This window comes from Myotis myotis, unplaced genomic scaffold, assembly GCF_014108235.1.
Source record: "Myotis myotis isolate mMyoMyo1 unplaced genomic scaffold, mMyoMyo1.p scaffold_m19_p_5, whole genome shotgun sequence".
In the NCBI taxonomy this organism is placed as follows: Eukaryota; Metazoa; Chordata; class Mammalia; order Chiroptera; family Vespertilionidae; genus Myotis; species Myotis myotis.
The window spans coordinates 80,134,676-80,195,623 of record NW_023416357.1 but is presented as its reverse complement, the minus strand read 5'-3'; the positions used below and the strand labels follow the sequence as shown (position 1 = coordinate 80,195,623).

General features: G+C 43.1%; 1 protein-coding gene and 1 pseudogene across 4 annotated transcripts; both read right to left on the bottom strand.

Moving 5' to 3' along the window:
* Positions 1–3,395: 3,395 nt before the first annotated feature.
* Positions 3,396–48,202, bottom strand: ZSCAN21 (zinc finger and SCAN domain containing 21). Of its 4 annotated transcripts, XM_036309937.1 has the most exons (7): positions 48,074–48,202; positions 39,851–40,363; positions 39,058–39,208; positions 36,597–36,688; positions 36,193–36,319; positions 33,048–33,863; positions 3,396–4,556 (listed from the first exon to the last, which is right to left on the bottom strand). In XM_036309937.1, the coding sequence occupies exons 2-7, from the start codon at positions 40,274–40,276 to the stop codon at positions 4,030–4,032; spliced, it is 2,139 nt and encodes a 712-aa protein (XP_036165830.1). In that variant the 5' UTR covers positions 40,277–40,363; positions 48,074–48,202; the 3' UTR covers positions 3,396–4,029. The 4 variants fall into 4 exon arrangements, with proteins under 4 accessions (XP_036165830.1, XP_036165827.1, XP_036165828.1 ...); XM_036309934.1 differs by lacking the exons at positions 33,048–33,863; positions 36,193–36,319; positions 36,597–36,688; ... (1 more) ...; positions 39,851–40,363; positions 48,074–48,202 and adding exons at positions 6,913–7,105; positions 7,639–8,116; positions 14,721–14,866 and having other exon boundaries at positions 3,396–4,868; XM_036309935.1 differs by lacking the exons at positions 33,048–33,863; positions 36,193–36,319; positions 36,597–36,688; ... (1 more) ...; positions 39,851–40,363; positions 48,074–48,202 and adding exons at positions 6,913–7,105; positions 7,639–8,116; positions 14,703–14,794 and having other exon boundaries at positions 3,396–4,868.
* A 7,006-nt stretch (positions 48,203–55,208) lies between these two features.
* On the bottom strand, positions 55,209–55,935 carry LOC118656496 (annotated as a pseudogene).
* Positions 55,936–60,948: the final 5,013 nt, after the last annotated feature.

Genomic DNA, 60,948 nt, shown 5'->3' with positions numbered 1-60,948 from the left:
CAAACCCTTCAGTCCGCAGGCCAACACTCTACCCACTGAACCAAACTGGCCAGGGCTCCTTATATATTTTGGATATTAACACTTTATCAGATGTATCATTGCTAAATATGTTCTCCCATACAGTTGGCTCTTTTTGTTTTGTTGCTTTCTTTTGCTGTGCAGAAGCTTTTTATTTTGATGTAGTCCCATTTGTTTCTTTTCTCCTTAGTTTCCTTTGCACTAGATGTGTCTATAAACACATTGCTACAAGAGACGTCAGATTTTGCTGCCTATTGTTTCTTCTAGGATTTTTATGATTTCATGATTTACATTTAAGTCTTTTATCCATTTTGAGTTTATTCTTGTGTATGGAGTAAGTTGGTGGTCGTTTCATTTTTTTGCAGATATCTGTCCAATTTTCTTTCCCAGCACCTCTTTTACTTTTTAAAAAACATATTGATTTCAGAGAGGAAGGGAGGAGAGAGGTAGAAACATCAATGATGAGAGAATATCATTAATTGGATGCTTCCTGCACACCACCCACTAGGGATCGAGCCCATAACCTGGGCATGTGCCCTGATGAGGAATTGAACCGTGCGTGATCGCCTGGTTGATAGGATGATGCTCAACCACTGAGCCATGCTGGCTGGGCTGCTGTACTATTCTTTTAAAATATATTTTTATTGATTTCAGAGAGGAAGGAAGGGAGAGGGAGAAATAGAAACATCAATGATGAGAATCATTGATTGGCTGCCTCCTGCAAGCCCCACACTGGGGATCAAACCTGCAACCCCGGGCATGTGCCCTTGACCAGAATCAAACCCGGGACCCTTCAGTCCGCAGGTTGATGCTCTATCTGAACCAAACTAGCTAGGGCTGCAGTATTTTCTTTTTAATATATTTTATTGATTTTTTTACAGAGAGAAAGGGAGAGGGATAGAGTGTTAGAAACATCGATGAGAGAAACATCGATCAGCTGCCTCCTGCACACTCCCCACTGGGTATGTACCTGCAACCAAGGTACATGCCCTTGGCCGGAATCAAACCTGGGACCCGTGAGTCCGCAGGCCGACGCTCTATCCACTGAACCAAACCGGTTAGGGCAGGGCTGCAGTATTTTTACTGAAACAGATCAACATGGTCTATGGCTCTTGGTATGCACCTAGTGATCTTCCCATCCTCATCAATAAAGAGGATTAAAGGCAGTTCACAATTAAGAGGGAAGAACAGAATATGCTTAATTTCTTGACTCCAGGGCCTGATCAACCCTCCTGCTACTTCACAAAGAGACCTTGATTTCCTGGACATTCTGTGGAACATTATTCTAGTGATGACATCATAATAATCAGATTTGGTGAAAAGGAAGTAGCAAGTGTATTGGTTCCCTCAGTAAAACACACATGTACCAGAGCATGGGAGGTAAACCTTATAAAGATTCAAGGGTCTTTTATATCAATTAAGTTTTTTTTTAAATTTATTTTTTCTTAATGTTTTTGATTTTAAAGAGAGGGACAGAGATGGATGAGAGAAAAACATCATTGATTGGCTACCTCCTGCACACCCGCATTGGGGATCGAGCTCCCAACCTGGCATGTGCTCTAATTAGGGATTGAACTGATGACCTCCTGGTTCATGGGTCAATGTTCAACCACTGAGTCACACTGGCTGGGCTCAGTGAAGTTTTTAAGGGTCCAAATATCTGAGGCATGCTGGGAAATTCTAAGGAACAAATTATTGCATCTTGCCCTCACTACTAAGAAAAAGGCAGTGTTTGAAGAGCCTCTTTGGATTTTGGAAGTACCATACACTTTCAAGTGTGGCCCAGAATCATGGAGCCCAAGTGCCATGTGACCGGCAGATTCAGATGGTGTTAGAGAAAAATGTGTAGAGGTCTCATAAGCCCTAGTAGGAGCTTGCCAATAGAATTCTAGAGCAAGGCCATGCCTTCTACAGCAAAGAACTATTCAGTTTGAAGAGCAGCTCCTGTAACTGCTGATCATGTAACTGGAGCTGTTGATCACAGCTGAGTATGCTCTGATTCATTAAATCAGGTGGACACAACAACAATCCATTATATGGAAGAAATGTCACATTTGCGATCAGGCATGAGCAGGTCCAGTCACAGGTTATATAAGCAGGAAGCTCTCACCTGTGTCACCTGCCTTTGCTGAACCGATACCTCCCTCTGCTCATACCTGTGAACTCATGGAAGGCTCCCTTAGACTTGTTGGTGGAATAAACCTGCGGTCTGTTTCACAGTCAGCTCAATGTCAGCATGAATCAAGAAGGCATTGTTAATTCCGTGTGCTTCCTCGGGAGTGAAATCTGGTGGGCAGAGCTGCAGGCAGGCTATCTGGCACCAACTTTGTTTGGAGGAAGTAGTAACCTGAGGTAGATTCCATGGCCTCTTGGGCTGTGGCAAACAGCCTGTCTAGATAACGGGCCTGCAAAGAATAAGGTTGAAAGTCTGGGGACAGGATCTGAGGAAGATTTCAGCTTAAGGACAGATGGACCAAAGGGGGCTGAAACAAAGTGTGTTGATCTTTGTGTCATTAATCAATGCCCCTCAGAAAGTACCCACTGCACAGAAGGTTTCAGGAAAATAAGGGGCAGTACAGATAGGGATCCATTCACCTCACCAAAGGAGGATGAGGCAGGTCTTGAGGCTTAGCAGCTCTACCTTCATTTCCCTCAAGTGGAGCAGCTCCAGGAGCCTACAGATAATCAGCTGCTTCTAATCACCGAGTTCTTTCTGTGTGGGCCTTCATCATGGTTAATATATAAATAGGAGAGCTCCCATTAAAGGTACTGAGCTAGGGTGCTGGCAGGACATCAGGTCATCAGCAAGCTACTGGAACAGTAAAAACATTTCAGATTTCCAGCACAATTGATTTTTTTTTTTAAGTAATGACTAATACATTTGGCTGGTGCATAAAGACTACCTGTAGTTTAATCTGATCCCAGGGTGGCATACTGGCAGTTTCCAGAGATCAGAACTGGTACTAGACATGACACTTTCTTGTTGTCCCTAATCCTGGCATATCAGGTTTGTTGAACACTATGGCTGCAGCAGTAGACAAAAAGGTATTTTAGTGACTATTAGTAAGAGGTGAAAAAAACTCAGAACAACAAGATAAGCAAGTGATAGGAGGAAGGAGTGAAGTAGTTGGTTTCTAGGCAACAGGAAGACTTACCTACTGGCCAAAAGATTTTTTATAAGGTAGAAAAATATCTTAAGAAATAAAAGAGACTGCAGTCAGAAAGAAAAGATGGGATGGGTTTAAGTTAATCAAACTGGGTATTATTGACTTCTGGAGTTTAGAAGAATGAAGCTTCTGAGGGAGAATCAGTTTTTCACAGACTTTGGCAGAGACAAGAGTATACACAACCAAAATGCACAAGAGGCTGACAAAATGTTCCCAGTGATGAAAAAAATGTATTCAGTATGTAGGGGAAAAAAAGCACAGACCAAAATGCAACTATTCTACACACTACTGCAATTTCCTAATACACACATTCATTCACAAGTACTACATATTCTATTTACCCCAAATCCAAATTTCCCAAAAAGATAAACTAGTAGGAATACTTTTTCTTTCTAAATAGTGTTCAATAAACAACATACCATTTATTGTAACAGTCCTGAAGTATTACAAGATGTTATAAATTTATTCTGAATCAGATTAGATTATGTTCAAATGGCTCAATTCTTTACAAATCATAATTCTTTAATGTATGATAAAAGTTAAACAGTCATAATGCTTTCTCCGTAACTATACTTGATACACATCACTTTAACTATACAAAAGGCAATGCCGGCATGGTTACTGGGACCTGAAGTGTGGTGAGGGGATCGGCTTCAGTTAAGCTGGCGAGGAATCCCCTTCCTTCCTACTGTACCATTCTCTCACTCCTCCAGGGTCTCTTGATGTTGAATGAAACAAAACCTAGCACTTAAGTCTATATTACAATTATCTGACTTCTCCCTAGCATACACGTTCTAGTTACAAACACACACACACACAATAACACCGAGAGCCTACTTGACAGTTAAAGCACTTCTCCCTCTCCAGTGTGGACTCTCTGATGTTTGGAAAGATTTGACTTGCTACAGAAGGTTTTCCCACAATTATTACACCAATAGGGCTTTTCCCCAGTATGGATTCTATGATGTTTATTAAAATTGGAGCTGTGGTTGAAAGCTTTTCCACACTCCTTACATTTATATGGCTTTTCTCCAGTGTGGAGTCTCTGATGAGAACTAAGACCTGCATGCTGACTAAAGCTCTTCCCACATTCATTACACTGATAAGGTTTCTCTCCAGTGTGTATTCGATAGTGTCGAATGAGGCTGCCTTTACCACTGAAAGCTTTCCCGCAATCTTTACACTGATATGGTGCCTCTTCGGTGTGCATGCGCTGATGTTTAAGGAGATCTGAGCTCTGACCGAAGGCTTTTCCACACTTACAGTCATAGGGCCGGTCCACCAAGTGTGTTCTGTAATGAAGGGTAAGGTTTGAGCTGTGGCTGAAGGCTTTTCCACATTTGGTGCATACATAGGGTTTTTCCCCAGTGTGTGTTCTCCGGTGTTTAGTAAGATTTGAGCTATTGCTAAAGGCTTTTCCACACTCAGCACATATGTAACGTCTCTCTCCTGGGGCAGGTTTAGTGGACATTAATTCTCTACCTTTCTTGGAACCTTTGTCTAGGAGAGAGGTTTTTTTTCCTCTTTCTTTTTCAAGGTTTACCCATTGCCTTTCTAACCTGGCCTCAAATTTATTGGCAATAACCATGGGAGTAATATCCTTTTTGAATTCTTCTGCATGAGACTCTTCAGAACTTTTCTGCATATCTGTTGATTCCTCATTCTGGGTATTCGATTTACAATCTGAAACAATAAGTAGAATAAGGACATGTGAATTGTTTCCTGTTCTGAGACGAAACTGTTAAAGGACAAAGAGAATCATCGAATGACATTGATAGATTTTTAAGGGTGACCAAATATTGCTTTATGAGAGTTCACAATATCACAATTATACAAATAAGTCATCATCAAATCTAGTTTACAATATCAGACTTTCACACAAGCTGCCTACCAAAAGCTATGATGGTATGAAGAGTACATGGCTTTTTCTGCTAGGAGGAGAACTTCATATATAAAGGGCAATAAGGCAAAGCCAAGCATATAGCAGCAAAGGAAGATAGGAGATGCTTGGGCAGAATGAAACAAGTTAGAAATATTGCTGAAGGGTCAATCTGATTAAGGAAAATAAAAGAATAATTAAGGGAGAAGAGACTAGTGGCAAACTCAAAAAATCTATATGCTCATAGAAGCTAAATATCTATATATATAAAAGGCTAAGTTGACTTGTGCATGCGCGATACATAAAGTTCTCGCTGGTGCCAATCACATGCATGTGTTTCCATCTGTCATTGTCGATCGTGAATTCGGTTGACACTTCTATTATAGAGAAAGGGTGAATAGCAATATTAAAATATTTCTTCTAATTAATTTCCTTTTGAAATGCATGAATTTGTGCACCAGACCACTAGTAAAAGCAATAAAAGAGAACATTCAGTCCATTTATAATCATTCTAGTCCCAGATCCTCCTCCTCCAACTTTAATATGTTTTTATTGATTTTTTTAGAGTGAGAGGGAGAGGGAAAGAGAAACATTGATTGGTTGCCTTCTGCACACCCCCTACTGGGGATTGAGCCCACAACCTGGGCATATGCCCTGACTGGGAATCGAACCAGTGAACTCCTGGTGCATGGGATGAAGTTTAACCAACTGAGCCACACTAGCCAGGCCCAGATCCTTCTTAATTTAAGTGAAAGTACTTAACTCCCACCAGGGTTCAACTCTTATAATTTAATCTACATCAGCTAGGTCTTGTTATTCTTTTAATTATCAAGTATCACTGTTGAAATCAGATTGAAGCAGTACATCTTTTAAGAGCATTTCACTAGGCAGTCACACTGCTAAAAGTCCATCTACTCATCCACACACAAGGAAAGGGGAGTAATAGAAGTTTCCTCTGAAAAATGGACTCCTCTTTTTTTTTTCTTAATATATTTTTATTGATTTCAGAGAGGAAGGGAGAGAAAGAGAGAAAAACATCAACAAGGAGAATCATTGATCGCCTGCCTTCTGCACACCCCACACAGGGGATCAAGCCCGCAACCCAGGCATGTGCCCCTAACCAGAGTCGAACCTGGGATCCTTCAGTCCACAGTCCGATGCTCTATCCACTGAGCCAAACTGGCTAGGGCAGTGATGGCGAACCTTTTGAGCTCGGTGTGTCAGCATTTTGAAAAACCCTAACTTAACTCTAGTGCCGTGTCACATATAGAAATCTGCAACCATAGTAAAACAAAGACTTATATTTTTGATATTTATTTTATATATTTAAATGCCATTTAACAAAGAAAAATCAACCAAAAAAATGAGTTCGCGTGTCCCCTCTGACACGTGTGTCATAGGTTCGCCATCACTGGGCTAGGGCAAAATGGGCTCCTCTTAAGCACAGTCTTCCCTCCATGGGTACAAAAGTCCCACTTGACAAAGGTACCTCCCTCTAGTCCCCTTTTCCTTATCCCTCTGTCTCTGTCTCCTGACCATCTATTTCCTTCCTCTGTCAGCAGTAACCACTCAGCTGCTTCCAGGCTCACCCCTTACTCACTGTCTGCAGCAGTGGGAGCTAAAATCTCTCTCACGCTCCATGAGGAGCAATCACGTGGCTGCTCATACAGGCTACCCTTCAAGTTGCCATGAACTATGTGTAGGAAATAAGTTAACTTAAAAGTTAAAAATTTTAAATAGCCCGGGGCAGAAGTTGAATAAATTTACCAGGGATCATTTCTGCATAATCCAAAGCTGATTATATATATAACAGGCTCACTAAATCATTAACAAATGAATGGTTCCTACCTTGATTCTGTCTTAGCTCTGGAGTGAAATCCTGCTCTTCACCAGTCTCTTGGATGTATAGGGGTCCCCAAGATTCATATTTGGGACTTGTTTCCACAGACTGTGGCCGGCTGCTGCTCAGAGATTCCTTTGCTGTTCCTGAAGAGGACATCTTCTCCCATGCCTGTTTCTGTTCATTTGGAGGAGGTGAAACCTAGACAATTAGGAATGGCTGGATTTGTCCACAGCTCACTTTATTATTATTATTTTTTATAACAGTTGCAGTGAATCTCTTGAGTGTGACTCTATGTACACATGCAACTGTTTCTTTAATGATACTTCTTTTTTAAAAAAAAATATATTTTATTGATTTTTTACAGAGAGGAAGGGAGAGGGATAGAGTTTGAAACATCAATGAGAGAGAAACATCCATCAGCTGCCTCCTGTACACCCCATACTGGGGATGTGCCCACAACCAAGGTACATGCCCTTGACCGGAATTGAACCTGGGACCCTTCAGTCCACAGGCCGATGCTCTATCCACTGAGCCAAACCAGTTAGGGCCACAGCTCACTTTTGAACTAAAATGAAAGAAAATCTCAGGAGAGCTATGTAGAATCTCTAGGAAAGAGAAAAGAGAAACACCCTCCCATTCAATTCTCAAGGCTAAAGCTAGTGTAGGATAGTAGGAAAAAGAGGAGGAAACATGGTCTAAATCAGTAGAAACGCCCCCCGCCCCCCCCTTACCTGCTGCCTTGGTTCATCCAGTTCTTGCTCCAGGTCTTCCAGGAGAGTGACAGCCTCTTCAGCACTCTCTGGACAGTGCTCCTGTACCCAGGCCTGCAGCTCCCGGGGCAGGATGGTCAGGAACTGCTCCAGCACCAGCAGCTCCAGGATCTGCTCCTTGGTGTGGATCTCGGGCCTCAGCCACTCACAGCAGAGCACCCGGAGCTGGCTCAGGGCCTCCCGGGGTCCAGGTGTGTCATGGTATCCAAACTGCCTGAAGCGCTGGCGGAACATCTCCAGGCTGGGAAAGCACTTCTCCTTCTCCTCCTCCTCAACTTTCACAACCACAGGCCCCGCCTGCTCCTGTAGAGGCCCACGGCCCAGGCCTGCGGCCACGCCCAGGACCTTGGTCATCATAGGGCCTCACTAAAGATGGGCTCTTTGTAGAAGGAATATTGGTTCCTTTGAGTTTCTGGTTCTTCAGGACTACAGGCTCAACCTAAGAAAAAATGGTTACCATAAAATTACCAAAATAAGTATTTTTAAATTTTGGTCTTACAGTTACACTTTCAGCACAAGAAATTGTGGAAATTATGGCCACTATAATACTACCATGTAAAAATTACTATTCAAATCTCTCTGGAGTTAGCTCAGAATACCCTACTTTGATTTTACTTCCAAAAAAGCACACTGGGCCCAGCTGATGTGGCTCAGTGCAGGGTTCAGTTCCCAGTCAGGGCGCATGCCTGGGCTGTGGGCTTGATCCACAGTAGGCGCGTGCAGGGGGACCAATTGATGTGTCTCTCACATCAGTATTTCTCTCAGAAAAAAGGAAAGAATATTTCAGGTGAGGATTACCCCCCCGGCCCTCTCCCCCAAAGTGCACTTGGCATAATTTAAAAATTAAATTTACATTAACTGTGCTCTGAAAACTTTTTTAGGCCCTTAGAACTCCTGAGGTTTCAACAGGCTATTGCTGGCCAGAAATATACATTTATGTCAAAGCTTTAAATTAGGTGTTTAGATTCACACATTTAGTGAATAATATTTATTTTTGTGATCAACTTTTGCAATTTAAAAAAAATGTGAAATGGGATTTTGGTAACAGAACCTCAGTATGTAACCTTGCTTTTATGAAAAATTCAATAATTATCAGAATTCTAGGGATGTCAGTACTTGGGACTCCCCTCCACTGTACCAATGCGGAAGCATTCTATGAGATGTCAGCAGGTGTCCTGACAGGGTGAACCAGACAGCACCATCCACTCACTCCCTAATGCTGTCCTACACACCCAATTCGCTGCTGGAGCTCCCCAGTTCAGTATTACTTGAGAATTGAGCCAGGAAAGAAACACTGCCATTAGCCTCCTAAAATAAAGGCGCTGGCACCGAAGACCACAGGTGTAGCAGTGCTGGGAGCATTTCTTAGGTATGCTTAAAAGTCGACGTCAGTGTTGAACAACTACATACTTGGTTACAAAATTTCACACTCCAGCCAGAGGAGGGCAGTCCAACAACAGGAAAGACATCAGAACCTGTTTGGGCTACTTAGCTTCTGGGATCCAACTACAACTGCCAATTTACCTCCAGCCTGGACCTCTCTTTTGAAGGTTAGACTTATATGACCAACTACCCACTTGACACTGCCACCAGCCTGTCCAAAGTCATCTCAAGCTAAACATGTCCAAAACTGCACTTCCCATCTTCCCCCCAAAGCTGCTCATCTCAGTTAATGGCAGCTCTACTGCTCTGTTTTCATGGACCAAAAAAAGTGGTCATCCCTGATTCCTCTCTTGTTTACATTCTGCATATAATTCATAAGTAAATCCTGTTAGCTCTACATCCAAGAGATACAGAGTTCAACCTTCAACACTGCCATCCCAGTCCATCACCAGCAGCCGCCTAATTGCTTCCACTCTTACCTCAGTCCATTCTCAACACAGCAGCCAGAGATCTCCTGTTCCTCTGCTCACACCTCTCAAGGCTTTGTGTCACACAGAGTAAAAGCCAAAGGCATCAAATGGCCAAGAAGGCCTCCCTGTTGTCTCTGACCTCATCTTGTACTTCTCTGTTCATTCCACCCCAGGCAGTTCCCTGGACTTGTGGGACACACTCCCACCTCAGAGCCTTTGTCCCGGCTGCTCCCTTTAACTCTTCCTGCAGATCACATGCTTCTTCCAGATTGTGCATGCTTGGCTCCCGCCCCTCTGACCACCCTGTTTTATTTATTTAAAAAACTTTTTTTACTGATTTCGGAGAGGAATGTAGAGGTAGAAACATCAATAATGAGAATCGTTAATAGGCTGCCTTCTGCATCCTACAATGGGGATCAAGCCCACAACCTAGGCATGTGTCCTGACCGGAAATCGAACCGTGACCTCCTGGTTCATAGGTCAATGCTCAACCACTGAGCCACACCAGCTGGCATGACCACTCTGTTTTAAACTGTACACTATCCTCCCTCACCTCAGAACTCCTTATCCTCCTATTCTTTTCCTCCATATCACTTACCACCATACAAATGCTATATATTTTACTTTTATTTTTTAAACTGTCTCCATCCTTGAAAATCAATTCTTGAGGGCGGAGACTTTCATCTATTTTGTTCACTGCTACATTTCAAACATCTAAAATATACCTAGTACTTTGCAGGTACTCAAATATCTGTGGAAAGAATGCAATGCATGGATCTTTGGGTCTACTTCTAAGGAGTAAAAACTGTAAAATTGGGTTTAAAAATATCAATACAAATTTAAAATTTAAAAATATGGCAGTAAGAATTCATGTTTATTGTATTATAGACAGAGGTTGATACAGAATTAGATAATGTGTGTACATGGGTTACCATGGAGACATTTATTTTCTAGCTCTGTCTGCTGTGAAGGTCCAGAAGCAATGACATCCTGGTAGGAATAAGCATACCCAGTGCTCAAATCCTGGTCTCTAAATATCATTCTCCAATAAAAGGAACTAGAGATGGAGAAAGGGTTGATTCTACGTTGGGGAATATACAAGCTGAGCCTGGAGCCACCTTGTAATGCCAGAAAGTATTAAACAACCACAGTGAGGCATGTTAAAGGGACACAGAAAAGCTCCCAATAGTCACAGCTGATACAATTTGAAAAACAAAATAAATGGTGTAGTACTAGATAGATTATAACCGTAAGTGTAATATCAGTATCCTTAAGCCTGTACTGATTGATGTTAAAAAGGTTGGCTGAATAAATAAATAGAGAAGAAAAGACAAATCTCCCATACAGAATTACTCCAAAAAATGTATGTAGATACTTCCCTCAAGAAGGCGGAGCTCCACCTCTTGAATACAGGCTACACTTACTGACTTGCTGGGGGAAAGTAACTACAGTGAAGAAACCTGACAAACTACTGCCTCAGCCAGTGATCAAAATTAACATCATCATGGTCTCTATGTATCTACACGCGCGCACACACACACACAATGCAATACCACTCAGACATAAAAAATGAAATACTGCCATCTATGACAACATGCCTGGAGCTTGAGCAAATTATGTTAAGTGAATTAGTCAGCTAGAAAAGGACAAGAACCATATAATTTCACTCACATGTGGAACTAAAAAAAGAAAAAAGTACCAAATGAACGAACAAAGCAAAACAAAACAAACCACAAACTCAGAGATCCAGACATACAGGCGTAATGGTAGTTAGCAGAAGGGGGAGAGCAAAATTGGTAAAGGGGATCAAAATATATGGTAATGAATGGAAACTAGACTTTTGGTGTGGGAGCATGAAATAGATATCGAACTACCATGCTGCACACCTGAAATTTATGTTACTAACCAATGCTACCTCAGTAAAAACACATTTTTTAAAAAAGATTAATATCATCAGTGATAAGTCATGTGCCTTGACATATGAGAAGAGCACTTCACTTCTGTGGTCTTCCTCTTCAAAACCCATAACCGCAGCCTAATCATAAGAAATACATCAGACAAACCAAATTGAGGGACATTGTACAAAAACAACTGACCAGTAGTCCTCAAAACTGTCAAGTTAATAAAAAACAAGGAAAGACTAAGAAACTGTCACTGACCAAAGGACACGAAGCAGGCATGAAGACTAATGTAACGTGGTATCCTAGTTGGGATCCTGGAACAGGAAAGGGGCATTAAAACTAGTGAAAGCCCTAACCGGTTTGGCTCAGTGGATAGAGTGTCGGCCTGCAGACTGAAGGGTCCCAGGTTCGATTCCAGTCAAGGGCATGTACCTTGGTTTCAGGCACATCCCCAGTAGGGGGTGTGCAGGAGGCAGCTGATCGATGTTTCTAACTCTCTTCCCTCTCCCTTCCTCTCTGTAAAAAAATCAATAAAATGTATTTAAAAAAAAAACTAGTGAAAGTCAAAGTGTGAAGCTTAGTTCATTGTAATGCACCAATGTTGGTTCCTATAGTTGTGGCAAATGTGCACAGTAAAGTAAGACGTTAACAAGGGAAACTGGTGAGAGGTGATGGGGACTCACTGTATTATCTTTGAGGTTTCCTATAAATCTAAAACTATCCTAAAATTATTTAAACACAAAATATGGGGTGTTGGGGCAAACAAGCAGCTTTAGTAAATGCTGTTCTATTACGGGGTGATAAAGAGAAATGTGTTGTTAATGTCAATACTTATGATGGTGAAGCAGGCCATTTTTAGAGTTAATAAAACATTTAAAAAAGTTGTGAAGCCTTTTTCTTTTACGATTTTTTTTAAAAAAATGTTTTTATTAATTTTAGAAAGAAAGGGAGAGGGATAGAGAACATCGATGAGAGAGAAACATCGATTGGCCGCCTCCTGCACGCCCCCCATTGGGAATCGAGTCCACAATCGGGTATGTGCCTTTCTGGCCGAAGCCGCCACCTTTTGGTCGGAACTTTTTTTTAGTAAAAAACCGCCGGGTCACGTTGGAGGAGCCGCAATCTATCTACCGAGCCGCCGAGATTTCCCGAGTTCAGAGAACTTTTTGCATGGTAAACAAATGCCAAGCTGGCCTCTGCCGCCCCTTTCAGTCATCACTTTCCCCTATGCTCACTCAATGCCCAATTCTTACGGCAGGCTTCAACTGGTCGTTCAAGTCTCAGCTCAGTAACTAATCCATGAAAAGATGCTCAACCTTAGTTATAATAAAATATGCTCCCACCCCTCAGATTGGCAAATATTAAAAAACAAATCTGATAATGCTCTGCATTGATGTTTCGTTTTTCACCTGAGGAAAGCCAGCAATTTCACATTTGGTCATGCTGAGTTAGGGATGCCCTACAGGTCATGGCTTCTGGATTTTTTTCAGTAAAGTGCTCATAAAATAAAAAAGCATGTGGACAGGAAACAGAGGCTTCATTACTAACTCACCCTGTACAGGCTCCAAGCACAGTGAACTGCTTTTTTAGGCTATCTAGAATTTCAGCTAACGAGATCCATCAATGCCCTGGCCAGGTAGCTCAGATGGTTAGAATGTCATCCTGATACCCATGGTTGCAGGTTCCCAGGTTAGGGCACATACAAGAATCAATCAATAAATGCATAAAGCGGAACAACAGATTGATGTTCGTTTTTTCTCTCTCCCTGCCCCTCTCTCTAAAATAATGAGGAAAAAGAAAAAAAGTTTTAAAGAGGTCCATTAAGCAAAAGTTCATGGTCTACTGCAAGCAGCAGGCTTTTGTTCTGTTCCAAGTTTTTTTCCTTCCCCTCCTTTATGCCTGTTTCCCAAAGCATGTATCTCCTTATAAAAGAGCCCCATGGCCATTCTGGAGCAAGGTGAGGCATAAATAATAAAATTATCACAGATTCTGACAATTTAATGCTAAAATGCCTTTAACACACTCAAAGTCTGTTCCTGAAAACTCCCAACCAGGCAAATTTGATCATTTTTCAGGCACAGAATTCTGTTAGAGTTTTTGTTTCCAAGCTTTTCTTTAAGCCAAACCAAACCCAACTAAATTGTGCATAATATTTTATCTTCCATCAAGATCCTAGTTCAGTCCTAGACCAACACTTACTTTCTCCATAGTAGCCTTAAAATGCCTGAAAACAATTATCTTGCCTCTTAACTGTCTTTCTAGCCACTTGTTTCAACTGTTCCTCAAATAACATGTTTCCAAGCACCTCACCTACCAGATGACCCTTCTTTTCACAAACTCTTAACAAATGGTCCTGTAATACCGCGTTTCCAAACTTGAGCAGATCCCTGTTATTTAGATGCTTCCTTTTAATTAAAAAATGTGTATATTGATTGATTTCAGAGAGGGAGACAGAAACATCAATGATGCGAGAAACTCATTGATCGGCTGCCTCCTGCACACCTCACACTGACCACTGAGCCCGAAACCCAGGCATGTGCCCTTGACCGGAATCGAACCCGTGACCCTTCAGTCCATAGGCCTACGTTCTATCCACTGAGCCAAATCGACAAGGGCACGATGCTTTTTTTAAAAAAATGTATTGACCTTAGAGAGAGACAAAGGGCGGGGGGGGGGGGGGAGGGAGAGAGAAGGGGAGCAGGGGGATCTGTTGCAGTTACTCATGCATTCATTCATGGGTTGCTTCTTGTATGTGCCCCGACCCGAGATGGACCCCGAAAACTTTGCGTATGGGGAGGGCGCTCTAACCAAATGAGCTACCCATCCAGGGCCCCGTACACTTTCCAACCTGAACAAAGACCAACGAGACTTTTCACTCCCTCGGATGAGGCCTTCTAAAGAGGTTCGCTTTCTCAGAAGGCCCGCAACCCCCTGGGGCGTTTCATCAATTAGCCCTGAGTTCGGGCCTCCCTTCGAGGGCCCGGGCGGGGGGTGGGGTTGGGGTTGGGAAGAAACTTGGTAGCCCCTGCTCTGCTCAAGGAGCGCGCAAAAACGGCTCTGAAACTGCGAACCGAAGTTTCATTTGTTAAAGCCTCGGGAGGAGGAAAGGCTTCCCAGGGAGCAAGCGCCCCCAGGGCTGGGCAGGGACACGGGCTCCTCCCCCAGCCCTTCCGGGCCCGACTGGGGACGCCGCGGAGGCCACAGCCGCGCGCCCACGGCTCCCGCTCCTACTCCTCGCGACCGCGCTCCCTCCTCCGCCCGCCGAGCTCACCGGGACCAGCGGGCTCACCGTGAGTCAGAGTCGCTGCTGGCGCTGGGACACCTGGACGCGCTCCGCGGCGGGCGCAGCCGGAAGTACGTCACAGCCCGTCCGCGGGCCGTTTTGCGCGGCCGCAGTGGCCGCTCTAGGAACTCGGGGAAATCTCGGTGGCTCGGTAGATTGCGGCTCCTCCAACGTGAAACGGCGGGATCTCGTCTCCCCGTCGGTTTTTTACTAAAAAAAGTTCCGACCTAAAGGCGGCGGCTTCGGCCGGAAAGGAGCAACTAAGCAGACACCATGCGGTTCGACCTAAGGGAACCTGGAGAAACTTCTTACCTTTGGTGGAAAGACGGGGAGAATGAGGGACAAAGCGGTCTAGTTTTCCAATATGTGAAGTGTTGTCATTTGAGAAAGAAGTTTGCATTATGGGGCCAGAAGACCAGGATGGAACTGAGGGAGAAGTTCAGTGCCAGGAAGGACTGTCTTGAGGAGGAGTTGCCCAGAAATGGCCACCTGCTGGGGTGTCTGATGAGAGTCCTCCCTGCCCCGAAGGCGCGAGGCTGGGGTCCCTGGTCCAGGGCGCACACCTGGGCCGCGGCTCCATTCTAGGCCCGTCAGGGTCCCCACTCTCTGAAAATCAGCGGGAAAAATGTCCTCGGGTGAGGATTCACAAAAAACAAGCCAAACTAACAAAAATGGCCACCTCCTGTATCATCTTGTGCTGTTTGGAAGAATTAGGAGAGGCCTGGGGATGGGACGGACAGGAGGTTCGCACATTTTTGTGGACAAAAGGGGCCATATGTTAACCTGACTAGTTCAGGGAAGGCCTGCATGGCGGTTGTGCAAACTCAAAGACCTAAAATAACCACAAAAGATGGTCTGAAAATTAAATATTTAACTATAAACAGGTTATAGTGGGTAGTCATGTCCTAGGCCAGTATTTTCCCTGACAAAGATAAACATAGATCTTTACTGAACCCATTTGTCTTTTTGCCTCTAAGATAACATATTGGTGAAATGTCTGGGTAACTTGTAACTTCTCTTTTTTCCCAGACCCCTCAGGGCACAACAAATGGCACCAGGACATTCCCTCATTGTTATTGTTATCAAGTTAATAGTCAACTGTTAACTATGTTAAACTCTCCTTTATCCATCTATGTAAAAGAAGCATATGTCCATCACTTCACTTTTTACCCTATCCCAGAGGTTTCCCTGCTTTGCTTTGTCCCACCTCCTTAATCTATCACCAATGGATTTCATGTAATCCACTTCCGTATTTTCCTTTTGATGATAAATTTATAAAAACAAGATATGAATTCCCCATTCTCCAGAGCATTATCTCAATTCATTGAGGTTCTGCTTCCCGGCATATGTCAACAGTTTGGCTCAAATAAACTCACAAAAATTCTTTACAGGTTTCAGTGGTTTATTTACGTTACCATTTTTTTTAAATTGATTTTTTACAGGGAGGAAGGGAGAGAGATAGAAACATCGATGAGAGAGAAACACTGATCAGCTGCCTCCTGCACATCTCCTACTGGGGATGTGCCTGCAACCAAGGTACATGCCCTTGACCGGAATCAAACCCGGGACCTTTCAGTTTGCAGGCCGATGCTCTATCCACTGAGCCAAACCGGTTTTGGCAACGTTACCATTTTTTTAAAAAAATATATTTTTTATTGATTAAGATATTACATATGTGTCCTAATCCCCATGTTACCCCCTAACCTCCCCCTCCGCTCATGCCCTCCCCCCCCGCCCCCGTTGTCCGTGTCCATTGGTTAGGCCTATATGCTTGCATATAAGTCCTTTGGTTGATCTTTCCCCCTTACCCCCACCCTCCCCTACCTTCCCTCCAAGGCCCGACAGTCCAATCAGTGCCTCTCTGTCTCTGGATCAGTCCTTGTTCATCAGTTTATGTTGTTCATTATATTCCACAAATGAGTGAGATCATGTGGTATTTATCTGCTCTCCAGTTCCATCCATGCTGTGGCAAATGGTAAGAGTTCCTTTTTCTTCTTCCTCTTCTTAAAGAATCCCTTTCAGCATTTCATATAATGCTGGTTTGGTGGTGATGAACTCCTTTAGCTTTTTCTTATCTGTGAAGCTCTTTATCTGACCTTCTATTCTGAATGATAGCTTTGCTGGATAAAGTAATCTTGGTTGTAGGTTCTTGGCATTCATAACTTTGAATATTTCTTGCCACTCTCTTCTGGCCTGCATGGTTTCTGTTGAGAAATCAGCTGACAGTCGTATGGGTACTCCCTTGTAGGTAACTGAGTTTCTTTCTCTTGCTGCTTTTAAGATTCTCTCTTTATCTTTTGCTCTTGGCATTTTAATTATGATGTGTCTTGGTGTGGCCCTCTTTGGGTTCCTTTTGTTTGGGGTTCTCTGAGCTTCCTGGACTTGTAAGTCTATTTCTTTCACCAGGTAGGGGAAGTTTTCTGTCATTATTTCTTCAAATAGGTTTTCAATATCTTGCCCTCTCTCTTCTTCTGGTATCCCTATAATTCTGATGTTGGTATGCTTGAAGCTGTCCCAGAGGCTCCTTACACTATCTTCATATTTTTGGAATCTTTTTTCTTTTTTCTTTTTCGGTTGGGTCTTTTTTGTTTCTTCGTATTTCAAATCTTTGACTTTATTCTTGGGATCCTCTTGTCTGCTGTTGGATCTCTGTATATTATTCTTTATTTCAGTCAGTGTATGCTTAATTTCTAGTTGGTCCTTTTTCATATCCTCGAGGGTCTCACTAGATTTCTTGAGGGTCTCACCAAATTTATCAGCGGTTTCCATAAAGTTCTTGAAAAACCTTATAAACGTGGTTTTGAACTCTATATCCAGTTGTTTGCTTTCCTCCATTTCTGTCATTTGTGACCTGTTTCTTTGTCTCCGCATTTTTTATGCTTCCCTGTGTTGGTAGAGTGGTTTTGTGTGCTAGGTGTCCTGTAGGGCCCAGTGGCTCAGCCTCCCCTGTTACCTGAGGTGGACACTCTTGGTGCACCCCCTTGTGGGCTTTGTGCACAGTCTTGTTGTAGTTATGCCTTGATTGTTGTAGGATCACTGGGAGGAATTGACCTCCAGGCCAGTTGGCAGTGAGAATAGGCTGTGTCTGCAGTGGGAGAACTTCTGTGCTGAAGACACCCTTCTGGGGCAAGACTTGCTTCAGTAAGGCTTTGGTGCTCACTGAACCTGCCCCCTGGGTGTGTCCCTTATGGATCTGAGGAGTTGTAATCCGGATGGTCCCCCTCTGACCACTGGGTACACTGGCTCTTGGAGGTTACCCAGCAGGAGCTATGAAGAGAACTGCAGATTCCCCTTCCTTTTTTGGAATTTGGAGGTGCCCTGATGAGGCCCAGCTGTGAAGCAATGCAAGCTGCTGTGGGGCCTTGGGCCTTCTCTTGGAAGTTCTGGGTCTGTGGCCCAGCTGCAGTTTGTTAGGTAATTTTCAGGTTGCAAAGGGCCAGGGCATTCATATGCAAAAGCCTCTGCCGCAGCCTGGATGGGGCGGGGTCTCAGGGAATCAAAGGGCGGAGCAAGGAACTATGGCGGATTCTCAGCCCTGCCCTCAGTGTCCTGATAATTTAATTGCTGCAAGCACCTCTGAGGGAAAGCAGCCCTCGAGTTCCGAGTTCTGCCCGCTGCCAGACAGTCCAGTTTCTCCCCGTATGAGTCCTGGGTCCCCAGAGACTTCCCGGAACCGGAGTTCAGAGCAGTTGGGAGCTTGTGACTCCCTCCCGATTCAAAAAGACAGCTGCGTCCTCAGGTACCAGCCCCTTTCCGCGCACTCTCGAGCCTCCGTACCTTTGCACTGTACTTCCGCAGCTCCTGACCCTCAATGTGCCTTTCTCTTTCCTTCTAGTTGTAGAATTTCCACTCCGCCAGCCTTCCTGTAAGTTCTGGATGATGTCCGTTTTGTCTTTTTATTGTGTTTTGAAGTTGTTGTAGGAGGCAGCAATTTCAGTGTTTCCCTATGCCGCCATCTTAGTTTCTCCCAACGTTACCATTTTTAAGCGTAAAAATATCTATGATGTTAACACCTTCAGAAAATTTGACATAAGTTTTGAAGCTTGTTGTCAATACAACAAAATAGCATACATATCAAAACACATACATATCAACATATGTGGAACCCCCATCTATTGAAAAAAATCTGCATCATTAACCGGTACACCTAGTAAGAGGTCAAGGTGGAACTTGTAGATGTTTAGGGCCCAGCCTTGGAAGTGAAATAGTATCATTTTCACCACCTTTTGTTAAAACAGGTCACTGGGCCAAACTCAAGTGGAAGAAAAACAGATTCTATCTCTTGGTCACATTGCAAGAGTATGTAGGATGGGAGATAATGTGATTATCTTTGGAAACAATCTACTACACACATGTATCTTCATTATATCAATCTTTGAAATACTGTAATCCTGAGAATACTTACCCCTGTGAAATAGTAAAATTTCTATTTTATAGATCAAGAAACTTGGGCTCAGAAAACTAAGTAACTTTTCCAGTGTCATACAACCGATGTGTGGGAAGTCAAGATTCAGACTTGGCTCTCTTTCTCCAAAGCCTACGCTTTTTTTTTTTTTTTTTTTAATCCTCACCCTAGAATATTTTTCCATTGAATTTTTTAGAGGGAGTGGAAGAGAGAGGGAAAGACAGAGAGAAATATTGATGTGGGAGAAACGCATCGATTTGTTGCGCCCTGACCTGGCTCGGGTGGGGGAAGAGCCTGCAGGCCCTGGGGAGGAGCCTGCAACTGAGGTACTTGCCCTTGACCAGGCTCCAACCCAGGACCCTTTGGTCTGCAGTCCGATGCTCTATCCACTGAGCCAAACCAGCTAAGACCCAAAGCCTGTGTTTTTAAGCTCTATAATTCCTCTGCATCGGCTGGAAAAAGAATAAATGGTTAAAGGGAACAGAATCACTAGGACTGAGGGGAAAACCAGGAAACCTGTATCTGTTCTATTAGCCACACGTGTGTTGATGCTTTGGTAGCACTCTAACCAGTCATTTAGTCAAAGGATCTTTGCCTACTCGTGTAACCAGTGAGTTGTGATGCAGGGGCTTGAAGAAGGGGCCTAGAGTTGCAAAATATTTATACCAAAAGAAACCTTAAGGACAATCTGGTAAAGCTCTTGTTTTTAGATGAAGAAGCCAATGCTTACAGAAGTCAGATCCAAGGCACACTAGCTAGCTAATTAGTAGCAAAGCTTAGAGTAGAATTCTGATTCTCTAATTCAATGTGTGTCATTACTATGTCTCAACAGATTTTTAAGGATATCATTCATCCAAATCATATGGTATTAAAACAAGTTAACCTAGAACAATCCATTATTTTCTTCCATTAATATAACCATGCCCATATGAAAAGACCACAAGAGAACAAAGGAAAAGTTAGTCAAATTGTTGGTGGCTCACTGTGATGTGTTACCTGCATTTCCTCTTTAGAATGGTTTTGATTTCCAGGAACCTCATACTCTTCCAATGAATTCATTCCACAAACACCAAGAACCTACAGTGTGTCAGATATTGTGTTAAGGCACAAGGGTAAATGAAAAATACAGTCCTAGCTGGTTTGGCTCAGTGGATAGAGTGTCAGCCTGTGGACTGAAGGGTCCCAGGTTCAATTCTGATCAGGGGTAGACGCCTGGGTTGTGGGCTCTATCCCCTGTAGGGGGCGTGCAGGAGGCAGCAATCAGTGATTCTCATCATGGATGTTACTATCTCTCTTTCCCCCTCCCTTCCTCTCTGAAATCAATAAAGATATATTTAAAACAATACACACAGTTCTTGGCAGACATGTAATCAAATAATTACAGAAATGTTGTGATAAGAGTTGAGACCAATAAGTGGTGACTGAATGAATGTGTCATCTTGGGGATCTCAGTCTAGCCTTCTGTAACATACGAACATTCTTTCTATGACAATTCTGTTTCTAACCATTTCTGTGGCAGGGAGCTTACTACTTTAGAGGACAATTCCCTCTTTTGGGAGAGTTCTACTTGGTAAAAGTTCTTTAAAGCAGAAATCTGCATTCTTATAATTTCAACTCGTTGATCTTAGTCTTGATCTATTCTTTTCTCTCACAAAATGCATGTAGTTGTTATTCTTGTCCCTTTAAAATATTTGAAAATTATCACATGATTGTCCCAAAGATCGCTCTGTGGAAAAGGAGGAGAGAGACAAGGCTTACAGTAACCACTGGTAGCTTTTCCTCTTCCAGGTTTCTGCTACAAAGGGAATAGGAATCCTTTTTCCTTTTCAAGCCAAATGTTTCAAGACAAAAGAGAACTGAGTATATAGAGAAAGTAAAGTGGGAGAGTATGGAGGTCTTTTAAATGAGGAACTGTGGACCCTTAGAGTGGCCCACAGTCAGTTCAGACATTTATATTCAAAGATTCTGAAGCAGCTTTCAGACATGATCATGGTCATGGCTCTCTCTAAAATGGTTGCTTTCTGGATCTTCCTCACTTCTGCCATCACCTATTTTTGTGCCATCCCTGTCCTTGGCCAGTAGAGGGTGATCAAACCTTGATTTCTCTTAGAACAAGGCTGGGCAAGCTTCTTGTCCATTACAGCTCTGAAAACGTCCGTCTTCCTTGAAGGAGTCCACACATATAGCACGTTGGGAAGCTGCAAAGACATTTTCTAAAGAAAATGAAAAGAATAGAAATGGAGTGGTGTAGACAACCCCAGGGCTTAGCGCTGAAGCCCTGTTGCTAATGAGCCTTGGGAGATTTGGATATGCTGCTTGGTTATCTGAAAATGGTATGATAATATTTGTTCTGATAACAATTTTTTCCTTTAATAAAAATATTTTTACATGATTTCAGAGGGAAAGAGAGATAGAAACATCAATGATGAGAGGGAATCATTGATTGGCTGCCGTCGGCAGGCCCTATACGGGGATCAAGCCCACAACCTGAGCATATAAACTGACCAGGAATCAAACCATGACGTCCTGGTTCATAGGTCGACACTCAACCACTGAGCAACGCCAGTGGGCTTCTCTGACAACTTTAAAGTGCTGGATCATGCGAGAGTGAACTAGCTTTGTAACTACTTGTACCAATAATAAGGGATTTTTAATCTTCAAAACTCTTGGCTACAATATTATTTCTGATCCCCTCTTTGTCCCCCCCCCCCCCCCAAGGGATAGATGTAGCTCCACCTATCACAGATCCATATTTCTATTCTGTCCACTATGGATTGGGCCACCTGCCTTCTTCTTAATAAGAGAGGGTGCTTTCTTGCCACAACTTGCACAAGAACACGTTACTGGCTTGTTCCCCCCAGCTGGAGGAAGAACCCAGGAAAAATTTGCATACTCTCTTGCCCTGACCAGTTTGGCTCAGTGGATAGAGCATCGGCCTGCGGACTCAAGGGTCCCGGGTTCGATTCCGGTCAAGGGCATGTACCTTGGCTGCGAGCACATCCCCAGTGGGGAGTGTGCGGGAGGCAGCTGATAGATGTTTCTAGCTCTCTATCCCTCTCCCTTCCTCTCTGTAAAAAATCAATAAAATATATTTAAAAAATTTGCATACTCTCAGAATACAAGGAGATTACAAAGGCTACCTGGCCTAGGCCTACCCCCCATGCAAGATTCCTTCTTGCCCAGACCCCTGTGTGTCCCCCAGCCATACACGAATAAACTGATTCAGCCACCTGCTCTGGCTGCTCTGCAGCACGGTTATTTCTTCTCCCAGTGGTTTCCACTAGGGTCACTCCTGATGTGCAACTTGTGCCCTGCACAACCCTAGGGGCCATCATTTATCTTATTGGGGAGTTTTCAGGGAGTTATATAATTATCACAACTTGCCAGCAGAAGGCAGACACATTTCCTGAAGATGGGGTACCTTTCTTTAATTTGCCCCAAATCCTGGTAGTGGCTAGGCAGAACTGGCTTTACGAAGCTGCCTTACTCATTGCTGCATCTCCTTCCTTTTATTATTCCCAGTACACAGCATATGCCTGACAATCATGTTTGTAGAAAGGGATTTAGTTCTATTTCTTGGAGTCAAGCAGAACAAACTGAAATCCTCTTCTAAGATGACAGGCCTTTACATCTTTGAGGACAGAAACCAAGTTCCCAGTGAGATTTTTCCTCATCAAGAAAAATCCTTGGTTGCACACATGAGGTTTTTTGTTTGTTTGTTTTTCTGTTAATCCTCACTTGAGGATATTTTTCCATTGATTTTTAGAGAGAGCAGGAAGGAGGGGAAGAGATAGAAAGAAATATTGATGTGAGACACACACATCAATTGGTTGCCTCCCGAGTGTGCCCGACCAGGGTGGGGCATCAAGCCTGCAATTGGCACAGGCCCTTGACCAGAATTGAACCCAGGCCCTTTCAGTCTGGAGGCTGACGTTCTACCCACTAAGCAAAACTGACTAGGGCTGGTTTTGCTCTTACCATCCTGCAGTTAGTCTGTCTTTCTAAATGTGGAATACAGAACCAATGCAGGGCACATGGTGATAGATAACCTTAGAGCAGGGGTTGGGCAAACTTTTTGACTCGAGGGCCACAATGGGTTCTTAAACTGGACCGGAGGGCCGGAACTAAAGCATGGATGGAGTGTTTGTGTGAACTAATATAAATTCAAAGTAAACATCATTACATAAAAGGGTACGGTCTTTTTTTTTTTTTTTTTTTTAGTTTTATTCATTTCAAACGGGCTGGATCTGGCCCGCGGGCCGTAGTTTGCCCACGGCTGCCTTAGAGTCAGCCAAGCACCTCCTTAGTTTAAGAATCTGAAGTGGATGACACTTGAGACTTGGAGGCAGTGGTGGTAACTACTGGCAAGGGACATGGGTAGTTTGGGACAAGAAAGGCCTCTTAAACCTGTACAGCAATTTTCATCATTCTAGGAAATATTTGATTCCTCACAGGATTTGGGATTGCAAAAGGAATTGCATCAGCTGAAGGACTGGGGCAGGGGAAAGAATTAAGCAAGGATTGGGGCAATTTGAGAGAATCAGAGAGATCATGTGAAATTCTGTCCATAGCATCTGGGACTAAAATGGGCCCAGTGTCTGGGTCCTCAATTTTCACAAAGACCTGATTTCACATGATCAGGTCTTTAGGGACTAATGGGATGGAGTACACAACCACTGTGTTTCACCTTATAAAGGGATCTGGGCGTAAGTGAATATTTGGAAGAGAAGAGCTAGAGGCCCATGGAGGAAATAATAATAGCTAATATTTTGGAACATTTATGATAGGCACTGTTGTAGGTGCTTTACATGTAATGGCTTACTTAATGCTTATAATAACTCTATACCCATTTTGCAGATGAGAAAACTAAGACACAGCAAGTAAGTGGTAGATAATTTGATCCTAGATGAACTGGCTCCAATGCCTGTGTGTGTAACCATAGGTGATGGATGTATGGAGGGAGAATAACTGAGTTCATAAAGGACAAGTGACAATGAAGTGGTGGAAAGAACTTGGGTTGCTGGAGTCAGACGCATCTAGTTTTAAAACCTAGCTCTGCCACTTAATGGGTAAACCACTTCACTTTCCAGTCCTTAGTTTCCACAGCTGTAAAATGGGGCAACTGTCTTCACAAAGTTGATATGTAGATTAGAGAAAATTCATGGTTATTATTCACTAGAGGCCCGGTGCATGAAATTCATGTGTGTGTGTGGGGGACGTCCCCTCAGCCCAGCCTGCACCCTCTCCAATCTGGGACCCCTCGGACACCCCTCTCACAATCCTGGACTGCTGGCTCCTAATCACTTACCTGCCTGCCTGCCTGGTCGCCCCTAACTCCCCCCTGCCAGCCTGATCGCCCCTAACTGCCCCCCCCCCCCAGCCCGGTCGCCCCTACCTGCCCCATCCCCGCCGGCCTGGTTGCCCCAACTTCCCCCCCCTGCTGGCCTGGTCGCCCCACACAGCCTGCTTGTTCAGTCATTTGGTCATCCCTCACTAACCCCCCTGCTACTAACCCCCCTGCTGGCCTGGTTGTAGGCAGCCATCTTGTGAAGGCATGAGGGTTAATTTGCAAATTACCTCTTTATTATATAGGATGAGTTGAGGAAGAGAGAAGTTGAAGGACAGAGTAATGCGAACTGACAGGGTTTCAAGGAAATGGTCAAATATTATAGAAATGTAAGGAAGAATGAAGAAAAAATACTGTCAAGAACATCAGTGACCATTTAAATGGTTAAGAAAACAGCTCAGCCGAAACCGGTTTGGCTCAGTGGATAGAGCGTCGGCCTGTGGACTGAGGGGTCCCAGGTTTGATTCTGGTCAAGGGCATGTACCTTGGTTGTGGGCACATCCCCAGTGGGAGATGTGCAGGAGGCAGCTGATTGATGTTTCTCTCTCATTGATGTTTCTAACTTTCTATCTCTCTCCCTTCCTCTCTGTAAAAAATCAATAAAATATATTAAAAAAAGAAAAAAGAAAAAAAGAAAACAGCTCAGTTACAGAGGCTTGAGGAGGGAGGATATCAACAGCGAAGAGATGAAAACAGTGGTTATGCTCCAATTGGTAGAGGAATTTGGTAGCTCAATGGAAGGGACAAGGTTAAACAAGTGATACTTAAAAATTTGGTTTTGCTCCTTAAAGCTACAGGTTTATGCTCATTTAAACATAGAACAGAGCCCTGGCCGGTTTGGCTAAGTGGGTAGAGCGTCGGCCTGCGGACTCAAAGGTCCCAGGTTCAATTCTGGTCAAGGGCATGTACCTTGGTTGCGGGCAAATCCCCAGTGGGGTGTGCAGGAGGCAGCTGATCGATGTTTCTCTCTCATCGATGTTTCTAACTCTCTATCCCTCTCCTCTCCCTTCCTCTCTGTAAGAAATCAATAAAATGTATTTTTAAAAAAATAAACATAGAACAGATTTGAAGGGTGAGGAGCCTGGAGGACCCAGAGCAAGGCCACATCCCTTGGCAGGCAGCAAGGCAAGGGGCTCCAGGGGGGCAGGCAATTCCAGAAAGTGGAGCACATCTGATGGCCTGAGGCCCTTGGGAAAGAATACTGAAGTGTGTCTGCCGAGAAAGGGTGAGGTGAGGCTGTGGTAGGCATGGGAGTTTGGGGAGCAGGAGACACCCAGACTGTGAATTCAAGACTAAGGCAGGGACACTCTTAAGAATGACCGTGGCCATGTCTGCGTGTTTTCTTCCACAGCTTTCTGTAACTGAGGCACAGGAACGGAGGACGTGAAGGTAGTCCAGGGTTTGAACTGGACTGGACAGAGTGAAAGATTGAGAAGTCTTGGTAGGTGTAAACCTTGACCTTTGACTCCTGGGACTCTTGTCTGCCCTGGGGGGACTGTAAGACTCTGGTCCTCTTGACACCCAGGCCTTTAAACTTGGGACCTGAATCTCTCATGGGGCCCCTTGTCCACAGCAGTGACCATATTCAATAATGTACTGGTTTCTTCCCATTGCTGTCCACCGTCCCTCACTTCTGCCCTCTGGAATCACTTTCTAAAATAAATCACCGGCACACAAGCCCTCACCTCAGGTTCTGGTCTCTGGAGGGTGCGGGCTAAGACGGACAGGATAGGGTGAAGTTCGCCTGAACCAGGATTTGCTTGCGAAGATAACTGCATAAAAATAGTTCTTCACTTGTGCCTCCTTTTATTTACTTAAAAAAATCACACTAAGTTTGTTTCAATATATTATGTAATAACAAAACAAGGTTATTAGGTTAGAGGTCAGTTTAGATCTAAACTCAGATTTCAGCAGTACTCACCATTAGGATTTTTCCAGGCCATAAGTTGCTCAAAGGTTATTTTAAAAGTTCCATCTAATGAGAAATTTTTTTTGGGGGGGGAGGGGGGGGAGGAATGACTAAAAAGCTACTTTATTCTATGGCTTTTCATCCTGTCACCCTTTCCAAGAAGCTACCTAGCCAGAGCTCTAAGGTGGCATTTCATAGGGAGTTCTGGTGAAATGACTTAAAACAATTTCATTTGGGTTGTTTGTGGGTCATAGTTCCAGTTAACTATGAAATTGTTTATGCAACCAAGGATGAAAAAAAAAATACCACAGACATTGTTACCTAGAGATGATAATTTATTGTTTTACCATGACCCAGGAGAGAAACAACATGAAGAGAATATTTATTACAAATCCCGTTTCCTTCCCAAACCTCACTACTCTAATTTCTTTGTCAGACACCCCCGGCCTCCCAAAATGGACCATTGGCTATAAATGTGTGTACAGTTTACTTTGCTCCCATTTCACATGATTGAAACTTCAGTAAGTTCATGTTTAAATTATTTTCAATGGAGAAGTTCCCTAACTTAAAAAAACCCAACCACTTTCCATTATTCACTGAAAGAAGCCTTTCTAGAGATGTTGAGGATTTTAAAAGAACAAATTCAATTTAAAAATAATTTACTGAACACCTACCAAGCATCTGGACTCTTCAAAGACTAGTGAAAAGGTCAGGTTTTAACAGCAATAACTTAATTTTGCAGGTATACAAAGACAAGTGTCTTCCTTTTGTCTAATTTATTCTAAGTTAAGAAACCAAGAACGACAGAACAGGAAAGGTTTGTTCTGTCCAGTCTATAGATCAACAAGACAATGAATGCCTGAGTTAGCTCTCTCCACAGACCTGGGCTTATCATGTTGAGCTGGCTGTAATAATCTATATTTAACTAAAAGTTAATAAAAATACATGTTCATTTTAAAATAACTGATTTTGCTTGCATATCCTATCCCTTACCCCTAAAGTTATATTTTTAAAACAAGATTTTCCTGCATATTCATAGTCCACTTCCTCCCACCCCACCCCCTCATGTATTTGTCTTCCTCTAAGAACCTCTGCTATTTGCAGAAGCACCTTTCAGTCTAACATGCTTTGTTCTTGCCAGGGCAGACTAAAACCATAAGCTGTTAACTAGCTGAGGTGAGGGGGAAGGCAAGCACTGACCTCAGCACATCCTCACGATTCTCTCTTCTCCCTCCACCAGACACCTCATTACTCCTCCTCGGCCAGGAGTGCAGGGCTGTTACAACCCTTCCCAACACACCTGACCTTGTCGGGAAACTAAATGATAGCAGCTGCCTAGTCCCTTCCCTGGATCAAAGGAACTTAACCCCTAAATCTGAAACTGCAATGAAATCCAAGTTTCAAAACCACCTTTAAATCACTCACCGATCTCATTCTTTATATCTTAAAACACTCATTTATATCTTAAAACACTCATTCTCACTGCTTAATGAGTGCTTGCTGAAGGGAGGAAATACAATTTTAAGACCAATTAACTTTGCTGATTACTATGTAATTTGAAGTGAGTCATAATTTAGTAAATGAAGGTGAGAATCTTAAGAGATTAAAAAAAATTGTTAAAATAACAGCGGACCATTGTTTAGAAGTCTAGTACCCACTCTTTACCTTCCACTGTTTTAGGATAAGAGAAAAACATGAGGTTTGTGGTGTCCACTAGGAAATAGAACCAGATAATATGAAACAAAGTTCTCATGTTAAGACAGTCTATATTATGAGATATTCAAAGTACTTCCCAAACTTTTGTTTGACCTGCAGAGTTGGAGATGGCTTACCTCCCTATAACTTCAAGTTTGTTTCACAAAGCTTTGAAAAGTAAAACAATTTCATTTTCATATATAATAAAAAATTAATTTGAATAGCAAAATAAGTAACTGCTTTTAAATGTATCCATTCTAAAAATGAAACCTAAATCTGTTAAGAAAACTTTTCAAATGCTTTTTATTAAATTCTCCAGTAGTAGCTGAAATCTACTTTTATGAAAGATCTATTTATACCACTCATTTCTACTTCTGATTCCACATTTCACTTTGCAACCTGCAGACCTTCACTCGGTTTCTCAGATGGGGAGCCCCAGCCCATTTTTTGAGAAGTTGCTCAGAGTGGGACACACAAAACATGGCTCCTCTGGCAAGTATTGCTGTCACTGTTTGACTACATTTTAATAGCTACTCCAATTCACACAACGAATCTTCCACGAGGACGGTAGGATGAGTGAACCTGGTTAGCTAGCCTTAGATGAGTACATCAGCATGATCAAACTCTGGAATAAAAGGTGATCAGGTCTAGGATAAAAATTAGGAAAAAGTTCTTTCACAGCTATAAATCTTCACAAGCCCTCTCTCTTATCATCATAAACTAGGGAAAGTAAGCAGGAGCAGGAAAGGTACACAGTACAGCCAATAGGAACACCGCAAAAATGCTTATCAGAAAAACTTCCTGCAATGCCAGGAACTGGGTGCCTCTGTCACTATTTTCTAGGCAAGAGCCCATCTTGGCGTTTTCCTACCCCAAATCTAAGCATAAACATTTAAGTTAGTGGGGGAAGCAGGGCTACGGTTTATAGAACCCAGTCAACTGGCCTAATACTCTCCCTACTCTTATTTCATGGAGAAGACCCTCTTACTCCCCGACAAGCTCAGAGAAACCATTCTCTTTGCTTAAAATGGTGACTTGGCAGCTAAGAGGTCAACTTTCTGGCTTGGAAAACTCTCAGGAAGCTGCATGTTTATAGGAATTATTTCATTTTAGTGCCCCATTAACCTGTCTCTCTTTTATTTATTTATTTATTTTTTATTGATTTCAGAGAAGGGAGAGGGAGATAAACATTGATGAGATACATCAATCAGTTGTCTCCTGCATGCACCCTACTGGGGATTGAGCCCACAACCTGAGCATGTGCCCTGACCAGGAATTGAACCGGTGATCTCTTGGTGCATGGGACGCTCAACCAACTGAACCACACAGGCCGGGCTAACTTGTCTCTCTTATTGCATCTACTAACTTCCTCTTCTGATTTGATAAGCACTAAACTATGAAGATTTTTTCTCATATTCCCCCTCCTCAGTTCTGTGATTTTTTTTTGTGTCTGTAATCACATCAACTTCTTTACTATTCACTCTAAAACTCTGCTTTTTTTGAAATGATATGTTCTGTCAAATAGAGTAAAATAAAACACATTCTTTGCCTACAGAGAATATACAGAATAGCAACAGGGGCTGAAGGTACAAAACACAGACACTGACATTAAGGTCATATAAAATATATAGAAGTACCCAACACTGACAATTTTTGTAAGAAGTTGTACATTTTGCTATTTCCCCACATTTTTTTCTTCTGTGGATCCTCTGGAGTTAAGATTGAGTGTCCTCTGCAGTGTTTCTGAAATTCATTACAATTGTAACATACTGATGGAATTCATTTTCTGTCCAAAGCAACGAGTGCTATACATGAAAGGTTTCCTCACATATAATATTAATAAAGTTTATTTACAGTGTAAGCTTTCTGATGCGCTGAAGTGTGATTATAGGCTTTGCCATATTATCACATTCAAGAGGTTTCCTTCTGGAATGAATTCTCTGATGTACATAAGATATGAATTGTCTCACATAACAAACATATTAACCTCTCTGTACATATTTAGCATAGTTTCACTTTTATGCCTTTAATAAAATACTAAGTGCATTCAACAAGATGCCTCATACATCTCTATTCTCAGGCTTTCGCCTTGCCTGCCAGGCCACAGTAGAAACAAATACCCCACGACTTGAAGAACTTTACTTCTTTTCCTGGCAAAGTTAAGGTATTGTTTTAAGAAGCCCTTCAAAAACTTCCAATAGGTGAACTTACATGCTACTGTTTAAACTATTAACAGGCTTCACCCAGTCAAGAATTTTGAATGACTATCCTGAACCCTTTTTAGATGTTGTAAGCGTTTTTGACCATACGCCAATTGCAATTTGCTTTGAGCAGCTGATGAATGCAATGCAAAGCAAATGGTTTTAACCACCAGCTGTAGCCTGTTTTCTTTAGGAAACATCTTTAAGCAGCTGCTTCAAGGCGTGTGTCTGCTGAAGATCTGGAGCAACCACAGCGGCTGCCCACACAGTCAATGTCCCAGAAAAACGGGAATTAAATGTGGGGGCACAGGTTACTTTAATTTTCATTAAAAAACATGGCTGAGTTATGTCAGCACGTAGTTCTGGCTAATAAAAAAGCCAATGAAGAACCAATCAAAGTTCGTTCCCTCTTAAGAGTAGTCAGTGCTTTGATCAGTATCTGGAGGTAAGCAGCTCACTGCTTTCAGCTGCTTCCCAGCATCAAGTCTTTGCTCAAAAGCACCAGCGGTTTTCTATGCAACCATCACTGTGGTTCATTATGAAGAAAATCCTAGAAGCATTTCTTCTACTTTCACTTTACTATAAAACGTTCCTCAGGTATACGTTTCTGGAGTATCTTTTCTATTTTTCTTAAGTTGAATAGATAGAAATATTCTTGTCACCAGCTGACTTCTTTGAAGTTTCCCAGGCAACACTGATGAAACTGCTTAGAAACTACAGAGAAACTGTGGTTGGTCCAAGGTATAGAGAGGCGAAAGAATTACTGCTATGCAGATTGCAGTTTGGTCTGGAGCTGAGGCCATAGCTGCCCCACCTCATTGGCTCCCCATAAAACCATGCTGTCTCATGGGCTCGAGTTGCTGATTAGCAAAATGATGCGTCTTAGTTTTGTTTCTTGATGGAAAATCTCAATCTCTATTGGGGGTCTCCTGTTACGAGGATAGTCTTCAGGTGTGTTCTTATTCTGTGTCTTAAGTTTCTGTAGAGCTTACAATTTTTTGCATGCTCTCATGAGCAGTCATCTTTACCTGAGTCCCTGATGACTACCTATGTAGTAGCCCCCCGATACTTGGGTTTCTTGCATCTGAAGTCTCTGGCATTGGCTTCCAAGCAGCCAATTGCATCTTCTTGCACAGATAGAAAAGATCCAAATTTTATAACCCCACCTCAGTTTTTAGTGATGAGAGAGAAAAGACACTGTAGTACAACTGTGATACAACCAACCAAATCTTAGCAATTCGGTGAACTTCTCAGAGCAACTAACACATTTAGTAATGGCCAGCTAATGATGTCAAATGCTTTTGTGAAGTTTCTGGAAAGTGTGGGAGAAAATGCTTCCTACATCTTCCTTTTTCTGAAAAGCAACAAAAAATACATAGTCTGAACTATTATTTAAAGTTACAAATGATTCAGAAAGTGCCCAAATCATTAGGTTGTTCAGCAGCTGACTGAAGAAAATACTGGCTAAGATCTTTGTCATAAAAAGATGTCAAAAAATGGCCTTAGTAAGTTTTTGTCTTTTTCTTAAGATGAGATAATGGAGTCATTTCTGACATTCCATGGTATTTACTCACTAATCCATGTTTAGAAAGTCTACGCAGGTGACTAAATGGCGCCTTTCTTTTGTTTAGGATAAAAATAGCATAAGACCCTGGAGCTTTAGCATGCCTCAGGCTCTAATGTCCTCTTCAAAAGCTGGGCCAGGCTACCATATTTCAGGTACTCATGATTCACAGGGCTTTATCATAAGTGCAAAAGTCCTGTTAGAAGTCAGGCATAATGAGTGCTCCTTATGTGTTCAGCACTGTGCCCAGTGCTGTAAGGATATAAATATATCCCTTGTCAAAGCATCTCTTTTGGGGGGTAATGAGAAATTTCATACATGAAACAATAAAAGATTACAAGACGGTATATAATCAAGTGCTAACTTGTGGAGAAATGCATTTCAGAGTGTGATTAGTGCTTTAGGGATTTCTTCCAGAAGGGAGAGAAGTATTTTGAATCATTGTTGCCATTTCAGTAGAATTTATCTCATAGATGAGGATAAAACCATCTACATTTGTGGCAATCCTTTGGAATTGGAGACTGGTGCACATACCCTCTCTTTCATGAAGAGATAGAAATCTTTGGTTTGATACTGATCAGCACAGTCCTAGATTTCTATAGCTTTGGTAGGCTACCAGTGTTCATATATATCTTATATATATAACTAGTTCAAGCAGCATGTCCCAATGTAGTTTTTGTTTTAACTATCCCTCTTTTTTTGAGAAAGAAGGTACAGCAAGATGTTGGCCAACCAGGGCTTGATTGCAGCAAGAAGCTTTTAACCTAAGTATCATTTTTAGAGAGCCAATTTTAATCTTTCAATTCTGTATCATGGTTGCTGAGAGTTCAATAGTGCTTTAAAGGTATCCTCATTACTGAAAAGTGTGACATTTTGCTGTGTGTGCTTTTATCTCTTAAGGAAATATCATGTAGCTTATCCATATGACTAGCTTCCCTACAGGGGCTGTATGGAAGAATTATATGCCCACAGACTATGCAAAGGTAGAACACTGCTAATCTAACTATAAGGATCCTTAAAAAGTATGTGTGTGTTTTTAAATCTGTTGAGGATGTTTATTCCCTTCCATGAGCACACATCTTTGAAATAAATTTAGAAACAAAAGGGGGAAATGGCTTGTCAGCAAATTCTCACTTTACACACAGCTTTTCAGGAATGCTCCAAACGCATCAAGAGAAGCTGGACTGTACTCAGAGGCTCGCTCTCTGGTATGGATTCTGTGATGCAGAGTGAGAGTCGAGCTCCGGGTGAAGGCCTTGCCACACTTAGTGCACTTATAGGGCTTTTCTCGGGTGTGAATTCGCCGATGTAAAATAAGGTATGAGTTTCGGTTGAAAGCTTTTCCACATTCGCTACATTCATAGGGTTTCTCCCCTGTGTGGATTCTCTGATGTTTTGTAAGGTCTGAGCTCTGGCTGAAGGCCTTCCCACACTCGTTACATTCATAAGGTTTCTCTCCAGAGTGAATTCGCTGATGCAGAATGAGATTTGAACTATGACTGAAGGCTTTGCCACACTCATTACATTCATGAGGTTTCTCTCCTGTGTGGATTCTCTGATGCAGGACAAGGTTTGAGTTCAGACTGAAGGCTTTCCCACATTCACTGCATTCATAGGGCTTTTCTCCAGTGTGGATGATTTTATGGCGAATAAGGCTTGAACTCCTTGTGAAGCATTTACCACATTCATCACACCTATGAGACTTTGTTCCTGTTGGAACTTCTTCAGTGGTGTTAAAGTTTGAGCTCAGACTGAAGCTTCTTCCCAATCCTTTACCCTTCTCCCTGGGACCTCTCTCTCCGGTGGTTGTTTTTTTTTCCTTGGCTGTAGCTGGCCCTGAATCTTTCTTTTCTTTTCCAGTTTTCTCCTCAGGATTCTTCTGCTGCCTTTCTGCTGTTCTGCCCTGCTGTTCATGTTTTTCTCCAAAATCTTTCTGGATTCTTCCTCTCGTCTCCCTACGTGATGCTGAGTCTTTTGTGATTTCAGCCTTGGAGGTCGACTCCTCATTCTCATTCCTGCTTTCACAACCTGACACAATAAATAGAAAAAACAAATAACACCTTTTTCTTTTTAATCTATAGGTTAATCAAATGACACTGTTTTCCAGGAAGCTCCTACATACCTGCAAAATGACCCCACAGTATTAATCAAAGATAAAATAGAAGAAAAAATATAGAAAACAGGGAATAGAATTGGGGAACAAGAGGGCAGGAAGAGTGGAAAGGACAACAGAGAGAGTGTACAGAGAAGATGGGAGTGAACAGATCTACTGGGCAACGAACAGAGGGACAGAACCAGTTAAGGAAGAAGGGATGAAGAATTAAAGAACATAAGACATTAACAATTCACAGTTCTATTATTTGGTCACCTGATAATTAATTTGAAGAAACAAATATACATGGGAAAAAATCATGTTCTGATTCTAATATAAGAACTTATGAGCTTAATAAGAGAATGGTCAGGTCTTTCCTAGAAAATAAGTGGTATTAGCAGAAATAAAGGAGCATCATTAATAAAGGAAAGTGAAAACATCTCCATTCTGTGAAATTTTTTACCAACAAGGAGATGGTTAATGGGCAAAACAAGGAACTCTCAACTTGGCAGGTTACAAGGACCTTCAGACACAGGAAATAAGCTTCTCTCCATCAGGGAGAACAGCATGGAGCAGACAGAGATGAAGGTGAAGAAGCTGGTTGGGGCATTGGTAAACATAATTAAAACCTTCACTGAAAGAGAATAGAAAAGAAAATGAAGACAATTCCAGAGATACCCATGACGGAGACACCAGAAGACGACAAAATTTTATTAATGCAGCGATTAATTAATCGCTCTCACTTTAGCGATCAGCATATGAAGACATTGGAATATTCTTATTGTAGACTGCTGTATTCATTTTGTTTTAAGTAGAGATTAAAAATTGTTCAATAAAGGTATATTTTATATATGTTTATATATATCCCAACTCTTTTTTATTTGGCTTTAAGAAACTTGTCCAAGAAGGTCTGTACTATCCCAGACAGGCCCTTGAATGCAACTCCTGAGAGAGCTGAATAATATTTAACTCCTGACTTTAGTGAAGAAATTGCCATAAATACTAAACCAATCATAAGAAAGAGGAAATTGACTTCTTCTTTTGAATTCCAAGCCAAGGTCCTCAACTATCTGGATTGAACCCAATTTTTAAAAAAAGTTATCTTGGAATAGGTAATATCCAGCTTATAAACATGGATCAGTTCTTTGCCTTAATTTTCACCTAATCCAAAGAGTAAGTACCAAGAAACCATAAACCCATTTTTCCTGATGGTTCAAAACAAAAGTTTAGGTTTCATAGTAACATTCTTTCTTTATGAAGTTTCCCCTCATTTGCCCTCCCCGGGTAGAAGCCTCACGTGGACTTCCTATGATAGGAATTATTTGAGAGCTCCTCTGCAGTCCTGTCTCTCAGCAGAGACAAATGGGAATGTATGTCAACTGTGTCTCTTTGTCTTATATTGATTGATGCCTTAGAACTTCTTTGTCTTTACTATACACTAGGAGTGGGGAACGTCCAACCCATGGGCCATATAAGGCCTAGAAAATCATTTGATCTGGCCCTGCCAAGGCATTAGGGGCGAGTTAATGAAATGTTTGACCAAATATAGCAAGCTAATTTTTAAGTTGATAATTTTGTATGGCCTGCAAATGATGTTATAAACATCCAAATTGCCCTTGGCAGAAAAACAGTTCCCCACCCCTGCTATATACCTAGGGACCAGAGCTCTTCATAGATTATTATTAGGTTTGGAAATTGGGAACCGTGATCAAAAGGGAGGTATAGATGTAAGTTCATAGAATTATGCAAAGCTGTCACAGAGCATGGTTCACAGGATGAAGAAGACAGAAAGCCCACAGAAGGATGCTTGCTTGGTAGGTTTAGGAACATGGTCCCAAGTTAGGATTAGAACCAAAGATCAGTTCTCACTTGGCCCTCTACACTAGAAAATACAGATGCTCCCCCAATAGAGGTACCTAAGTTGTAACCCACAGGGAAGTGGAGCAAAATCCTCCCAGGTAACAAAGTGATGGAAGAAGTGAGGATTCAGAACACAAGAATATTTCTGATTTCAAACAGCAAAAATGACGTAGAGGTAAAAAAAAATAAAAAATAAAATCTACTTGTAATCAGGGAGTCAGTCACAGTACCAGGCTTTGAAGTTAAATGAGAACATAAATGTTCCCATTCTCTACCTGGTCTGAAGAAATGGGCTCAGTAGTCTCTAAATCCTTGTCAACACTCAATTGAACATGTCAGAGATCCCACAACTAACAAAGAGAGGCAAAACAATCTTATCAGACAATAATCCTGCATTGTTCTTACCCTGGGAAAACACGTTCCCATAATTCTCCTGCCTGTTGTCCCTATTGAGATTCCTCCGAGCCAGGTTCTGACATCCCCACTCCTCCAGGATGAGGGACACAGCCATGTCCTCGATCTTCACCATCGCCTGAAATATGAGATCCCCACACTCAGTTCCCCCAAAGCTCAGGGATAAACCCACTACCCAAACCTGGAGTTAGGGACAGAATTGGCTACAAACCTACAGGGTGCTGGGAAAGAAAAGGTGACGGTGCCAGGCTCTGGTGGATTGAGGGGTGAGCGGGTCTACTCTGTGGGCAGGACATCAAGAATTGAGTGTCCTGGGTGGAGACTGTTATAAAGATCTCCAGGAAGAGAGGCAGATATGAGGGTCTCAGAGGAGGGCAGAGGGGCCCATGGCTCACCTGGGAGTCTGCCGTGAATAGTGCAGAAGCCATTGTTTGGTCTCTGGGACTCCCCTCGTGATGAGGGGCAGGAACGTGGGTGGCAGGGAGAGCTGAGGGAGGAAAAAGGAGCTATGAGTAAAACCAGCTCTGCTCTGGGCCCAGGGCTCTCTTTTGCCTGCACCAGCATGTTCAATGTTCCACTACAGAATAGAGAATTAAAGAAGAAAAAGCATGACTTGTTTTCTCAAGACTTCTACTCTTAAGCTGGATAAGGAATAATGTAAAAGGATCCTTAAAATCACTTGGTCCAACCCTATGCTCTTAAAGAAGGGGAAACTGAGGCCCTGAGAGGTCAAATAACTTGTCTAAAGTCACACAATTAAGAATGTCAGAGCCAGATCTAGAATCCAGGTTCCTACTCTCAGCTACAGAACTGAGTAACATTTAGCCCATGATTCAAGCCTAGCTCAAAATTTCATTTTCTCAGCCAGCCGGCATGGCTCAGTAGTTGAGTGTCAACTTATGAACCAGGAGGTCACGGTTCAATTTCCAGTCAGGGCACGTCTGGGTTGTGGGCTTGGTGCCCAGTGTGGGTGGGCAGGAGGCAACTGATCAACGATTCTCTCTCGTCATTGATGTTTTTTTCTTTTTAATATATGTTTATTAATTTGAGAGGAAGGGAGAAGGGGAGAGAGATAAAAACATCATTGATGAGAGAGAATCATTGATTGGCTGCTTCCTGCACACCCCACACTGGGGATGGAGCCTGCAACCCAGGCATGTGCCCTGACTGGGAATTGAACCCAGGACCCTTCAGTCCGTAGGCCGATGCTCTATCCACTGAGCCACACCGGCCAGACATCATTGATGTTTCTAGCTCTCCTTTCCTCTCTGAAATCAATAAATACCTATTAAAAATTTATTTATTTTTTATTTTCTCCAGTCCAAGGAACAAATAACAGGACATCAGAATCCCATTTAGTTGTAAAAAAACACAAGGTAGGAAGGGGCTTCCTACTTCTGGGTAAGTTTTGCCATTTTTTGTCCCTCTACATTTTTCCCTCACTTATCCAGTTTTTTGATAAAATGTAGATATGGTTCAAACGTTAATGAGACATTTATAAGTATATAAAGGTATGGGTTGACATTCATCTAATAAAAGATATTTAATATGTCATATAATCATACTAACTGCAATGGGTAGAAACAATTAGAAAAATTTTAAACTGCAATATTAAAATCCTCCCTTGCCAAGTAATATTAGAGAAATGAATTTGAAACTGAATTATTACTTGTTTTCAGGAGGTACAATAATAAAATAAGCTAAAGCAAAATGTATGAAAGATTAAATAACTAGCACTATAGCCTTCCAGGAGCTAGGAAACACTCTGGAAGATGAAGAGCACAAAGAAGAAATTGAGAATAAATGTATATGCCTCCATTTGTTAAAGAACTACTTACTAAATAACAACTGGATGTACCAGGGTCTCTAACACTGTTGCTCTGGTAGCCTGAAGGTCTGATTTGGAACTTAAAATCATGACTACCCTCTTCAATTTCCTGATTTCGCCCCCTGTATAGTGTGGAGACCTTATATACCCTAGAACAGTGGTCGGCAAACTCATTAGTCAACAAAGCCAAATATCAACAGTACGATTGAAATTTCTTTTGAGAGCCAAATTTTTTAAACTTAAACTATATAGGTAGGTAGGTACATTGTTATTAACTTAATTAGGGTACTCCTAAGGCTTAGGAAGAGCCACACTCAAAGGGCCAAAGAACCGCATGTGGCTCGTGATCCGCAGTTTGCCAACCACGGCCCTAGAAGGTCATAGGTGGGCAATGGTGGGTTAAATATCACAGTGTATTGGTTTACATGGATTTCTCCAGCATATGAATGCCGGCTACCCTCCAGAATGCATAGAAAAGACTTATTTAAGCTCTAATATTAAAATAATTTTTATTTATATGACCCTGAAATGATGCTTTTCCTCATGTTTCTCCACGAAAAAGAAATGTTTTCCATCTTTTCCTATTGTTTGAAAATTCTGAAAGTAACCTAGAAAGAGCAATGTATACAATGTTTTTATACATTTTTTAAATGAAATGAATTTTAAAATTGATTCTTTATAAAATAATTTATGATGTACTATAGTGTTTCAAAACCAGGCTGAAAGTATACCATCGCTTCCCAGCACTTTCCAGTAAGAAAAAAATCTGTTAGACATTAGAATGCTAACAATTCAAGAAGCAATGTAATATCTACCCAAGTTCATTATGCACATTTCGTCTACTTCCCTAGTAACATTATTTAACTCCTGGGTTAGTCTGTAAATTGTATTTCCCCTAGTATTAGTAATGACAATAATGTTTAATAATGAAAACCTGCTTCTTTATTACAGGCACTTAGCAACACAGCGAGGGCACACCCATCCTGAACAGTTTGCTTCTTTTCCCCATAAGAAACCTTGTTTCTTACCCCGTGATTGTAAGAGGCAGGGCTTCCGAGATGAATGCTTGAAATGGGACTGGGTGGCCTCATGATGGTCAAAGCTCGAGGACTCCTGAATAGGATCCAGAGGCACCATCCCCCTTGCGAGCATCTCAGGTCCATGCACTTGACCTGGGACCTGAGAACAAACAGGTTAGGCTTGAGGGTAAATCACTTTTTAATGAGTACTTTAAATGAGCAAAAAGAACGTAAGTATACCAGGATGTAAGGGAGATAAGGCCAGAATACTTTTTAATATTCAAGCAAAACAAGGAGAATAACCACGACAGACTACTAAACAAGCTTATATTAGTAGCCTGTATATTAGTTTATTTTATATATATGACATGATATATATATATACCTATTATATATATTATATTAGTATCTTATTATATAAAAGCCTATGGTTATCACGCCTGAGTGCGCGGGTGGGTGGGGCTGCATGTGTGGCGAGGCGTAGGGCAGGTGGGCGGGGACTTGACTCTGGAGGACTTGACCAGAGGCGCGGGTGGGGTTCTGGGTCCCGCCTGGGCGGCGGAGGGGTTTCTGAGTCCTGCCTCCCACCGCGGCAGGCGCAGGACTCTTTCTGGGTCCCGTTGAGCCGAGGGACTCTGGGTCCTGGGCCTCATGCAATTTTGCACGCTGGGCCCCTAGTATATTAATACTAATACTAGTCTAATACTAAGACTACTAATATTAGCTTTAAATCAGTAACTTTCTCTTTGCTCCAGTCTCAAAGTCCACGTGTTCCTCACACCTAAGTTTCACCTCTTCTCACCTGCTGTCCTGATAAATCAAGCTCCAAATCTTCCAGAAGGGTCACAGCCTCCTCCCCACTATCGGGACGGTATTCCTGCAGCCAGGCTTGAAGCTCCTTGGGCAGGATGGAAAGAAATTGCTCTAGCACCAGCAGCTCCAGAATCTGCTCCTTGGTGTTTATCTCTGGTCGAAGCCACTGATGACAAAGTTCCTTCAGTCGACTCAGAGCCTCTCGAGGCCCAAAAGTGTTCTGATAACAGAAGTGCCTGAAACGTTGGCGGAAGATCTCTGGGTCAGGAGGAGGAGTCTCCTGCAGGCTGGAATCCTGCCCCCACATGTGTTCCTCCTCATCTTCCTCTTCTACCTTCACTATTACGATACCATCCTTCTCTTGGGCAGCCTGGGGGGACAGACCAGTAGCTTCCCTTGATTCAGCAGTCATCATTCAGGCTCAGAGAACTGACTTGATCCAAATAAAGTCTGTCCTTTCTGTCCTTGAAAATGTTCTCTGATATCTGTTTCTGTATGATTCCTGAAGTATTAAAAAAAGTGGTTAGCATCTTTATGAAAAGTGGCCTGTGCTACTAACACTTCATTCAAGGCACGAAAAAAGCCTCCAGAGCCACACTGTTTTGACTACCACTTTATACATTAAGATTTGCCTCCAATGGGCAAATTCCACCCTAAGCATCTTATCTCCAGGAGAACAGCAGGTTATGACATCATACCTTTACAGTGCTTAACCCAGTGAGAGCCGAATGTCAACAGGGTACAGGCAAGAGACATCAAGCAGTACACACATAATCTTTTTTCATTTTTTATTTTTGTTGATTTCAGAGAGGAAGGGAGAGGGAGATAGAAACATCAATGATGAGAGAGAATCACTGATTGGCTGCCTCCTGCATGCCCACACTAGGGATCGAGCCCACAACCCAGGCATGCACCCTGACCAGAAATTGAACTGTGACATCCCGGTTCAACCACTGAGCCATGCTGGCTGGGCCACACACAGTCTTATTTCATCCCACAGCAATCCTACCAGGTAGGAACAACTGCTAGTACCATTTACAGATGACATGGCTCAGGCTTAGAAAATTTAACTAATTTGCTCAGCAGCAGCTACCTACCTAGTGGAGTCAACAGTCACACCAAATCCGAAGCCCCAGAATTGCTAATCCACCATCCAACTGTTTCTATTGTTTTTTTGGGGGGTACTGTGTGGTCATTCTACAGGGGAGAGTGGGAGCCCCCTTCTCCCCAACACAGAGGGCTGTTAAGGTGCCCTCATTTACTTGCTCACTTTTAGACATTGTGATTTTTCCCAGTTTACCTGACATCAGTTCGTAGAATAATGGATTATTTTACCTAGCTTAAAAGAGACAAGCATGGGGACTTGGGAAGTGTGTGAAGGGGTCAAATGGTACAAAGTTCTGGTTATAAATTAAATAACCAGAACTGGGGGTGTAATGTACAGCATGGTGACTACAGTTAGTAATACTGTATTGCATATTTGAAAGTTGCTGAGAGTAGATCTTAAAAATCCTCATTACAATAAAATTTTTGTTTAACTATGGTGAACAGAATTTAACGAGACTTACTGTGGTGGTCATTTCACAATAAATACAAATACTGAGTCTTTATGTTGTACATTTGAAACTAATATGATGTTATATGTCAATTATATCTCAAAAAAGAGAGAAGCCGCTTTAAAGGTTCTTACAGAGAAACCACAATTATGAGAAATACTAATGATGCAAACACAATAAGCAAGAAAACGGCACCGCTGCAGTTTCTCTTTAGAGCAAGGGTTTACTCAGCTAGATGAGGAGGTAAAAACCAATGTCGATCTAAATCAAACAAGGAGTTAACCAATCAGTGAGAAAACAGCTGCTTAAAAAAAAAGGTGAAGGAAAGAACTACTATGAGGACAGATGTATGCTGGAAAACATACATTGTTATGTAATTTTAACAGCCAAAAATGACTAATTATCCTTATTACCTAGTCATTTAAAAAACTTGGAAATATTTTCTAATCTGTTTAAAAATCTCCCAAATGAGGAATTTTAGTAGGTCTTAAACCTGTTTGTTAAAAATATAAAAAAACCTTTGATTAGTTTGTAGGAACAGATGATTTAAGGTCATGGAAAATGGAAAAGTACTAGCTGAATTTCAACAACAAAAATTTAGCATGGTTGGTGGGTATATTACTAAACAGTCAGTTGACAATGTGTTCCTTCCACCTGAATTGACAAATCTTTGTGAAGTATCTTTTTCACCTCTATAACCATCGTAAGTAAGCATCAAATTCAAGTTTTAGAGGCAGCATCCAATTTCTGTATCACAATTATTTAAGCCAAGAGTTGAAAACTAATGAAGCATTTTAAATTACATGGCTCTCATTAAAAAATTATTAGTAATTTTGGTAGCAAAGGTACATCTAAAGCACAAGTTATTTTTAAAGAGCACTATTTAATGTATTTTTAATTATACAAAATATTGGTGTAATAGTACATGTATATAATTTTTAGTTTTTAATTGGTAGGAATGTGTGATCATAAAAGTTTGGAGATGACTGCTCTAATCACAAAGAACATGATTTTAATCTGAGATCACAAGATCAGTGTTTCTCATTTTTTTTGTCCTTAATGAAAAACAGAAATCCTTATTAAACTAGCAGTCTATAATAACAATAAAGAATATTACAAGAAGAAGAAGAAAAAAGAATATTACATTAAAAAAAGGCTTTCTAGCCCTAACCGGTTTGGCTCAGTGGATAGAGCATCAGCCTGCAGACTCAAGGGTCCCAGGTTGGATTCCAGTCAAGGGCATGTACCTTGGTTGCGGGCACATCCCCAGTAGGGGGTGTGCAGGAGCCAGCTGATGAATGTTTCTCTCTCATCGATGTTTCTAACTCTCTATCCCTCTCCCTTCCTCTCTGTAAAATATCATTAAAATATATATTTTTAAAAAAGGCTTTCTATTTAAAGGAAGTGGGGGAATTAAGTCATTTCTCCAATGACATTAAACTAGTAAAAAGTCCTATTGTAAACCTTCCCTTCTTCTAGCCCTTCCCTTTAATACCTTCAGACCTGTTCTGTACCTCACCCTCCTTGCTGTAGTAAATATTGTGTTTTTCAACCTCGGAGCAGTTTTCCCAATAAAGTCCTTAGAGCTATAATTACTCAGTTTCCTAAACATTTCTGCCTCTCCGCAATATTCAAGGTGTCCTATTAAACTGAGGAGAACAGAAGGATGAGAAGCACTAGTCCTCTTTTTACACAAATAATTACAGTACAAAGTAGAATGTGCTAACTGTCCTAACGAGGTTCCAGCACCTGAGAAGTAACTTAACTGATGCATTAACAAGGCAGCTTCCAGGAAGAGGCCCACCCCCCTGGGAGCTGGGGGCATCAGAATAGCCAAGACCCCAAAAGACTGCTATAGGAAAAGGCAGAGAGTAAGTAGTTCAAGAGATCATCCCTTTGGCTAGCTTAACCCAACTGGAGGATAAATAATTCCTATAAGTCTTAGTTTCTTTCTTTTTATTCTGAAAAGTCAAAAGAAAGAATATCTTCCTGCTATATGTCTCTTACAATTATTTTCCACCATCCTAATTCAAGCTCTCTATCGCCTACCTAGTCTAGTGCCATAGCCCCATACAGTTTCTCTAGCTTCAATTTCTCCCTGTTCCAATTTGAACATACTAAGACCAACAGTACTGCCAGAGTATGCTTCTGATCATTACCTCCTCCCCCTCAGATACACCACATCGTACTTTTCTATTCTTACCTTACTGCTTTTCTTAGTAGCGATCCCCTATATTTCAGCCTCTTTGGCCCATTAATGTCCCCTAAGCATAGGTGTGATTTTTAATTTCCTACCATATCAACTTTATTGGTCAAATTTTTATGCACCTTGCAAGATGTATAATGTCTCCTGACATTCCAAATTAAATATCTTCCTCCTTTCAACATCCTTAGTACCTTCTTTGTTATTATTCAAGGCACTTACTTATTTTCTCCTTGTATTATCATTATTTGGGTTGCAGTTCCTATCTCCACTTCCCAACTAAAATTTAAGCTTCTCAGGAGAGGGAGTCTTGTCTTCTTTGTACTCATCTCCTCGCGCACCTGGCAGAGTTGAATTCTGTGAAGCTGAATAGACGAAATAAAAACTACTCAAGCTATTACAGCTCCCCCTGCCATCTTCATATTGTCTTTAGTGGCAATTATGATCATATATTCTACTAATATCTCAATCACTCGGGCTCAGAATCTCACCTTGCTTGACTCCTCTCCTCTTACATGCATTCAGTCTCCAAGCACCAGGGGAAGCAATTCTTTGTTCACACTTATTTTTCTAACTAGTTCCATGAAATCCAGCGTCCTCTCTTTGGTACACTGACTTCATTTTCTCCCAATGATTCCCCCACCTCCTACCCTCTGGATTATTCTTCCTAAAACTGATAGCCTTGCAGTCAACAACTTCCAGTACCTGATCCGTTTCCCCTTAAGCTACATTTCCTAACCATTTCTCCCCCTCTCTGCATGAAACTTTTCCATCTAGCAAAATGAGTTTATTCAGTCTTTCCTAAATATGCCTTGTAATTTGACTGCCATCCTCTCCTCACATCATACTCAATGCCTACTTATCATCAGATCTAAGCTAAAATGCCCTTTCCCCTCATCGCTATCCAATTCAAGAAGCCACTAGTAGGCGTAATAGTAAGAGCCAATTATTTATCGAGTGCTTTCTAGGTACTAGGTATTATATTAAGCATTTCACACAATCTTAGGAGGTGGGTACAATTATCATCTCATTTTATAAAGACAAAATTAAGGTTTACTGCTATTTTTTAAAAATATATATTTTATTGATTTCAGAGAGCAAAGGAGAGAGGGAGAGAGACACATTGAGAAACATCAATGAGAATCATTGATCAGCTGCCTCCTGCATGCTCCCTACTGGGGATCGAGCCTGCAACCTGGGCATGTGCCCTGACAGAGAATCAAACCGTAACCTCCTGGTTTATAGGTCCATGCTCAACCACCGCCATGCTGGCCGGGCAACTACTGTTAAATAACATACCCAAGGTCACACAGCAATTGGAAAGGGAGAACCAGGATTTGAAATTAGGTCTGTGGGACTCCTCAGTTCAAACTCTAACCATCAGCCAGTTTGGCTCAGTGGATAGAGCATTGGCCTGCTGACTAAAGGGTCCCAAGTTTGATTCCGGTCAAGGGCACATGCCTTAGTTGTGGGCTCGATCCCCAGTAGGGAGCATGCAGGAGGCAGCTGATCAATGACTCTCTGTTTCTATCTTTCTCTCCTCTGAAATCAATACAAATGTATATAAAAACAAAACAACTCTAATCATCATACCAAACTCACTGTCTCAACATGGTGTGAGGAAGGGCTTCTGTGCACATACAGATTCTGAAAGTGCCTATGAAGGATGACCACTCAGGAATGGGCTTCATTTGATACCCACAGTTCTCACTAGAGAGCTGTGCAACTAAGGAGACACTGAATATGTAAATGGGAATTATCTAAAATCAAGTGGGTAGGGCCTTCAACAGGGTAACTGAGCAGAACTAGCCTAGCAATCAGCAATCTTTTTATGAAAATTCTATTCTGTCTTAGCCATAATAAGAATAAAGGAAAGGAATCTTGATTTGTATTCACACTTGGGCCAGAGTTTTAAAGAGGATAGTCTGAGTCAGTGGGACTTAACAGGAAGATACTCTGAAGAAGTGAGACCTAAAGGGACAGACATGAGGGCATAGGCACATCCCCTCTTCCCCCAATTTCAATAGTTCCTCTCCCCTATCTCCCATTTTCTACTACTACTCTGGGCAAGAGAAAAGTCACAACAGCAGAAGGGCTGGGTTTTATTTTAGTTTTCCCAGATGATGTGAGCACACAGCTTTTCTCCTCTAAACTACCTGGCGCTGTTTTTATTTCTGTAATTTTTCACGCCTTCCGTCCTCAACTGGACTATTGTTAAGGGTAGGCTTCTTTGTACCTATTAGACCACTTAGTAAGAGTCCTTGCAAGCATTAGTTTTTTTAAAAAAATACTTCATTGAATTTACATTACTTTTTTTTTTTTGCCCATTCATACACAATTCAATGTTATCCTCAAATTGGCTACTTGGAAGTTTCATGAAGTTGCTCTACCACTTACCAGCTGGTGATTTTAAGCAAATTAATCTATGCGTGTTTCTTCACTTGTATAGTGGGGATAAACAGTATTTGCTTCATAGAGTTGTGAGGATTAAATGAGTTAACACATGTAAAGCACTTAAAAGAGTGTCTGGCATTTAGTAGACACTAGGGAAGTATTTTAACTTTTTCCAATAAACTAAAGAGATGTAATTTATACTTTCCAATTTTCAGCCTACTTAAAAGATTAAGCAATGGGAGAAATCCCATAGTGAAAGCAGTACAGGTTGAAACACCTGAATTCTAGTCTCTCACAAATAAGTTACGCATCCCTGAGTTATTTCATCTCTGGCATCCAGTATCCTTATCTGTTAAATTGGGGGAAGATGGGAGCTGGGAGGAGAATACTACCTCTGGGGTCCGTCTGAGCTGAAGAACATTCTGACATTCTATCCGATTTAGATAAGATTACCCCCAGCAACTAGTTCTCATCAAGGATAAATACAAACGATTTTCTTACAAAAAGGGCTTGGAGTTACAAGTTCACTTTATTCCACAGGTTATTTTTTAAACAGGCCATTATTTTTTTCAGGGTGTCTTTTAGTCGTCAACGTTTAAACTGCCCTCCTCTCATTTTTCAAAACAGAGCTATAAACCGTTTAAAATATAAAAAAGGTACCTTTAAAAGACAGCTAGCTACACAAAGAACAGTGATACTACCTTTGAATGAAAAGGTAAGATTTAACACTGTGTATTTAGGTGCAATCGAAAGTTAGAAAAAAATCTAAATGCTTAAATCAAGTAGAGAATAAGCAAAAGCCTATGATATTAAGTAGCTAGTTTGTATTTTAAGACTGGTGAAAACTGCCTGAAATAATGAACAAGAATATTGCATAGCAATTCAGAGTCAATGCAACTTGGAAAAAACCTCCTGGAGCACATTGTCCTTACGGTTCCCTACGTAATAAAGCTATTTCATTTGGCCAGCACATACAGTCACAGAGCTTTGTTGATCGGGTCACAATTAATTCTCCACAATTCAACAAGTATTTATTGACCACCTCCAAATCTGCCTAGCACTGGCCTGCACAAGAAATGCTTTCTTTGGTCTCAGGCCATGTAACAGCCACTCTCTGTACTGACAGTATGGTATTGTGTACTGGAGGCACTGCAGGGAGGGAAGAAGAAGGGAGAGCGCAGTCAGGGTGAATTGTAGCTGAAATTTTTCAATTACATCGACTGGATGAAATTTCAAAATTGGATCTTTTAAGAAAACCTAGTTAATTTTATTAATGACAAAACTGAGAGTTGGCGAAATGTCTTATCCAAGGTCACTCAGGTAATCAGTCTTCTAATGACACGGTGAAATCTCCACCAATTCTCTTCACTCTCACTCACGCCAAGTCAAGCAGAGTAGCTTCCCCGAACCGAAAAATACACCCAACCTTCCTGACAGCTGGTTTCTAAAGCCATCAAAATACTCCATAAAGCTGGAAGGAGTGGGCTGTCTATCAGCTCTCCTACAGCCGAGTCACTTCTTCACCCCCTGGACTAGGCTCCAGCTACTCTGTCACCACCGATCAGGGAGGGGTGGAGTGAGGAGCGGTGATCTGGAGACATGAAGGCTGCACTTCAAAACGTGCCCATGTCCCGCCTGCCGCATTTTCCCCTGAAGGTCCTGAAGGACCCCGAGAAGAAAAAAAAATCTCACTGGACTCAAAGCAAATGATGACGAAGGGAGAGCAGGAAAATCAGACTGTTCTCCGAAACGTCAAAGCACCACGTAGACACGGTGGGCGAGGGGCCCCGAAAGGGTCCGCGGCCGGCTTCTCCCCAGTCCCCGAGCACCCCTGGCCACTGGGGTCTCGCCCCCTCCCCGCCTGGACCCGAGGGGAGGGAGGGCGGGCTCCTGGGGGACGGCACATCCTAAGGCCGGGCCTGGGGGATGGGGACGGGAACTCTTTACATCCCGGCAGGGCCGCCTGGAGGGGACCCCGGGCCGCAGCGGCGGAGCCCACCCTCACGCACACCCCCCTGCGGCCCCGCCCGCCCTCCGCAGAGGCCGGCCCAAGTCTCACCGTGAGCCCCGGGAGCGGCCTTGGGGCGCTGGGAGAGAAAGGGGAGCCGACTCTGGGGCTCAGACCGGCCGAAGGGCGCTGCACAAGGAGCTAGGCCCTCCCGACGCCTCGACACAGACACAATGAGTCACAAAGGCCGGAAGTGTGTCAGCACCTCGTCTTCCGGGATTGCGCCGAGCTTCCGGGTCCTCTCTAGGAGCGCGGGAGGATTTTTGCTACTTGGTTCCCTGGGAAGCTGGGTTCCACGCCGGTTCTCCGATGGGTGATCAAGCCTCCAGCTTGGAGTTTCTTGCCTACAGCTCGTGCGCCCCGAGTTAAAGCTGGGGACCGACGAGAAGGGGGTCCAAGCTTTATGACATATAAACAGACTGTTCAGCTCAGATGCCAATTCATATGAAAATTTGGTTTCTCCTCTCTTCCATCTCAAGTAGTCCTTGTAATAATTACAGTTATTATCAAGCATTAATTATATGTCTGTGGCAGAGGAACTGAAACAAGGGTGTAGACAGGAGAAGATCAAAGTGAAGCCAGGGGTGGCTCGTTTCACAAAGCTGCCGTGGTAGCTTCTCGTGGCCCCTGGAGATGTCTGCCAATTAAGTGGTTGGTATTTTCAAATACCTGGCGGGTGGACAAAGGCCTTTCCACAACCAAGTTAGCTAGAAGGTTCTGTGTTTTGTTTATGTGGCACATGCTATTATAGCAGTTTTCATAGTAAGGGTGTTTTCATAGTAAGAGAGTTTTCAGAGTAACAGCAGACACTTTTACCTTCAAGATACTCTACAACCTATAATTCTGGCCTTCACCTTTACCTGGCAGAAGTTGCTCCACTTTATGTGCAAGGGCGACCACGGCTTTCATGGTTGCGACTTTGCTCTACCCGTTCCAAGACGAGTTCATGGAGAGACTAAACTCAGAAGCTTGGTGGCATGACTGAAATTGCTTGGGGGAGATTATTTCCTGAAAAATATGTGAAAACTAAAAAGCAATTACAGTATCATTAAATGAAAGTTGCAAAATGGAGAAAGATAGTAATCTGTAATCCCTCCACCCTAACCCCAGTATGATGGCTTTAATTTTATCCCTTTCCTATCTATCTTCATAGGTACACTACATAGTTTTAATTTATTATTTTAGACATAGTTGAAAACTATAGTTGTATTGGATAGGTGGTAACTACCACATTCATGCTATATGACCACTTTTTGGACAAAAGCTGATTGGATTAGGTTTGGTCACCTGATGGAAACACAATTACCTATGGAATGCTAACCTTCGGATCTACAGAGGTGGCCTGGCTTGAGAGCTCTGACTAATGGAACAATAGATCCCCTTTCTTTGGGCCGTTTAAATGTGAGACACACAGGAAACTGGGGCAAGCAGAAATCAGTAAGCAGAAGCCACTAGTTGGCAGAAGCCATGAAGCCATGGAAGTCGTTAGTAAGCAGAGCCTTGAGAGAAAACAAACTGAGCTATAGACACAAAGACAGGTGCAGCACATGGCACAACAGAGCTCGCAGCAGGAGCCCAGCGGTCGGTCATACTTAGGGCCACAGCATAATGGAGGTGACAGCATGAATAACCTTCAGGCCCCAAACGATGTTTATTCTCTGCATTGTTTGACTTTGCTGCCGATGACATTATGCCCTGTCTCCTCATCTTCCCTGTGTGTCCTTAGAATAAACCAGCAAAAGAATCTAACTTTGTTCCTTGCCACCTGGAAAAGCCCAAAGTGATAATCATATGTATTACTTAAAAACGCTTAATATCGTATCATTAACATTTTAAATTTTGCTACACAGAATGGATAATTATCATTTTAATAGCCATATAGTATTCCACTGAGCAGCTATACCATTAAGTATTTAATAATTCTTCTATTTCTAGACATGTAGAATACTTCTAAAATTTGGCTACTTTATGAACTATTTAATTTGCTGGGAGCCGGTCCATCCTTGCTGTTTCAAGGGACCTGGCATAGATGGCATACTGTTCTTAATATGTTTGCTCACCTTCTTGGCACTATGTGTTTTAACCAAGGTCACCTCTCTGAGAAAGGTTGTTTCCCCAGGTAGGGATTTTCCCCTGAGGTTAGGGAGGGAATAAAACCCCTTAACTAAGTGCCAGGCGGGTAATTAATCACTTTAACTATGAACAATCATGCTTAAGCTACATAATCTTTACTCCCTGGAATGGAGATAAGAAATGCCCTAACCTTTGGAATAGAGATTGATAGGATTGGAATCAACTGGTATAAATACAGATGTAACAAGACAACAGAACCTACACAGAACCTAGACACAGAACCTAGAGACAGAAGAACTTCACTGGAGAGAACATGGCAAAAGATCCTGGACAGAAACTGGAGACAGAACCTAGAGACAGAACCTAGCAAGAGAACATGGCAAAAGATCCTGGACAGAAACTGGAGACAGAACCTAGAGACAGACCTAGCGAGAGAATCTGGCTGAAGAACCTAGAGACAGAACCTGGCTACAGAACCTGGATAGAACATGGCTACAGAACTATGCTGGAGAACCTAGACAGAACCTGGCAGAAGAACCCGGCTACAGAACCTGGCGACCGAACGTGGCTGGAGAACCTAGCAAGAGAACATGGACACAGAACCTGGCTGGAGATCCTAACCAGAACTTCGCTGGAGATCCTGACCAGAACTTGGCTAGAGATCCTGGCTAGGCTGCTGATCAACTGAACGCTGTCTCTGTGTCATTCCTTCTTCGCCGACTCCGTCCACACCTTTGGGGACCCCCGGACCTGCTGGGGTTGGACCCCAGCATTAATTGAAGATTTTTGTACAAATATATTTGGCTAGAACAGTGTTCTTTCCCCTGGGGACATTGCAGTGTCTGGGGACAGTATCCTCGTTGTTACAACTGTGTGTGTGTGTGTGTGGGGGGGGGGGGTTGGGTTGGGGGTGTGCTCCTACTGGCATCTAGTGGGTAGAGGCCAGGGTGCAATTCAACATCCTACAATGCACAGGGCAGCCCTCTTCCCGCACTGCCAGGGTCCTGCCCCAGCAGGTCCAGGGGTCCCCAAAGGTGTGGACGGAGTTGGCGAAGAAGGAAAGACTCGGAGACAGCGTTCAGTTGATCAGCAGCCTAGCCAGGATCTCTAGCCAGGATCTCCAGCCAAGTTCTGGTCTGGATCTCCAGCGAAGTTCTGCTTCAGGATCTCCAGCCAAGTTCTGAGTTCATGTTCCCTTGCTAGGTTCTCCAGCCAGGTTCTGTCCAGGTTCTCCAGCCAGGTTCAGTCACCAGGTTCTAGTCAGGTTCTTTTGCCAATTTCTGTAGTCAGGTTCAGTCCAGGATCTTTTGCCATGTTCTCTCCAGCGAAGTTCTTCTGTCTGTAGGTTCTGTCTTCTAAGTTCTGTGTGTAGGTTCTGACTCCTGTTGTCTTGTTACATCTGTATTTATACCAGTTGACTCCAATCCTATCAATCTCTATTCCAAAGGTTAGGGCGTTTCTTATCTCCATTACAGGGAGTAAAGATTATGTAGCTTAAGCATGATTGTTCGTAGTTAAAGTGATTAACTACCCGCCTGGCACTTAGTTAAGAGGTTTTATTCCCTCCCTAACTTCAGGGGAAAATCCCTACCTGGGGAAACAACCTTTCTCAGAGACCTTGGTTAAAACACATAGTGCCAAGAAGGTGAGAAAACATATTAAGAACAGTATGCCATATATGCCAGGTCCTTTGAAACAGCAAGGATGGACTGGCTCCCGGCACCGCACCCCCACAGAACAATGAGTTACCAGGTCTGGATGTCAGCAGTGCCAAGGCTGAGAAACCCGGATCTAGACCTCAGCAAAACAGAGACAAATTTTAGAGATTAACTTGGTGTTACCTGGTCTTCGTGAATCCTTGTTGGTTCTTAATCAGCACCACTTTTCAAAGGTCATATTAACATACACTTTTTTTGGCAAGAGAGAATCCTCTGATTGAATAGACATTCACCCGGACTCCCCCGCCTCGTGTAGAGTCCCCTCCCCTCTCCGGGGACCGACAGGGGTGCCCTGCTCCTTGGAGACATGTCAGGTGTGTTTCCGCTCTGGCGGGTCCTCTCCTATTTCCCAGTATCGCTCACATTCCTAGGGACACTTCAGTTCTGGCTTCTCTCCTCCAGCGACCTCCACCCAGCAGGAGTGACAGGGACCCTGTGGAAGGTTAGGAAGTCATACAGAAATGTCAGTGCCAAGGGGACAGGCTCAGGAGAGCGGCGATTTTTCCATCTATTTCCATCTTTAAATGTGCCCATTCCCACTTAGGGAGGTGTCAGTGTCCCCAAATGAGCATCTCCAAAACCTTGTCATTTCTGGCTTCCAAAGAGTTCCCTTACTTCCCTATCAACTCATTCATGCATTAAAAAAAGGATGCCTTTTGCATGGAATTCATAATTTTTCAGTGTACTGTATGGAAAAGGTTTCTTTGATCATCTTGTCTGCCATATGGCCAGAAGCAGAAGTCCAGGAGATACATATTTAAGAAATGTAAGTTTGAAAAATTATAGATGGTATGGTTGGGGAAAAGTCAGGCTTAATCATTAAATCTTGAAACATTAGAATGAAGCTCTAGCAGAGTACAAAGGACGAAGACCTTTAGATACTGCTTTATAGACAAGATAGTGAGCTTATGGATTTCATTTCAGTGGGATAAGCTGGAGAAGTGTGGCCCTCAATGAATCCTTGGGAAATAAATGGCAGGCAGGTAAGGGCAGAGTTGGATGGACTTTTTAGTTGGTTGAATTACCAGACCCAAGTTATCTTAATAAATTCACATAAACTTTGAGTGGAGTCTCCAGAGTCAGCTACAACTGGGTTCTGTCCTGTTATATCCTGTACAATAGGATTCTCTTATATGTGTTTCATATGACCTGTTTCCTGTTTTATCAGTGTTATATATGAGAGTGTTGGGGACATAAAATTAAATTTGTGCATGACCCTAAAGATAATGGTATTCACTAGTATGTTGAAGGTAGGAAAGCAATTCTTTTTTTAAAAAAATATATTTTATTGATTTTTTAGAGAGGAAGGGAGAGAGATAGCGAGCCAGAAACATCAATGAGAGAGAAACATCAATCAGCTGCCTCCTGCACATCCCCCACTGGGGAAATGCCCACAACCCAGGTACATGCCCTTGTTGGGGTCCAACCCCAGCAGGTCCAGGGGTCCCCAAAGGTGTGGACAGAGTCGGTGAAGAAGGAATGACACCGAGACAGCGTTCAGTTGATCAGCAGCCTAGCCAGGATCTCTAGCCAAGTTCTGGTCAGGATCTCCAGCGAAGTTCTGGTTAGGATCTCCAGCCAGGTTCTGTGTCCATGTTCTCTTGCTAGGTTCTGCAGCCAGGTTCTCCAGCCAGGTTCTGTAGCCATGTTCCCTCGCTAGGTTCTCCAGCCAGGTTCTGTCCAGGTTCTCTAGCCAGGTTCAGTCACCAGGTTCTAGTCAGGTTCTCTTGCCATGTCTATCCAGGTTCTGTAACCAGGTTCTGTCTCTAGGTTCTTCAGCCAGATTCTCTCGCTAGGTTCTGTCTCTAGGTTCTGTGTCTAGTTTCTGTCCAGGATCTTTTGCCATGTTCTCTCCAGCGAAGTTCTTCTGTCTCTAGGTTCTGTGTAGGTTCTGTTGTCTTGTTACATCTGTATTTATACCAGTTGATTCCAATCCTATCAATCTCTATTCCAAAGGTTAGGGCGTTTCTTATCTCCATTACAGGGAGTAAAGATTATGTAGCTTAAGCATGATTGTTCATAGTTAAAGTGATTAATTACCCGCCTGGCACTTAGTTAAGGGGTTTTATTCCCTCCCTAACCTCAGGGGAAAATCCCTACCTGGGGAAACAACCTTTCTCAGAGAGGTGACCTTGGTTAAAACACATAGTGCCAAGAAGGTGAGCAAACATATTAAGAACAGTATGCCATCTATGCCAGGTCCCTTGAAACAGCAAGGATGGACCGGCTCCCGGCATGCTCTTGACCAGAATCGAACCCGGGACCCTTCAGTCCGGAGGCCCAACGCTCTATCCACTGAGCCAAACCGGTTTCGGCAGAAAGCAATTCTTGTTCCTCCTTCTCTCTTCCCCCCACAAAAAATAACAAACAGGGAATGGATGAGTGACAAAGTAATAGGGACCAATGTTCTGCATGTAGGTGGAAAAGCCTACAAAATATCCCTGTGGCTGCCATCCAAGACAGAAAATCAGTCTGGAAAAAATAAGTAAGAAAGGACTGAAAGTGGAAGATGTGGCTTTTTGACAGCAATAGCAGTGAACAGGCCTGGGGCTCTTCATGGAGACAAAGCTCAAAGTGAGCTAAGAGTGTGATTCAATAAAAGTCAAACAAATCTTAAGCTCCATGAACAGCAGTACAGAATCCAAACATAAAGTGAGAGGCATGCCTTTCTCCATAGTGGTCAGGCCCCCTGGGTGCAGGGCTTTGCCTTCTGGGCATCCTAACAAATCAGAGTGCAGGGAGAGGAGAGTTAGCAACACAGGAAGGAGCAATGGAAGCTTCTCTGAGTTTCAGCAAAAAGAACAGTGTTTGCTTTGGCTGAGGAGGGGGCTTGGCAGGGGGTGGCTGTGTTAGTCTGCTGGGGCTGCCATACAAAGTACTACAGTTGGGCAGCTTAAACAAAGATGTTTAGTGTCTTCTGGTCTGGAGGCTGGAAGTTCAAGGTCAAGATGTCAGCAGGGTTGGTTTCTTCTGAGACCTTTCTCCTTTTCTTATAGATGGCCTCCTTCCCCTGTGTGTGTCTGTGCCCTAATCTCTTCTTCTTTGAAGGACACCGGTCATGCTGGATTAGAGTCAACCTATGTGACTTTATTTTAATTTAATTACCTCTTTGCAGACCCTATCTCCAAATACAGTCACATTTTGAAGTACTGGGGGAGGGGGGCACAATTCAGACTATAACAGTCCCTGAATCTTGCCTCCTCATGTGGAAAAGGAAATAGATTTCTCTTTTGAAATTCCTGCAGACAATGCAAAGACCACTGTGTGGGAGTTATTAGGAATACCGATTCTGGCTCAATATAAGGAAAAGCTTTGCCTTAGAAAGGGACGGTGTCAAAGATGGTCAAAGAGTGTGGGGGCAGGAGTGACAAGTGAGGGGGAATAAAGACACATAAGTAATACCTTACTCAATAAAGAAAGGACAGAGCAGCTTACAGGTACACGGAGGTACTCTGCACTACCACAAAAGCAGCCACAAAGAGCTTTATGTACTCGGTGTCAAGCTGACGGTTTACTTTTTGCAAGCTATGTATCTCTCAGTGACATTCTCCCAGTTGATTATATTCCAAACAACTCCCAGGTAGTCAGGCCTGACGTTTTTATACTGGAGGTAATAAGCATGCTCCCGCACGTCAGTCCCCAGGAGTGGAATAAGACCTGTTGCTCCTTGAAGGGGATCGTGGTTAGAACAAGCTGCAATCTGTAAGCGTCCTTGTTCCTTATCGAAACCAAGCCAACCCCAACCTGAGCCTTGAAGGCCAGCAGACACAGTGGTCAACTTCTCCTTAGACGTGGCGAAGGAACCAAAGTCACGTTTGATGGCTTCCAGCAATTCCCCGTTGGGTTCTCCACCACCATTAGGGCTCAGGTTTGTCCAGAAAATGCTATAATTGACATGGCCTCCCACCGATGAACTTCAGCGCAGGCTGAAGAGCTGTCTGAGTTGTGATGTCACCCTTGGCCAGGTTGTTCACTTAGGCCGCCTGGCCGGTGATGTGAGGCTCCAGGGCACCATAGTCCGAGGGCAGGCAGGTCGGGGAGGGTGTGCTTCTGCCGGGAGCCCAGGGTCCCCAGAGCTGGCACCAGCTCCCCGCTCACGCTGCACGCCGCCCGGCACAACATGGTGACACCGGCTGCAGTCCTCGCGGCCGCGCTGACCGCTGGGGATGGACCAGTGAACCGGTGACCTGGGCCGCGCTGCCCAGCCACATCTTCTTATATCAGCTGGCTTCTGAAATAAACATTCCCACTGCCCCAGGGATGGTGCTCACACCTGGTCCTTGGGTAGGAATAAATTTGACTACTTGACAAATATGATCAACTTTACAGAGCAGCCTCAATTCAGAGAGGCACACACAATGAACAGTTTCTTTTCCACCCATTGTCCTCCTCTGTGTTATCAAATCTCCCATCTCTCTGGGTGACAGGTTTTACAATGGCACCTGAGGGAAACTGTGTGTACCCTAGTCACTTTCATGCAAGATTCTGCCCAGGTTAAAACCCTGATTTCATCTCGGGTGTAAAAGTTCCCTTTTCTTACTATTGCCCAATTTGTATCAGGGTACTGCAGTGGGAAGGGGAGGGTGGTCTGTGCTTTACTCCTATCCCTCTACCCCGGGTGGAGGAGGTGAGTGGTCTGCTTCTGGATGACTAGTCCTCCTCCCCTTTCCTAATCTAAAAGGAGAGAGAGGAAAAGTGCAAGGGTCTCTTACTTAACTCTCTCTGTTGACTATTGCTGCTCCCTAGGTAACACAGTGTTCCAGTTACTTAGGCTGCAAAACAAGTTACCACAAAACTTAGTGGGTTAAAACAATGTGAACATTTATTTTGCTTTCAGATCCTCACTTTTTGGCAAAGACCAGCATAGTTGGCTAATCTCTGCTACACTTGGTGCAGCTGGGAAGGCTTATAGCCTGTGTTGAATTATCTGGAAGCTCACTCACTCCTAAATCCGGTGACTCTAGTAGTTAACTGAGATCTTAGCTGGGGCTGTTGATCATAACTCTTCCTCTCCATGTGGCCTGAGCCTCCTCCCAGGATAGTGGTTTGGAACCAAGAACAAGCATCCAGGGACACACACATACACACACAAAGAAAGAGAGGGAGGGAGGGAGAGGGAGAGAGGGAGAGAGAGAGAGAGAGAGAGAGAGAGAGAGATATGGAGGTCATGTTGCTTTTATCACCCAGACTCAGAAGTCACCCAGCATCACTTTTACTGCTTTCAGTTCCTCAAGATCATCATAAAGTCACCCTCAGTTCCAAGGGGAGGAGAAATAGATGCCACCTCTTGATGGGGAGTGAAAAGGTTCTGGAAGGGCAATATTGCTGTGGCCACTTTGGAGAATACCATCCACCACTACCAATGGTCTGTGTGTCAGACATCCAAAAGTTGGCTCATGGAGTGCAGGGGTAACATCTTCAGGGAGCACTTAGGGGCCTGCTCACTACCCTGTCCTAGTAGATCTGCTCCAACAAGGCATCCTGTAGGCATCCTACACCCTCTTTTTGCTGGTGTCCTTTCGGTGAGGCCCAGTAGGTCCTATGAAGCACAACTACCCTCCTCTGGGTCCACTTGATCTGTAGGAAGTTCAGGCATCTTTGGCCACTCAAATGGCATGAACATGGGCTTTTACAATGCTCTCCTCTGGCTACCCTCCCATCTTAGACAGTGGATTTGTTGAATCATCCTCCACCTGCTTGGGTGGGAGGAAGACTCCTGTCTAAGATAATGACCAAGCAGACAATGAGATGCCAGCCTTCTCCTGTTACTGGCACTCCTCCCAACCCTACCCCCAGTTTTTGGAGATATTTTTACTTGGCTTCATGGTGACAGGGAGTGGGGATCACTATGCAAGAGAGGGAAGCATTTCTATGAGGTGGGAAACATTCAATTTCTACAAAGCCTTTATCCCAGTGGTTCTCAACCTGTGGGTCGTGACCCTTTGGGGGTCGAACGACCCTTTCACAGGGGTCGCCTATCGAAAACACATATATAATTACATATTGTCTTTGTGATTAATCACTATGCTTTAATTATTTTCAATTTGTAACAATGAAATTGGGGGTCACCATAACATGAGGAACTATATTAAAGGGTCGCGGCATTAGGAAGGTTGAGAACCACCTCTTTATCTCTTGCTAGCTTCCTCTAAACTTGGGGAGTAGGGGAACTGGCCCAGGTACCAAAGCATCTGAGCTTTCCTGCCTGTCACGTGGGTGGCATCTGGGATCTTTGCCGTACTGTGCTGTGGGTGTGAGTGTCTTCCAGAAGTTTAGACCTCTCTGCCCTTACTTTCGACTCTAGTCAATAACAATAGAATTCCAGTCCACATCCAGTCACACAAGTGCAAAAGCACCTGGGTCTAAACGAGGAGACTGGTACCTCATCGAAACAAAACAAATAAGCCAAAATGTTCATCCTTTCTGTCTATGGTATGTCGTGTGTGGGCATCGAATTCAGACAGACTTGTTTCTAATCTCGTCTGTACTTCTTATTCTTGGTGCAGTTACATTACCGGTAGGATCCTTTCTCTATCTGTAAAACTGGGATTATAACAGCATTGGGTTGTCATGAGGCTCTGAGTTGATCCATATAAAACTCTGACACCCTATGAGGTATTATAGTTAGCTAGTAATGCTATTGCTATTATTACTAATTTTTTGACTCACTTGGACACAAGATGAGTTTAGGGCTCTGGGCTGTTGACTGACCCTTGGGCTTGAGCTGCATGTGTGGGCTTTCTGTTGTCTGTGTGCCAATGACAGGGCAGCCTCTGTTGGCAACACACAAAGGTGGCAGGGAGTCTAACCTGTGTGGCTCAGTGGATTGAGCATTGGCCTATGCACCAAGAGATCACTAGTTTGATCCCTGGTCAGGGCACATGCCCAGATTGTGGGCTTGATCCCCAGTAGGGGGTGTGCAGGAGGCAGCCAATGGATGTTTCTCTCTCATTGATGTTTCCATCTCTCCTTCTTCCATCCTCTCTCTCTAAAATCAATTAAAAAAATACATTTTTAAAAAAAGGTGGCAGAGATATAGGAGAGCTCAGTACAACTTCATTGGCTCTCACAGGCACCCAACTAGGACATGGTGGCCTTTCCTCATCCTTGGAGAACCAAAGTAAAGAAGACAATGATGTCCTAGCTGGTTTGGCTCAATGGATGGAGCATCGGCCCTCGGACTGAGGGGTCCCGGGTTTGATTCCGGTCAGGGACACGTGCCCGGGTTGCGGGCTTGGTCCCAGGTGGGGGGCGTGCGGGGGACGGCTGATCAGTGATTCTCTCTCATCATTGATGTTTCTATCTATACCTTCTCCCTTCCTCTCTCTGAAATCAATAAAATATTTTTTTAAAAAGGGAAGACAATGATAACATTGAGCTGTGTCCCAGGTCTTGCCTTCATTTGTCCAGACTATATACAAATTTTGCATGACCCTCTTTGCATTTCAGGAATCGAACCATAGGACACCATACCAAGCCTTCTCTGATACCGGAGTTTCGATCTCAGGCAAACTGGGGGTCCTTTACAGCAGTGCCTCCCCAATTTTGCTCTGATATTGGCCAAATGGCGGAGAAGAGAGAACGCATGGCATGCGGACACTTTTTAGAGTTGGACTGGAACCTGGAGAGCAGCTGCACTCATCGTAGAGCTTCCTCTAAACATCCGAGTAGTTTATAAAGGAAGAGGACCACCTTGCTCCAGGGAGCTTACAGTGTAAGCAAGCGCATGCAGATGTACAAACACATCCAGGCAGCACGGGGCGGCTGGCCATGGGGTGAACTGTCATTCACTGGCCACATGATCCGTAAAGCTGCTGGTTCCAGGAGTCACAGTCTGATTTTAATAACAGGTGACAGACACTGAATGTCGAGAAAGAATACAGAAGGACACAGGAGAGAGTAATTAAAATATTTGGAGGAAGGGAAGTGAGTCCTTCATATTAGGAAGAATATTTGAAGGTTTATAATAGCTTTTAAAAAGATTAAAAAAAATTTTTTTTTTTATTTTCTAAAGGACATTAGCCTATCAGCATAGTAGTCTGAACAAAGCTGCTTTTTAAAAAAAATATATTTTTATTGATTTCAGAGAGGAAGGGAGAGGGGAGAGAGAGATAGAAACATCAATGATGAGAGGGAATCACTGATTGGCTGCCTCCTGCATGCCCCCTACTGGGGATCGAGCCCACAACCCAGGCATGTACCCATGACCAAAATCAAACCCGGGACCCTTCAGTTTGTAGCCTGATGCTCTATCCACTGAGCCAAACCAGCCAGGCTATAATAGCTTTTTATGAGGAAGCTAATGAAAGATTTGAATGTAGTCTAGTTAAAAGAATGCTAGCAGGCAGAATTCAGGTGCATTCAACATGAAGACAATATAAAAACAAACAAACAAACAAACAAAAAGTGCCAAAAAAAAAACCCCAAAACAGTTTTAGTAGTTTAGGCAAGAGACGAATGGAGATCCACTGGGGAGGAGGAGCTAATTTCTAAATGAGACTCTGTATGAATATGTCTATATGCACATAGGCAGAAGTATTTTGCAAGCAGAATACTGTAACACATTAGTTATGGAAAGATGGTCACAGAAGGATAGATTGGTGGAAAGAGAGGAGAGGCAGGATTTGACAGTGATGGGAAAGAAAGGACCCACGGGTGAGGCTGGTGGCTGAGTCGGGTGCTGGGGCTGGGCTACGGATGACAGGAGCAGAGCGGAGACGTTCTAACTGATTACGCAGGTCAGAGCAGTTTGGATTGAGCAGTGGCGCTGGACTGAAGGCACACAGCTGGAGGGAGAAAGGGGAGGAAGCTGGGAATGACACCTCTTGGGTAGGTTCGGGGCTGTGGGCTACAGAAAAGGATGAAGACCTGGGAAGAAGTAACTAGGGCAGTAATTAGAATTCAGGTAGAGGCTTCAGGTAGACATGTGCAGGTTTGCATGCAAGGAGACGAAGTCCACGAGGAGACAGGGCCAAAGGCACTTGGAGGAGACACTCACTGGTTTTGTAACATGCTCCCTCGCCTTCATGATGTCGCTGGTGGTAGAACAGTGTATATGTTTCATGCAGTTTCACATGGTCGGACCACATAAGGCTTCATCTGGCGCTCAGGGAATGCCCCATTGGTGGCATTCGT

Coding starts and splice junctions, on each gene's coding strand:
- ZSCAN21 (XM_036309937.1), bottom strand. CDS start 40,276: ATGATGACTGCTGAATCAAGGGAAGCTACTGGTCTGTCCCCCCAGGCT. Junction 33,864..36,192: donor TGGGAACGTGTTTTCCCAGG/GTAAGAACAATG, acceptor TTATTGTGTCAG/GTTGTGAAAGCAGGAATGAG. Junction 4,557..33,047: donor CACTCTGCATCACAGAATCC/ATACCAGAGAGC, acceptor ACCGGAGAACAC/ACACTGGGGAAAAACCCTAT.